This window comes from Salvelinus fontinalis, chromosome 6, assembly GCF_029448725.1.
Source record: "Salvelinus fontinalis isolate EN_2023a chromosome 6, ASM2944872v1, whole genome shotgun sequence".
NCBI lineage: Eukaryota > Metazoa > Chordata > Actinopteri > Salmoniformes > Salmonidae > Salvelinus > Salvelinus fontinalis.
Window position 1 is genome coordinate 19,772,503 of NC_074670.1, and position 72,089 is coordinate 19,844,591.

General features: G+C 41.9%; 3 protein-coding genes across 6 annotated transcripts in view; all 3 read left to right on the forward strand.

Moving 5' to 3' along the window:
- Positions 1 to 2,363: 2,363 nt before the first annotated feature.
- LOC129856677 (piggyBac transposable element-derived protein 4-like) lies at positions 2,364 to 5,323 on the forward strand. The gene is made up of 2 exons (XM_055924414.1): positions 2,364 to 2,632; positions 3,158 to 5,323. The coding sequence occupies exons 1-2, from the start codon at positions 2,598 to 2,600 to the stop codon at positions 4,791 to 4,793; spliced, it is 1,671 nt and encodes a 556-aa protein (XP_055780389.1). The 5' UTR covers positions 2,364 to 2,597; the 3' UTR covers positions 4,794 to 5,323.
- A 10,157-nt stretch (positions 5,324 to 15,480) lies between these two features.
- Positions 15,481 to 53,176, forward strand: LOC129857298 (serine protease hepsin-like). The gene is made up of 13 exons (XM_055925403.1): positions 15,481 to 15,863; positions 16,336 to 16,461; positions 39,510 to 39,608; positions 40,072 to 40,113; positions 40,213 to 40,351; positions 40,975 to 41,094; positions 41,235 to 41,275; positions 41,713 to 41,878; positions 42,091 to 42,287; positions 46,810 to 46,905; positions 51,001 to 51,143; positions 51,432 to 51,596; positions 51,705 to 53,176. Exons 2-13 carry the CDS (start codon positions 16,443 to 16,445, stop codon positions 51,756 to 51,758), a joined length of 1,281 nt encoding a protein of 426 aa, XP_055781378.1. The 5' UTR covers positions 15,481 to 15,863; positions 16,336 to 16,442; the 3' UTR covers positions 51,759 to 53,176.
- Positions 53,177 to 69,060: 15,884 nt separating this feature from the next.
- Positions 69,061 to 72,089, forward strand: part of LOC129857299 (phospholemman-like) — a 13,892-nt gene continuing 10,863 nt past the window's right edge. For 2 of the 4 annotated variants that reach the window (XM_055925405.1, XM_055925407.1), the window contains exon 1: positions 69,062 to 69,223. The gene's annotated coding sequence lies outside the window, so the exon portion shown is untranslated. Of the gene's footprint in view, positions 69,224 to 70,387; positions 70,475 to 72,089 lie in introns of all 4 variants that reach the window. The other 2 variants (XM_055925406.1, XM_055925408.1) reach the window with 2 other exon arrangements.

Consider the following 72,089-nt stretch of genomic DNA (forward strand, 5'->3'; position numbering starts at 1 on the left):
GTCTGTTTGACTCCAAGTACCTTGCTTGCTGTGGTAATAATCCTTCTCAGCATATTTCTCTGGCTGACAGTGGCATTGCCAAACCGACAAACACTACAAAAAAAAAGTGCAGTGGAGAAGGTGGAAAGCTTCAAGTTCCTTGGCATACAGATCACTGACAATCTAAAACAGACAGTGTAGTGAAGAAGGTGTAATAGCACCTCTTCAACGCCAGGAGGCTGAAGAAATTCAGCTTGGCCACTAAGACCCTCACAAACATTTACAGATGCAGAATTGAGAGCATCCTGTCGGGCTGTATCACCACCTGGTATGGGAACTGCATTGGTTTCCAAGCCTAAGATCACCATGGGCAATGCCAAGCATCGGCAGGAATGGTGTAAAGGTCACCGCCATTGGACACTGGAGTGGAAACACGTTCTCTGGAGTGAGGAATCATGCTTCACAATCTGGCAGTCTGACGAACAAATCTGGGTTTGGCGGATGCTAGGAGAATGCTACCTGCCAACATTCTTTCTGATAGTCTTTAATAAATAAATGTTTTGGCAATACTGACCCGACCGGTCACGTTGTACAGCGCCATTATTCGCGGGACAATAGATTCTTGCCAAGAAGGAGGGTACGGGGAGAATTGTATATTCAAACATTTTTTTTTTGTTAGGTTGGCTGTATCACATCCGGCAGTGATTGGGAGTCCCATAGGGCAGCGCACAATTGACCCAGCGTCATCCAGTTTTGGCCGGTGTAGGCCATCATTGTAAATAATAATTTGTTCTTAACTGACTTGCCTAGTTAAACAAAGGTTACGTTGAACAGCACCATATTTCGTTTTTCATTTTTCTTGGAATAGAAACACAATAATATTAATCAAATGAATTAAGCTACATTTCTAAAAATCAATCCCATGTACAATATTCTTACAAAAAAAGGTTTTGAATTCTCTAGTACAGCCAATAACTTTCGGTTATTTGAAAACGAAATAATCTCCAAAATATCATTATTTTCATTAAATACAAACACAGAATATCTAAGGAGCTTCTATATAACTTTAATGCAGGGTTAATAATAATAATATTAACTTTCCACATCTACCTACACACATGGTTAAACATGAGAGCAATGGACCAGACCTTGAAGAGTGAGCAGCCTCTGATTTAATATCAGTCCCAATGCTCAATCCCTCTGTTTTACTCCTTCAAATTACTAAAATACTGCATTATTGGATGCCATCTGAAAGCCAATTACCATTCACTTTCTTACTTTGTTACTTTCACTAGTCTCAATCTGTTTCCTTCAACTAGTACTCCTATCTTCCCAATAGGAAGACCTCAATCTACTACTTATACAAATGGATCACTCTCAAACAACATTCTGCTTTTCCCCCTATTGCAAGGTTTAAAACAAAACAAAACAACTTTTTCCATATTGGAAGGCTTTGTTTTCATTTTAGTAAACCTTCAAAAAGTTACTCTATATTCGTATTATCAATCTCTGTTGGATATTCACTTTCTGCTTCAATATTTATTAAATGTCTATTATTTTAAGATTCATATGTAAAGCTTTGGAGGGATTAATATACATTAACCTGTCTAGGACTGGGGTTCCGCTAGCAGAACGTTTCACAAAAATTGACGAAATGACATTATTATAAATATTTAACTTCAATTAAATCAGAAGTGTTATACACCAAATCAAAGCTATACCTCTTGTTAATCTAGCCACCATGTCCGATTTCGAAAAGCTTCACTACAAAAGCGATTATCGATCAGTAACAACACACAGTAACAACACACAGTAACAACACATCAGTAACAACACAGTTACAGCAAAGTAGATTAGTCACGAAAGTCAGAAATTGCAATAAAATTCATCAATTACCTTAGGAAATGTTCTTCTTTTGGCAATCCTAAAGGTCACGACGAAACAATGAAGTGGCGTTTTGTTCGATATAATCCATTTTTATAGCCTAACACGAAACATTTTGTAAACGGGTTGTGTGGAAAATTCAGCGTCCTTCAACTTTGGACGTAACATTCATGTAATTCCTCACTCTAAAGGGACGTTTATCCAGTCATGTTCGGTTTCATTACAATCCTCTGTTTGTTAGTAAAACAACCAAACATCATGTTTTTTTTCCCGGGACATATTGACCGAAAGGAACTGATTTGAACACACCAAACAACGACCTCATTACGCACCAATGACATGACCTGTTCTTCGTTGATTGACTGTATTTCGGACCAATGACCACTGATCTTCTTGAAATCTAGCTGGGTAGATAGCCAATGAACTGAGGTAAATGGGAACATGTAATGGTTCGACCCGGGAAGAATAGCCTTTGTTGGAAACTCATGCGTACACACAAATATTCGCCATTGAAAATTCTACAAGAAGCACCCACGCAGGTTACGCGCAGCATTTCAGTTTTTTTAGAGCATTTTCAGAACGGAATAATGGCAAATAAATCAGTCAAATCGAAGACGAAGACCAAATACACGGACCTACACGATATAATTGACTAAATAGATAGAGATAGTGAAAGTGAACACCAAAATGAATCGGAAAGTGAGAATGAATCCTTTGATTCTGAATTTGAGGAAATGTTCCTCTACGGGGAAGACGCTGTTTTGGATCGGTGAGTAATGTTGTTTGAAATTAATAATATCAAATATTATTCATTTGAGTTGTTTGAGACGTTTGTATTTTATTTGCCTTATATAAAAATATGACTAGGACATGAAATATAAAGTACACATAAGTATATTGAAATGTAGAAAGTACATATTGCTCTACATTGTGGGTGTATGTCTGTGTCTGTGTGTTTGTATAAATATTACCTAATTGTTTACATGTATTTTATATCTAAAATGGAATGGACAACACCTCACCATAGTCACTTACTGTATATATATAATCTGTGTCTGTGTGTCTGTATAATTATTACCTAATTGTTTACATGTCCATTCCATTTTAGATATAAAACACAACACCTCACCATAGTCACTTACTGTATATATATAATCTGTGTCTGTGTGTCTGTATAATTATTACCTAATTGTTTACATGTCCATTCCATTTTAGATATAAAATACAACACCTCACCATAGTCACTTGCTGTATATATAATCTGTGTCTGTGTGTCTGTGTCTTTATTTCACAGTCCCAGCGATTCTGATTGGGAGCCAAGGTGCAAATCCCCCACTGAAGCTGGTCCATCCAGCTGGACCCCTGCTGTTTCCGGCACCACACCTACCTCCGCCCGGTCATCAAGGGGTGGTAAGCCGGCGGCAAAGAAGCGGAGGAAGGACAGCGTGGAACCGTCCAGAGCGTCCAGCGTAGAACCTGCCAGAGCGGAGGAGGACCGTTGGCACTCTGTTCTGGAGGAGGATGTGGCCCCACCACCTCCAGTTTTCCGACCAAAACGCCCAGTAGGCCCTCAATTGGACCTAACTTCCAAGTACAGCCCCATGCAACTTTTCCAGTTGTTTTTCACCTCGGCAGTTGTTGATACCCTGGTGATGAATGCGAATAAGTACGGCGCTAAGAAGCAGGAAGGCAAGACAGAGGCATGGAAGGCCATTTCCATGTCAGATCTGTTTTGCTACCTTTCTATGGTCATCTACATGGGGCTGGTGAAGTTGAAAACCCTGAAAGACTACTGGAAAACTGCACCCCTCTATCAACTGCCTTTCCCCTCAACGGTCATGTCTTGCAAAAGGTTTCTGACAATTTCACGGGCGCTTCACATCAGTGACCCAGAAGTTGATAAGGACAGCGAGACGAAACGAGGCACGGCAGGGTTTGATAAGCTCTGCAAGATTAAACCTCTCTACCACGATATCATTGAGGCATGCAAGACTTATTTTCAGCCCGCCCAGAACCTTTCCATAGATGAGAGAATGGTAGCCTCAAAGGCCAGAATTGGACTAAACAGTACATGCGTAACAAACCGACAAAATGGGTTTACAAACTGTTTGTTTTGGCCGATTCTGCGTGTGCATACACATGCAATTTTTTTTGTCTATGAGGGGAAGCACATTTGTGCAAGCGGTAAGGGACTTAGCTATGACTCTGTGATGCAGTTATTAGATTTCCAGTTGCTAGGGAACAGCTACAAACTATTTGTAGACAACTTCTACACAAGCCCTACCCTGTTCACAGACCTGAGGAAGCTGGAGATATGGGCCTGTGGCACCATTTGGACCAACAGAGTGGGCTTTCCAAAAACCAGGGTGAACGACACTTCTAAGCGGGCTGAGCGGGGTACCATGAGATGGATCCGTGAAGATGGCCTGCTCTTTGTGAAGTGGATGGACACCAGAGAGGTAGTCATGTGCTCCACTATTCACAAGTCCTTCGGTGGGGATCACGTTGTTCGACGTTTGAAAGGTCCTACAGGCGCTTGGACCACCAAAAATGTCCCCATTCCAGCTGCTGTGAAGGATTACAACAAGAGCATGGGAGGTGTAGACCTATCGGATGCGCTGATAGGCTACTATAATGTTCTTCACAAGACCATGAAATGGTACAAGACTTTGTTTTATCATTTTATTGACATTGCTGTGGTGAATTCCTTCATCCTCCAGAAGGAAATGGCCAAGAACTGTGGACAGCCCCCCATCTCGCAGCTAGCCTTCAGGGAGCTGCTCATCCAGGAGCTTGCTAACTACAGCAAGAACACTGTAGCGCCTTCTGTCCCCTCTACCTCTGTCCCTTCTGCTCCAACCAGTGGTACGCACATGCTGAAATTCATCATTGCAGGCAGGAATGTGCCTCAGGGAAAAAAGGCTCAGTAGGGCGGCTTCGTTGTGCCCTGTGCCATAAGAAGTCCCCTGTCACCTGCACCACCTGTTCTGTGACCCTCTGTTTTCCACCAGAGAGAGACTGCTATGGGCTATGGCATCAGGAGCGCAACATTGTGTAGAGGATTGAGAGTCTTCACATGATTGAACATTGAAGTGTAAATAGTTACCCTTGATATTTTTTTGGTTGTTGAAATATTCATATTTTTTTTCTTGAATTTTCCAAATATATATGTTTTGGGGTATGTTAGAATAATTGTTTTGTATTTTGTATATAGTTATTTGTATCAATGTACCAATTCGGCCACTTGGGTACATTTGGGAAACTTGTGAGGGACACCTGGGTGACTTCATGCTCAATGGCATGTACCTCACTCATTCCTGAAGGTATCTATCTGAAACTTTGGTCAAATACTGTTGCCTACTTATATTCTGATTTGAAATGATCCCCAGTATCATAACTGAATGTTTGGCCTTTCTGTTGATTTTAAAGATGCAACAACAGTAAAAGAACAAAAAACGTCTGTTGATTTCCTTGTATTTTCTTCTACCAGATCTATTGTGTTATACACTGCTCAAAAAAATAAAGGGAACACTTAAACAACACAATGTAACTCAAAGTCAATCACACTTCTGTGAAATCAAACTGTCCACTTCGGAAGCAACACTGATTGACAATAAATTTCACATGCTGTTGTGCAAATGGAATAGACAAAAGGTGGAAATTATAGTCAGTGCTCACTACCTGTAGATCGATGGGCAGTGGTGGACAGAACCCCTAGATAATATTATAGATCTAAAAAATCAGCTCACACAGAACTGGTTGGGGTATCCATTCTTTCACGCACTCAGCAATCCTCTTTCACACTGGAGTTAGTCCCTTGACAGCTTTCATTCACTTTGTACACCTTTACACACTCACACAGCCATATACAACTTTCACATCCATATTCACTTAGTACTATTTCTATTTCTGGAAGTCTGTTTATTTGAAATGTTTGAATATACTCATACAAAAACTCCATTTGCTTTTTGCAGGCTGGAAGAAAGTTTAGAGGTGGATCATTCTGTCTACTCCACTGTTGCCAAACCTGAAGCCTGAACATATCCTTTCATAATGTTCAATAAACGAAGCTGCTGTCACATTCTGACCTTTATTTTCCTTTGTTTTGTCTTTAGTTAGTATGGTCAGGGCGTGAGTTGGGGTGGGCAGTCTATGTTATGTGTTTCTATGTTTAGGTTTGTCAATTGGCCTGATATGGTTCTCAATCAGAGACAGGTATTTTGCATTGTCTCTGATTGGGAACAGTATTTAGGATGCCTGTTTTCACTGTTGGTTTGTGGGTGTTTGTTTCCTGTGTCTGTGTTTATGCCACATGGGACTGTTTCAGTTAGGTTACTTTGTTATTTTGTATTTTTTGTCGTGTTCAGTAGATTATATTAAAACATGGACACTTACCACTCTGCGTCTTGGTCCGATCCCTGCTACACCTCTTCAGACGAAGAGGAGGAAATCAGCTGTTACAGCTGCATTGCAACGCAATTAAGATATGTAAAGTGTGCAATTAATAAGTAGTTATGGTAATAGATCTACAGGGCCTTCGGAAAGAATTCAGACCCCTTGACTTTTTTCACATTTTGTTACGTTGTAGACGTTTTTCTAAAATGGACTAAATACACACAAATCCTCAGCAATCTACACACAATACCCCATAATAACAAAGCAAAAACAGTTTTTCAGAAATGTCTGCAAATGTAATAAATATAAAAAACAGAATGCCTTATTTACATAAGTATTCAAACCCTTTGCTATGAGACTCTAATTTGAGCTCAGGTGCATCCTGTTTCCATTGATCATCCTTGAGAGGTTTCTACAACTTGATTTCTACAACTTCACCTGGGGTAAATTCAATTGATTGGACATGATTTGGAAAGGTACACGCCTGTCTATATAAAATCCCACAGTTGACAGTGTATGTCAGAGCAAAAACCAAGCCATGAGATTGAAGGAATTGTTTGTAGAGCTCCAAGACAGGATTGTGTCGAAGCACAGATCTGAGGAAGGGTACCAAAACCTTTCTGCAGCATTGAAGGGCCCCAAGAGCACAGTGGTCTCCATCATTCTTAAATTGAAGAAGTTTGGAACCACCAAGACTCGTCCTAGAGCTGGCCAAACTAAGAAATCGGGGGAGAAGGGCCTTGGTCAGGGAGGTGACCAACAACCCGATGGTCACTCTGACAGAGCTCCAGAGTTCCTCTGTGGCATATGGAGAACCTTCCAGAAGGACAACCATCTCTGCAGCACTCCACCAATCAGGTCTTTATGGTAGAGGCCAGACGGAAGCTACTCCTCAGTAAAAGGTGCATGACAACCCGCCTGGAGCTTGCCAAAAGCCACCTAAAGGACTCTCAGACAATGAGAAACAATAATCTCTGGTCTGATGAAACCAAGATTGAACTCTTTGGCTGAATGCCAAGAGTAAAATCTGGAGGAAACCTGGCACCATCCATACGGGGAAGAATGGTAGTGGCAGCATCACATGGTGATGTTTTTGAGCGCCAGGACTGGGAGACTAGTCAGGATCGAGGCAAAGTTGAACGGAGTAAAGTACAGAGAGATCCTTGATGAAAACCTGCTCCAGAACACTCAGAAACTCAGACTGGGGTGAAGGTTCACATTCCAATAGGATAATGATCCTAAGCACACAGCCAAGACAATGCAGGAGTGGCTTCGGGACAAGTCTCTGTATGTCCTTGAGTGGCCCAGCCAGAGCCCGGACTTGAACCCGATCTAACATCTCTGGAGATACCTGAAAATAGCGACGCTTCCCATCCAACCTGACAGATCGTCAGAGGATCTGCAGAGAAGAATGGGAAAAACTCCCCAAATACAGGTGTGCCAAGCTTGTAGCGTCATACCCAAGAAGACTTGAGGCTGTAATCGCTGCCAATGGTGCTTCAACAAAGTACTGGGTAAAGGGTTTGATTACTTATATAAATGTGATATTCCAGTTCTTTATTTTTTATAAATTTGCTAAAAAATATAAAAAACTGTTTTTGCTTTGTCATTATGGTATATTGTATGTAGATTGGAGAGGGGAAAAAATATTTTATCCATTTCAGAAAAAGGCTGTAACGTAACAAAATGTGGAAAATATTTTACGAAGGCACTGTATATGTCTTGTACGGTACTTGGCATGTACAGTATGTGTCTCAGGTGTGTCCATTGCTTGTTAAGACCTCTTAATGATCGGACCCTTTTTTTCCAATTTTCATCTGAAATGACATACACAAATCTAACTGCCTGTAGCTCAGGACCTGAAGCAAGGATTTGCATATTCTTGATACCATTTGAAAGGAAACACTTTGCAGTTTGTGGCAATGTGAAATTAAAGTTTGAGAATATAACACTTTAGAAAGGCCATTATCTGACTTAGGACTCTAGGCGCAATTAAGATTTTGGCCACTAGAAGTCAGAAGTGTATGTGCAAAGTTTTAGACTGATCCAATGAATCATTGCATTCCTGTTCAAAATGTTCAAATGTCTTCCCAAATATGACTAATTGGTCAATATATACATGTTAAGGTACATAGCTGTGCACTCTCTTCAAACAATAGCATTGGATGTTTTCACTGTAATAGCTACTGTAAATTGGACAGTGCAGTTAGATTAACAATAATTTAAGCTTTCTGCCCATATAAGATATGTCTGGGAAATTTTCTTGTTACTTACAAAGTCACGCTAATCACATTAGCGCACATTAGCTCAACCATCCCAAGGGTGGGACACCGATCTGTAGAGATCTTTACCCTGAAATTTCATTGGACAGTTTCTTTTTTTGTTTGAGGTGCAGCCGCTGGGGGAAGGTGCTTGTAAAAGGGAAGTGGCCATGTGACTGGTTTAGTTTGTAACTATCTGACTAAGTTTGAGAGAACATTGTTTATTTACCTTGAATTGAAGTTGAATTAATATTTAGTTTGATCTTCCCTCGACTGCACCAGAACCTGTATTTTTTATGTTGTTTAGTTTGTTGGTTTTATTAATTATGTACTGTTATGACCTCCTTTTTGACCAGGCTGAGAGGGTCTCAGTAATCCAGTTTGTATTCACTAATGAAGGGGAATACTATTTTTTGAATTTGCAACCTGTTGTTGACTTCTTTATTTTGCCACTCAACCCAAACTTAAAGAACCTGTGCATAATTTGTGATAGGCTTCCGAGTGGCGCAGCGGTCTAAGGTACTGCATCTCAGTGCAAAAGGTGTCACTACAGTCTCTGGTTCAAATCCAGGCTGTATTACATCAGGCTGTGATTGTGAGTCCCATAGGGTGGCGCACAGTTGGCAGTTGGCATCGTCTGAGTTTGGCTGGGGTAGGTCGTCATTGTAAATAAGAATTTGTTCTTAACTGACTTGCCTGGTTAAAGAAATTGCTTACACATCTCTTGTCTACTTTCAGATAATTCCAGTGAAGTAGCAGAGTCCCGCTGGTGATGTTGTTGAGGGCAGCTCAGTGATGTTATCCTGCTGTAGTACTGCCCACACTCCAGTGGAAAGCCCAATAAGACATACCAGACAGATAACAGGCCAGGGCACATCATATTACTTCTCTATTCCTATTTTAAATTGAAATACACTGGAATGTCTATCCATATGTTGTCGTTGTGTTTGTAGTGGTGGTTGTCTGTGCATTGATGTTGTTGGGTTCGACATTTTGAACATTGAGATATTAAATAAATGATAGAGAAGAAGCTTAGAATCAAAGGAGAAAGTGAAGGGTTTTCTGTAGAAAGCCAGAAGGCTTTGGAATGTGTTTGATGGAGGAGAGGAGAGCGACGTGTTGATACAGGATAGACAGATGGACATCTTTGTATTAGATGAAAGAGGGGTTGAGGTCAGAAGGTGAGGATAGATTCTCTTAAACCTGTCTAGCGGAACCCCCCACATTCCACTGAAAAGGCAGCGGGCGAAATTCAAAGATATCTTTTAGAAATATTTAACTTGCACACATTAACAAGTCCAATACAGCAAATGAAAGATAAACATCTTGTGAATCCAGCCAACATGTCCGATTTATAAAATGTTTTACAGCGAAACACCACGTATATTTATATTAGCTCACCACCAAATCCAAAAAAGCATAGACATTTCTTTCACAGCACAGGTACTTTCACAAAACCCCCAAATAGAGATAGAATTAATCACTAACCTTTGAAATTCTTCATCAGATGAGTCATATAACATCATGTTACACAATACATTTATGTTTTGTTCGATAATGTGCATATATATAAAAAAAAATCTCAGTTTACATTGGCGCGTTATGTGCAGTAATGTTTTTATTCCAAAACATCTGGTGATTTTGCAGAAATACTCATAATATACATTGATAAAAGATGCAAGTGTTATTCACATAATTAAAGATAAACTTATCCTCTATGCAACCGATGTGTCAGATTTCAAAATAAACTTTACGGAAAAAGATTAATCTGAGAACGGCGTTTAGAGCACAATCCAGCCAAAGAAATAGTCGCCATTTTGGCGTCAACAAAAGTTACAAAAACACTATAAATATGCACTTACCTTCGAGTAACTTCATCAGAAGGCACTCCCAGGATTCCCAGATCGACAGAAATGACTGAAAAGTTCAATAAATCCCATCATTTTGCCACTTATTGTTAGCATGTTCAGCCCAGGAATGCATTTTCATGACACAGAGAAATCCCTCCAGACAAAAACTCAAAAAGTTCCGTTACAGGTCGTAGAAACAGGTCAAATGATGTTTGCAATCCATACGTAGTATGTGTTTTACATTAATCATCAATTAGTATCCAACCGGAGAATTTCATTGTCTGAAGAAAGAGCATTGGAACGAGAGCTCTCTCTCTCCCTCGCGCGCAAATCCAGACTGAAATTTCTGACGACCACTCACTAAAACAGCTCCTATGAGCCCCTCCTTTATAGTAGAATAATAAGACTAAAATCTAAACACTGTTTTGAAAATCGAGTTCTCATTTCCTGTTTTGACCAAATGAGTTCTGTTATACTTACAGAAATAATTCAAACAGTTTTAGAAACTTCAGAGTGTTTTCTATACAATAGTAATAATAATATGCATGTATTACCTTCTGGGACAGAGTAGGAGGAAATTTCGTTTGGGCACGCAATTTGTTCAAAGTGGAAACACTGCCCCCTATCCCGATGAAGTGTTAAGAGAGTAATAAATGTTTGGGGTCCTGTTACCCTCTTTATTAGCTTCCTATAGAGCCACAAAATGTAAGGAATGGAGAAAAGGAGAAGTGTCTTAAGTGGGATATAAATATCTGTATTGGACAAATGTTGGGTTGGCTGATTACAGCTGTACAGAACCTTTGGGAATTCAACTTGGCTAAAGCTTCTCTAGTGTCCGTGGGTTATTTACTCTGAAAAATAACAACCTAACAATGTGAATCAGAGGTGGTGGGTGGTCACCCAAAGGACGATTCCATACTGACAGTCAAGACCATGTGACTTCCTGCTACATTCTGCAATTTTTGCATACAGTCATTGTGGTCGTAGGACATGCCACCATACCATCAGGATTTAAAGTACAATAACTTCTTAGTTACAAGAGAGCTCTCAATGTTGTTGTCAACAGCTGGTACTGTACATACAGATATCAATATCACTGTCACTATTACTCAGAGAGTCTTTCAGTAAGTTAATGAGAAAATCAGTAAATATTAAAACATTGACAAACTTTCTGAGGAAGTGTAGGAACACTATGAGAGTCTCTCTGAATCATGTGATAATACTGAAATGAGGAAGCAATAGCTCCTATCAGAGTGACTCAGAAATTATGATGACATTCATTTCATTGGAACCTCTAAGGCTTGTGGTCAGACTTGATCTCTGTGAAGATAAGCTGGAAGCTGACCACAACTTCAACAGCTCTCCTATTTTCATAGGTCAAATAGTTACACACTAAATGTACAGTACCAGTCAAAAGTTTGGACACACGTATTCATTCAAGGGTTTTTCTTTATGTTTACGATTTTCTACATTATTAAATAATAGTGAAAACATCAAAACTATGAAATAACACATATGGAATCATGTTAAACATAAACATATATTTTATATTTTATATTCTTCAAAGTAGCCAGGCTTGATGACAGCTTTGCACACTCTTGGCATTTTCTCAACCAGCTTCATCGAGGTAGTCACCTGGAATGCATTTCAATTAACAGGTGTGCATTGTTAAAAGTTAATTTGGGGAATTTATTTCCATCTTAATGCGTTTGAGCCAATCAGTTGTGTTGTGACAAGGTAGGGGTGATACAGAAGATAGCCCTATTTGGTAAAAGACCAAGTCCATATTATGGCAAGAACAGCTGAAATAAGCAAAGAGAAACGACAGTCCATCATTACTTTAAGACATGAAGGTCAGTCAATGTGGAACATTTAATGAACTTTGAAAGTTTCTTCAAGTGCAGTCACAAAAACCATCAAGCGCTAGCTGGCTCTCATGAGGACCGCCACAGGGAAGGAAGACCCAGAGTTACCTCTTCTGCAGAGGACAAGTTAATTAGAGTTACCAGCCTCAGAAATTGCAGTCCAAATGAATGCTTCACGGAGGTGAAGTAACAGACACATCTCAACATCAACTGTTAATGAGCGAGCTAGGACAGACGTAGTCAATATAACTATTTGTTCAGCACTTTTTAAATGTAAAGCGACAGAATTCAGAACATTGGCAGTATACATATCTCCCTGGCATATTACATAATTTATGCAGCAGCATACAATACATTTTTGGACTTACCTTGTTGTGCAGTGCTCACTTGAACAGGAACATGGCACGGCGGTCCTTCGTAGGCAAATTTTGTCACCAAACTTTGTCATCAAAGTCTGACATTCTCTGGATTTATGGTGCTTTCAAGACAACTGTGTATGTAGTTCTGTCCTTGAGCTGTTCTTGTCTAATCATGTTAATGTATTATGTCATGTTTCAGTTTTTTTGTGGACCCCAGGAAGAGTAGCAGCTGCTTTTGCAACAGTTAATGGAGATCCTAATAAAATACCAAAACTTCCAACTGGGAACTTAACAACAACAAAAAAGTTGAATCATGATGATGTCAGTGATCTTCAGGTAGTAGCTCTAAAAAGAGGCCTGAGTTCCGGATTTACAATTCCGAGTTGGATGAAAGTTCAAAACGTATTTTCCCAGTCGTAGCTCGTTTCCCCCTGAGTTCCGAGTTGTCTTGAACTCACTAAAGTCAGATTTTGCAGTTCCGAGTTAACAGTTGTTTTGAGCGCGGCAAAAAATCATGCTTCATTGACAGCATGGCCATTGTTGAAAGTTATTATTTTAAACTAGGAAAAGAGAGCCTTAATCTTAGACTTGGGACCACACAGCCACTTCATTGAATAGCAGACTAATGATTGCTTTGCAATGCTTGCAGTTAGCCACTGATTGCTTCCAAACCACTCATTGTTGAATTGGTCAATGAGCACTGATACGTTTTATCTATAATTTATCTTCATAAGACAAGGATTAAAAAGGATTTGCCAGTAGATTGTTGACTTGAGTGATGATGATGACTGCTTATCTAGCTTGCTCGCTAAGATTTTGAAAGTATAATGTTGACATGATCAGTCCAATCAAAGCTACGGTTGATATTACGTGATTTAAAGTCATTTTATCTGTGGCCAATGTTGTTTTTTTTATTGAATTTTACCGTTATTTTACCAGGTAGGTTGACTGAGAACACATTCTCATTTACAGCAACGACTAGTTGCAGGGGAGAGGAGGGGGATGAATGAGCCAATTGTAAGCTGGAGATGATTAGATGACCGTGATGGTATGAGGGACAGCTTGGGAATTTAGCCAGGACACAGGGGTTAACACCCCTACTCTTACAATAAGTGCCATGGGATCTTTAGTGACCACAGAGTCAGGACACCCGTTTAACATCCCATCTGAAAGACGGCACCCTGCACAATGACCTTGAGCCTTCTTGGATGGGCACGTCTAATGTAAATCTATGGCAGCACCCAAGGAGCATGAATTTTCGAACTCTCCCTTGTAGATTTTGTGGTGACATAGTGTCCCCATGAGTGACAGTACACTTAGCCATTCACTGCGCAACTAGAGAACATTACCAACCCCTATGCTCTGTATTTTCTGCTGCCTGTCCCACCACCACAGAAAGCACAGAGCTAGGCCGAAAAACACCTGCATTTTAGAGCTGCCTTACTCAAGAAAGCCAAAAAGAGACCATGTTTGTATGAGGCTTTATTAACTCAATGCGGATTTATTAACTCTCCACTGGTCAGTTGCTATCGACATATAATCATTGACCACAAGGCATATTTACAGAAAATACTTATAATATAAGTATACTTATAATATAAGTATATAATATTATATAACATATAATAAGCACTCTGGTCTTACCTGCCACTAGCAGGGTTACTCCAGGCTGTCCAGGAGGCTTCTCCACTGGGTGGTTGGTGATAAAATAGAAGACGTATGTCCCGCTATCAGACCTCCTCAGATCAGACATCCTCAGGGAGCAGTCAGTTTCTGGTTCCTTCCTTCCCCAGGTACTCCACTCTGCCCTGGGAGGCTGGCTCAGGGAAGATGCCCTGGCTATGGTACACATACCTGGGGGTGATGCAGCGGCTCTGGTCCCGGCACCACATCTCAGACAGCACCCTGTAGCGTTGAGGGTAGCCGTAGGAGCAGAGAAGAACCACAGACGAGACGGCCACGGCATACAGTAGAGCGGAGGGAACACACACAGCCCAGTCACTACAGAGGACACCCACACAGCAGCCTGGGATACAAGGAATTAATGAATATGATTTACAATACAATACTTTGTATGTCTATTCACATACCATACTAAAAGTGTGTTCCGTATGATAATGATGAATATGATGTCAGTCTTACCTTGCAGGATAAGTGAGAGCAGCCTCCTCCAGCCAGTCTGGAAGATGCCCAAAGCCATCTCTGACGCTCCCCCACTCTATTACTCACTGTCCTTCTTTACATTAGCAGCGAAGACCTCGACAGTGTCTGTCTTTCCGTCTGTCACTCACTTCTCTTTTTCCTAACTAGGAACTGGTCAAGTATATTGAGAAACAAAAATAGATGTATAGAAAAGCATTGGCATTATAAGCCTGCAACAAAAAGCCAAGGCACTGTTGCTGGCTTATTATGTCACTGTCCCTAAACAAGCCAGAGCCTGTTTTTGGTTCTGTCTATTGAGACCTTGTTTACAATGAGCATCCATTATATGCAGATTTATGCCTTTACCTCTGACCGTTCTGCCTACAGACCTGTCTAGTTCCAATCTTATCCCAACCCCCTGTTTGCACCCTATTGTTTAGACAATAATGTTGCACGATCCATTAATAATGTTGCAAGGTCCGTTAAGCTCCTGTGGCATGGTTTAAGCCGAGGACTGGCCTACTCATGCCTCAACTTCAATGCACTTTTGTCTATTGCACCTGGAACATTACCTGAACTTAACACATAAATGTAGAACTAGGAAACGGTAAATCAGTTGAAGGGGTTGTTAACAGTTACACTTGATTAACCATGGTCTTTAAAAACAAAAGGGCTTTAAGCCTGTGCTCTGCTCTGCAGGTGCCATTTGACTGATATCTCATGACGTCACCTGTGCACTACCTTGACCGTTTCTAAAAGGCTATGAGCGCAGAACCGGGAGTTGAACAAGTTGAACTGCTGAGCAGTCTTGTTTTTACAGAAAAAACAACTGTGTAAATACTTTGGTAGCTACACGTTTTATCTATAGGAAATTTTATTTTCAGTTTTGAACGGAAAACTGTTTTCTTTCGCAGAAGGGGAGAAAGTGGGGAACGTTTTCTTTTCGTACTCTTCGTAGCCATACAACCACTTGTCGAAGAATTGGGAATATCCATGGTGGAGTTTACAGCCTATTCGTACTGCTACCCCGGAGGGAACAGCGAGCCTCGAGAGTAATCGCCGAGATTGTAACTTCAGTTTTTTTACGCTTGACCTGACAAGCAGTCATACACCTGTTGCAAAAGAGAGGTGAGTGCTCTGAGAATGGTGTGGATTTTGAGTAACCTACTACTCTGTAATTTTAAAGCATCGAGTTGTTTTTGATCATGAACATAGCTATGGAAAAGTAACAGTTACATTCTGTCCAGTGTTCACGTCTAAGGGTGATTGTTATGAGTTTCTCGATATAAAAGGTATGTAGGCCTAATCATTCTATGCTGGATGGTAGGCCTATTGGTAGCTAGCTAGTATGCATACTGGGGAGAAACAGCATATCCTAAATCTGTGGTAAATTACAATATAGCTACCACTCATCAGTAGAGACATGTTTATTACACATTTATTCCATAGAAAAATAACAATTCCCCTTCAGCCTAGTCTATTAGTCAAATCTGCTAAAAACAACTCACTTTGCCCTTTGGTTTATTTAACTTGTTTAACCCACCTCTCTCCAGGCAAAAAGTGTATTAACGTTTATGTTCTGTGCTATCTATTTATACAGGCTGGGAATAAGACTGGGTGGCAAGTTGACCATCACAGGATCTGTGAAGCAGGGCCACCCTGAACTTCAGCTAACTCTTTTCATTTTCTACTTTTGAGCGAGAAAAAATGACTGAGAAAAAGAACGGTGAGTGTTCCACACACATCCAGACATTGTGCTTGCCACATTTTCCCTCTATATTTGACATCAGAAGAACTCAGTGTTAAAGATTAATAGAACTGGCCACTGCTTGATGTTTGATGGGGTAAGCTAACTTTTGTGGTGTCGAGTTTGTGATCGAGATTAGGAACCTTTTAAAAAAAATGTTTTTTCTTTGTACAGTCTGTTTTTGACGAAGATCTTGTAAAGAATTTGGGTTTTATTAAAGTACACACACTCTTAGAAAAAAAGGTGCTGTCCCCATAGGAGACCCCTTTGAAGAACACTTCTTTGTTCCAGGTAGGGGTTCTATGTGCCCAGATGATTCTACATGGAACCCAAAGGTGTTCTACCTGGAACCAAAAAGGGTTCTACCTGGAACCTACATTAAAAGGGTTATCGTATGGGGACAGCCAAAGAACCCTTTAGGAACCCATTTTTCTAAGAGTTCAGTGATACTTTATCCATGCGTCTTTGATTCTGTTTAGAATTGCTTTGAGTATTTACAGTTGAAGTCGGAAGTTTACATACACTTAGGTTGGAGTCATTAAAAATAGTTTTTCAACCATGCCACACATTTCTTGTTAACAAACTATAGTTTTGGCAAGTCGGTTAGTTCATCTACTTTGTTCATGACACAAGTCATTTTTCCAACAATTGTTTACAGACAGATTATTTCACTTATAATTCATTGTATCACAATTCCAGTGGGTCAGAAGTTTACATACACTAAGTTGACTGTGCCTTTAAACAGCTTGGAAAATTCCAGAAAATTATGTCATGGCTTTAGAAGCTTCTGATTGGCTAATTGACATCATTTGAGTCAATTGGAGGTGTACCTGTGGATGTATTTCAAGGCCTACCTTCAAACTCAGTGCCTCTTTGCTTGACATCATGTGAAAATCAAAAGAAAACAGCCAAGACCTCGGAAAACAAAATATAGACCTCCACAAGTCTGGTTCATCCTTGGGAGCAATTTCCAAATGCTTCAAGGTACCACGTTCATCTGTATAAACAATAGTGTGCAAGTATAAACACCATGAGACCACGCAGCCTGTCACGCCCTGGCCATAGAGAGTTTCTTTTCTCTATTTTGGTTAGGCCAGGGTGTGATTAGGGTGGGCATTCTATGGGGTCTATTTCTTTGTTTTTGGCCGAGTGTGGTTCCCAATCAGAGGCAGCTGTCTATTGTTGTCTCTGATTGGGAATCATAATTAGGCAGCCTTTTTCCCACCTGTGTTTGTGGGTAGTTATTTTCTGTTTAGTGTCTGCACCTGACACAACTGTTCCGTTTTTTCACTTTGTTATTTTGTTTGAGTGTTTTTGAGTAATAAAGAATCATGAACACTTACAACGCTGCGTTTTGGTCCATGCCTTCCGACGAGAGACATAACAGAACTACCCACCACCAAAGGACCAAGCAGCGTGGTAAAAAGGACGAGTGGACATGGGAGGAGATCCTGGACGGAAAAGGACCCTGGACGCAGGTCGGGGAGTATCGCAGTCCGAAGGAGGAGATAGAAGCACAAAAGCGGAACGGCAACGTTACGAGGAGTTGGAGCAACGAGGCAAGAACGAGAGGCAGCCCCCAAAATTATTTTGGGGGGTGGCACACGGGGAGATTGGCAGAGTCAGGGTTCAGACCTGAGCAACTCCTCGTGCTTACCGTGGGGAGCGAGTGACCGGTCAAGCACCGTGTTATCCGGTAATGCGCACCATGCCTTCAGTGCGCATCCACAGCCCGGTGCGCTCTGTGAAAAGTCCCCGCAGTGGCCATGCTAGAGTGGGTAATCAGCCAGGACGGATTGTGCCGGCTCAGCGTTCCTGGCCTCCGGTGCGTCTCTTCGGGCCAGGTTATCCTACGCCAGCTCTATGCACGGTGTCCCCGGTTCGCCAGCACAGCCAAGTGTGGCCTGTTCCAGCTCCCCGCACTTGCCGGGCTACAAGGGGTATCCAGCCAGGACGAGTTGTGCCAGCTCTGTACTCCAGACCTCCGGTGCGCCTCCACGGTCCAGTGTGTCCTGCGCTGGCTCTACGCACTATGCCTCCAGTGCGCCGTCATAGCCCAGTGTGTCCACACTCACCGAGCTGAAGTAGGTATCCAGCCAGGACGCGTTGTGGTAGCTCCACGTTTCAGGCTTCCAGTACGTCTCCTCAGTCCGGTGAGACCTGTTCCGGCTCCACGTACAAAGCCTCGAGTGATGATCCATGGCACGAAGCCTCCAGTGATGATCCATGACCCGGAGCCTGTAGTGATGATCCATGGAACGAAGCCTCCAGTGATAATCCATGGCCCGGAGCCTCTAGTGATAATCCATGGCCCGGAGCCTCTAGTGATAATCCATGGTACGAAGCCTCCAGTGGTGATCCATGGCCCGGAGCCTCCAGTGATGCTCCATGGCACGAAGCCTCCAGTGACGATCCATGGCCCGGAGCCTGTAGTGGTAATCCATGGCACGAAGCCTCCAGTGATGATCCAAGGCCCGGAGCCTGTAGTGATGATCCATGGCAAGGAGAATGCAGCGACGGTCCACAGTCTGGAGCCTCCAGCGACGGTCCCCAGTCCGGAGCCTCTAGTGACGGTTCCCAGTCCTGGGCCTCCGGCGATAATCGGTGGTCTGGTTCCTCCGGCGATGATCTGCGGCCCGGTTCCTCCAGTGAAGGTCCATGCACCAGGGCCGCCACCAAAGCAGAGGGATCTGCGGGCGGAGGGGGGTCGACCGGCGCCACCGCCGTGAATGGATGCCCACCCGGACCCTCCCCTTTAGAGTCAGGTTTTGCGTCCGGAGTCAGCCGTCATACCGCTCAGGAAGGAGACACGTTCTGTCTCCTAGAGATGAACGTACTTTGGTGCGAAAAGTGCAAATTAATCCCAGAAGAACAGCAAAGGACCTTGTGAAGATGCTGGAGGAAACGGGTACAAAAATATCTATATCCACAGTAAAACGAGTCCTATATCGACATAACCTGAAAGGCCGCTCAGCAAGGAAGAAGCCACTGCTCAAAAACCGCCATTAAAAAGCCAGACTACAGTTTGCAACTGCACATGGGGACAAAGATTGTACTTTTTTGAGAAATGTCCTCTGGTCTGATGAAACAAAAATATAACCTTTTGGCCATAATGACCATTGTTGTGTTTGGAGGAAAAAGGGGGAGGCTTGCAAGCCGAAGAACACCATCCCAACCGTGAAGCACAGGGGTGGCAGCATCATGTTGTGGTGGTGCTTTGCTGCAGGAGGGCCTGGTGCACTTCACAAAATAGATGGAATCATGAGGGAGGAAAATTATGGGGATATATTGAAGCAACATCTCAAGTCATCAGTCAGGAAGCTAAAGCTTGGTCGCAAATGGGTCTTCCAAAGGGACAATGACCACAAGCATACTTCCAAAGCTTAACCTGTCTAGGATGAGTGTGCCGCTAGCGGCACTCCCCCCCCACCCCCACTGAAAAACCAGTGCCGCGAAATTCAAAAAAAATATTTTTTTTAAATATTTAACTTTCACACATTAAAGTCCAATACAGCTAATGAAAGACACAGATCTTGTGAATCCAGTCAACATGTCCGATTTTTAAAATGTTTTACAGGGAAGACACAATATGTAAAGATGTACATCTATTACCTAAAAACACATTAGCATAATCCACCATCTTTTATTTGTCCACCAACACCAGTAGCTATCACCAATTCGGCTAAACTAAGATATTTATAGCCCCTAACCAAGAAAAAAACTCATTAGATGACAGTCTGATAACATATTTATGGTATGGGATAGGTTTTGTTAGAAAAAAGTGCATATTTCAGGTAGATGGCATAGGTTACAATTGCACCCACCGTCACAATTGGAATAGAAAAACTACTTAGAGCAACGTGTTTACCTACTTACTAATCATCAAACATTTCGTAAAAATACACAGCATACACGAATCGAAAGACACAGATCCTGTGAATACAGACAATATTTCAGATTTTCTAAGTGTCTTACAGCGAAAACACAATAAATCGTTATATTAGCATAGCACATAGCACATAGCAGCCCAGCATTGATTCTAGCCAAAGTGAGCGATAAAAGTCAACATCGCCAAAATATATTAATTTTTTCACTAACCTTCTCAGAATTCTTCAGATGACACTCCTGTAACATCATATTACACAATCCATATAGAGTTTGATCGAAAATGTTTATATTTAGCCACCAAAATCATGGTTAGACAATGTGAAATGTAGCTCAGCTGGTCAGAAAATGTCCTTGCGCCACTTAGACAGTGATCTACTCTTATACATAAATACTCATAAACGTGACTAAAAAATATAGGGTGGACAGGGATTGATAGACAATTTAATTCTTAATACAATTGCGGAATTACATTTTTTAATTTATCCTTACTTTTCAATACAGTTTGCGCCAAGCGAAGCTACGTCAAAAAACATGGCGTCCTAAGCCACTAAAATGTTTCGACAGAAACACGATTTATCATAATAAAAATGTCCTACTTTGAGCTGTTCTTCCATCAGTATCTTGGGCAAAGGATCCTTTCTTGGGAGTAATCGTCTTTTGGTGGAAAGCTGTCCTCTTGCCATGTGGAAATGCCAACTGCGTTCGGGATGAACTGAAAGCGTGCCCAGCTATTCACAGCGTTAAAGAAATAAATGTCCCAAAATCGCACTAAACGGATATAAATTGCTATAAAACGCTTTAAATTAACTACCTTATGATGTTTTTAACTCCTATAACGAGTAAAAACATGACCGGAAAAATATAACAGGCTAAACTAACGCTTGGAAAAATAGCAGGTCGATGTCCTCCACGCGCATTACGCAGCTGCAAAGGAGCTCCTACCTACAGGGTTTTTTTATTTATAGGGCCTGTGAACGCGCAATCGACCCCATTCAAATCGTCATCACGTAAAGGCATCCAGGGGAAGACGTAAGCAGTGTCCGTATAGTCATAGCAATAACAGTGCCCTTTTAACTGACTCCAGAACAGTGGCCAAAATTTCTGAAATCTGACTCCATGTCAGGGAAATTGCTGTAGAATGGGCTCTGTTCCACTTAGAGACAAAATTTCAACTCCTATAGAAACTATAGACTGTTTTCTATCTAATAATAATAATAATATGCATATTGTACGATCAAGGATTTTGTGGGAAGCCGTTTCAAAAATTACACGATTAGCATAAATAGTCTCAACAGCGCCCCCATCCTCAACAGGTTAACTTCACAATCCCGGATCCGGGAGCACCCCCATCAGTAAAAAAGCTGACTAGCATAGCCTAGCATAGCGTCACAAGTAAATACTAGCATCTAAATATCATTAAATCACAAGTCCAAGACACCAGATGAAAGATACACATCTTGTGAATCCAGCCATCATTTGATTTTTAAAATGTTTTACAGGGAAGACACAATATGTAAATCTATTAGCTAACCACGATAGCAAAAGACACAACTTTTTTTTTTCACCATTTTTTTCCTGCATAGGTAGCTATCACAATTTTGACCAAATAAAGATATAAATAGCCACTAACCAAGAAACAACTTAATCAGATAACAGTCTGATAACATATTTATTGTATAGCATATGTTTTGTTAGAAAAATGTGCATATTTCAGGTATAAATCATAGTTTACCATTGCAGCCACCATCACAACTCTCACCAAAGCAACTAGAATAACTACAGAGACCATCGTGTATTACCTAAATACTCATCATAAAACATTTCTGAAAAATACACAGCGTACAGCAAATGGAAGACAAAGATCTTGTGAATCCAGCCAATATTTCAGATTTTTTAAGTGTTTTACAGCGAAAACACAATATAGCATTATATTAGCTTACTACAATAGCCAACCACACAACAGCATTGATTCAGGCCAACAATAGCGATAACGAATAAACCAGCAAAAGATATACATTTTTTCACTAACCTTCTCAAACTTCTTCAGATGACAGTCCTATAACATCATATTACACAATACATATAGAGTTTGTTCGAAAATGTGCATATTTAGCGGCACAAATCGTGGTTATACAATGAGAAAAGTAGCCAAGCTGCCAACAATATGTCGGGAGAAATCTTGGGAGAGGCACCTAATCTAAACAGTAACTAATCCTAAACTTGACTAAAAAATACAGGTTGGACAGCAAATGAAAGATACATTAGTTCTTAATGCAATCGCTGTGTTAGATTTTTAACGTAAAATTAACGTTACTATGACATACAGCGTGCGTTAAAGCGAGACCGCACCGAAATTAATGGTGGAATTTGAGTTTAACATTTTTCAACAGAACAACGAATTAACATCATAAATAGTTCTTACTTTTTGATGAGCTCCCATCAGAATCTTGGGCAAGTTGTCCTTTTTCCAAAATAATCGTTGCTCGGTTGTAGATTGTCGCCTTCAACGTTGGAATTAGCAGTAAACATTAGCCATGTGGCAAAGACATGTCCAACTCACTATAACGCAGCACTAATAAATATCCGAAAATCGCAATATACTGATATAAACTGATATAACTCGGTTTAAAATAACAACATTATGATGTCTTTAACACCAAATCAAATAAAAACAGAGCCGGATATATCTAAGGGCTATAACGGGAGCTTTCTAGAACGACATCCTGAGGTCCTTTTTGCGTCATGGCGAAGAGAAGAAAGGAAGGACCCCACGTTGCCAGCCCATTTATAAGCTCTCAGATCTGCCTAGCAACACCATTTCAATTCTCACTATTCGCTGACATCCAGGGGAAGGCGTATGCAGTGCATCTCAACCAATAGAAGACAGGCAAATTAATAAACGGACCTCAGAACAGCCTGCAGATTTCAGCATTCACACATCCTCATAGGAAAATTGCTCCAACTCGAGTTCTGTTTTACTCACAGATATAATTCAAACGGTTTTAGAAACTAGAGAGTGTTTTCTATCCAATAGTAATAATAATATGCATATTGTACGAGCAAGAATTGAGTACGAGGCAGTTTAATTTGGGAACGAAATGATTACAAAGTGCAAACAGCACCCCCTATTGAGAAAAGGTTTTTAAGGACAACAAAGTCAAGGTATTGGAGTGGCCATCACAAAGCCCTGACCTCAATCCTATAGAAAATGTGTGGGCAGAACTGAAAAAGCATGTGCGACCAAGGAGGCCTACAAACCTGACTCAGGAGGAATGTGGCTTGTGGAAGGCTACCCAAATCGTTTGACCCAAGATATACAATTTAAAGGCAATGCTACCAAATACTAATTGAGTGTATGTAAACTTCTGACCCACTGGGAATGTGATGAAAGAAATAAAAGCTGAAACAAATCATTCTCTCCACTATTATTCTGACATTTCACATTCTTCATCCTAACTGACCTAAGACGGGGAATTTTTACTAGGATTAAATGTCAGGAATTGTGAAAAACTGAGTTTAAATGTATTTAGCTAAGGTGTATGTAAACTTCCGACTTCAACTATATTGTTATCTATAACACAAGGAACCTCTTTTACTATCTAATTGGGGCGTCTAGAGTTCTTTCTGAACGGAGAACATTATCCTTCACCATTATCACTCATTTAACAATGTTTACTAAATCCATTGGGTTCTTGCATTCACTTCTCAGCTGTCTCTTCGGTTGAAGTAGCAGACCATACACCTTATTTTTTATTTATTTATTTATGTAACCTTTATTTAACCAGGTAGGCTAGATGAGAACAAGTTCTCATTTGCAACTGCGACCTGGCCAAGATAAAGAAAAGCAATTTGACACATACAACAACATAGAGTTACACATGGAATAAACAAAACATCCAGTCAATAATACAGTAGAACAAAGAAAACTAAAAGTCTATATACAGTGAGTGCAAATGAGGTAAGATAAGGGAGTTAAGGCAATAAATAGGCCATGGTGGCAAAGTAATTACAATATAGCAATTAAACACTGGAATGGTAGATGTGCAGAAGATGAGTGTACAAGTAGAGATACTGGGGTCTAAAGGAGCAAAAATAAATAAAATAGATAACAGTATGGGGATGAGGTAGTTGGGTGGGCTAATTACAGATGGGCTATGTACAGGTGCAGTGATCTGTGAGCTGCTCTGACAGCTGGTGCTTAAAGCTAGTGAGGGAGATATGAGTCTCCAGCTTCAGAGATTTTTGCAGTTCGTTCCAGTCATTGGCAGCAGAGAACTGGAAGGAAAGACGACCAAAGGAGGAATTGGCTTTGGGGGTGACCAGTGAGATATACCTGCTGGAGCACGTGCTACGAGTGGGTGCTGCTATGGTGACCAGTGAGCTGAGATAAGGCGGAGCTTAACCTAGCAGAGACTTGTAGATAACCTGTAGCCAGTGGATTTGGCGACGAGTATGAAGCGAGGGCCAGCCAAAGAGAGCGTACAGTTCACAATAGTGGGTAGCGTATGGGGCTTTGGTGACAAAACGGATGGCACTGTGATAGACTGCATCCAGTATGTTGAGTAGAGGGTTGGAGTCTATTTTATAGCGGTAGGATGGTTAGTTTTACGAGGGTATGTTTGGCAGCATGAGTGAAGGATGCTTTGTTGCGATATAGGAAGCCGATTCTAGATTTCATTTTGCATTGGAGATGCTTAATGTGAGTCTGGAAGGAGAGATTACAATCTAACCAGACACCTAGGTATTTGTAGTTGTCCACGTATTCTAAGTCAGAGCCGTCCAGAGTAGTGATGCTGGACGGGCGAGCAGGTGCGGGCAGTGATCGGTTGAATAGCATGCATTTAGTTTTACTTGCGTTTAAAAGCAATTGGAGGCCACGGAAGGAGAGTTGTATGGCATTGAAGCTCGTCTGGAGGTTAGTTAACACAGTGTCCAAGAGGGGCCAGAAGTATACAGAATGGTGTCATCTGCGTAGAGGTGTATCAGAGAATCACCAGCAGCAAGAGCAACATCATTGATGTATACAGAGAAGAGAGTCGGCCCAAGTATTGAACCCTGTGGCACCCCCATAGTGACTGCCAGAGGTCCGGACAACAGGCCCTCCGATTTGACACACTGAACTCTATCAGAGAAGTAGTTGGTAAACCAGGCGAGGCAATCATTTGAGAAACCAAGGCTGTCAAGTCTGCCAATAAGAATGTGGTGATTGACTGAGTCGAAGCCTTGGCCAGGTCGATGAATACGGCTGCACAGTAATGTCTCTTATCAATGGCGGTTATGATGTTGTTTAGGACCTTGAGCGTGGCTGAGGTGCACCCATGACCAGCTTTGAAACCAGATTGCATAGCGGAGAAGGTACGGTGGGATTCTAAATGGTCGGTAATCTGTTTGTTAACTTGGCCTTTGAAGACCTTAGAAAGACAGGGTAGGATAGATATAGGTCTGTAGCAGTTTGGGTCTAGAGTGTCACCCCCTTTGAAGAGTGGGATGACCGCGGCAGCTTTCCAATCTTTGGGAATCTCAGACAATACGAAAGAGAGGTTGAACAGGCTAGTAATAGGGGTTGCAACAATTTCGGCAGATCATTTTAGAAAGAGAGGTTCCAGATTGACTAGCCCGGCTGATTTGTAGGGGTCCAGATTTTGCAGCTCTTTCAGATCTGGATTGGGTGAAGGAGAAATGGTGGGGACTTTGGCGGGTTGCTTTGGCGGGTTGCTGTGGAGGGTGCCGGGCAGTTGACCGGGGAAGGGGTAGCCAGGTGGAAAGCATGGCCGGCCGTAGAGAAATGCTTATTGAAATTCTCAATTACAGTGGATTTATTGGTGGTGACAGTGTTTCCTAGCCTCAGAGCAGTGGGCAGCTGGGAGGAGGTGCTCTTATTCTCCATGGACATTACAGTGTCCCAGAACATTTTTGAGTTAGTACTACAGGATGCAAATTTCTGTTTGAAAAAGCTAGCCTTAGCTTTCCTAACTGCCTGTGTATATTTGTTCCTAACATCCCTGAAAAGTTGCATATCAAGGGGCTATTCGATGCTAATGCAGAATGCCACAGGATGTTTTTGTGCTGGTCAAGGGTAGACAGGTCTGGAGTGAACCAAGGACTATATCTATTCCTAGTTCTAAATTTTTGGAATGGGGCATGCTTATTTAAGATGGTGAGGAAGGCACTTTTAATGAATAGCCAGGCATCATCTACTGACGGGATGAGGTCAATGTCATTCCAGGATACCCCGGCCAGGTCGATTAGAAAGACCTGCTCGCAGAAGTGTTTTAGGGAGCGTTTGACAGTGATGAGGGGTGGTCGTTTGGTCGCAGACCCATTACGGATGCAGGCAAGGAGGCAGTGATCGCTGAGATCTTGATTGTAAACAGCAGAAGTGTATTTGGAGGGCGAGTTAGTTAGGATGACATCTATGAGGGTGCCCGTGTTTACGGATTTGAAGTTGTACCTGGTAGGTTCATTGATAATTTGTGTGAGATTGAGGGCATCAAGCTTAGATTGTAGGATGGCCGGGGTGGCCTGAGATAAATGGCCGGGGTCACCTAGTGGCACAAGCTCAGAAGATAGATGGGGGGCAATCAATTCACATATGGTATTGAGGGCACAGCTGGGGGCAGAGGGAGGTTTAAAGCAAGCGGCAACAGTGAGAGACTTGTTTCTGGAAAGGTGAATTTTTAGAAGTAGAAGCTTGAATTGTTTGGGTACAGACTTGGATAGTAATACAGAACTCTGCCAGCTATCTTTCCAGTAGATTGCAACACCGCCCCCTTTGGCAGTTCTACCTTGGCGGAAAATGTTGATTTCAGGGTTTTTGGTGGTTTTCCTAAGCCAGGATTCAGACATGGCTAAGACATCCGGGTTGGCAGAGTGTGCTAAAGCAGTGAGTAAAACAAACTTAGGGAGTAAGCTTCTATGTTAACATGCATGAAACCAAGGCTTTTACGGTTACAGAAGTCAACAAATGAGAGCCCCTGGGAAGTGGGAGTGGAGCTAGGCACTGCAGGACCTGGATTAACCTCTACATCACCAGAGGAACAGAGGAGAAGTAGGATAAGGGTACGGCTAAATACTATACGAACTGGTCGTCTAGCACATTCGGAACAGGGAGTTAAAGGAGCAGGTTTCTGGGCACGATAGCATAGATTCAAGGCATAGTGTACAGACAAAGGTAAGGTAGGATGTGAGTACATTGGAGGTAAACCTAGGCATTGAGTAATGATGAGAGAGATATAGTCTCTAGAGATGTTTAAACCAGGTGATGTCATCGCATATGTAGGAGGTGGAACAACATGGTCGGTTAAGGCATATTGAGCAGGGCTAGAGGCTCTACAGTGAAATAAGACAGTAATCACTAACCAGGACAGTAATGGACGAGGCATATTGATATTAGTGAGAGGCATGCGTAGCCAAGTGAACATATGGGTCCAGTGAGTGGTTGGGCTGACTGGGGACACGGTGACAGTTAGCAGGCCGATGCTAACAAGCTAACAGTTAGTAGGCCGGGGCTAAACAAGCAAGCAGTTAGCAGGGGCTAGCAGTTAGCAGACCGGGGCAGGCAAGCTAATGTTAGCAGCTAGCAGACCGGGGCACGCAAGCTAGCAGTTAGCAGATGGGGGTAAGTCTGTTTTTGCCTCTTCGTGCGGTGACGTCGATAGACCAGTCGTGGAATTAGTAGGGTTCCAAGTAGCTCTAGGTAGCTAGCAGGCCTAGCATGTTAGCAGAATGGGCCTTCAGCGTGCGTTGCGCCTGAGGGGCCTGTTGGAATCGTCAGGCAGATTATGTCGGTATTCCAGTCGTAGAGGATCGCACCGGCACCGGCAGTAGAAGGGATCCGGATATTGAAGCCCAGGAGTGGGCTTCGGTGGTAGCACAGCAGCCCTGGCCGGGCTAGGTTCAGGCTAATTGCTGCTTGCTCCGGGATGGAAACGCTAGCCAGGAGTGGTCACCCGGGATTGCGGTTAGCAAGTTGCGAAGAACCAGATGAAAATGTTCAGAGTTTGCAGTAGGAATCTGGGGATATGGAGAGAAATAGGTCCGTTATGGTCTGGTTTGAGTCACGTTCGAACTGGCGAGAGCTTTCCGAGCTAAAGGTTACCTGATGACCGCTAGCAATGGTTTGCTGACTGATAGCTGGTAGGTAGTTAGCTAGCTTCAGTTGAGGGATTCCAGATCCAAAGTAAATAGAAATACTTTAGAAAAAACCAGGACCACGCCACATTGGGTGAGGCGGGTTGCAGGAGAGTTTTCAGAAGTTGAGGTTAATGAAAATATTTCAAAAGATATGCGAAGAAAAATATGTTAAAATATATATACAAGGGACACGACAGGACAAAGACGTCTGACTGCTACGCCATCTTGGCTACTCTCTTTCTATCTTTATGACACTGTAATGTCTTGTGTGATTATGTTTATGGAATGACAGATAAGATAAAGGGCCAAGTGTACCTGGCTTGGAACCTCATCATCCTTGTGAAATGTTTTTTGACTGCTCATATCAGTATTTCTTTGTTATCTAATTATCACTAGTAGTAGGTGATCCTAATCATGAGCTTTACTCAGTATTTCGAAAGCTATACCTGTATGTACTGACAAATAATCATAACGGTGGTAATAACAAGGGTACAGTAATCTTGAGTTTCACATATTTTTTAGACCACAATTATACTGTTTGCTTTTTACCAGACATAGCCTCATTTATTGTGTGGCTTTTAATTTGGAGAATTAAAAATGCTCCTACGTTCTCAAGCATGGACACTTCCGTGAGTCTTGTAGAGAGATGCTCACCAGGACTCTGACAGATTCTATGTTTCAATGTAAAGCCATTGTCAAACCTGAGTCACCATCCAATGAACAACATCTCAGTCTCCTTCTGAGTTGATCCTGTACAGTGTAGCTGAAACAGTTACAGCATGACTGGTGATTGTTGTGTTGTCTGGTTTCGTTTTGGTCTGGGTTGAGGTGTGGGCTCAGGTGTACAACACTGTGGTCTCTATCTGTGGTTTAGTTGCTGAAACTGCTGATTTGTGGCATTCCATGACTCATTGATTGATGTGTGAGACATTTTAGTCACAGTTCTGAAACAGATGTATCTTTATGAAATGATCTTTCTATTGTGAAATGAGGCAGAATACAATCTTCCTGAGAGAGACACAAGGTAACTCGGCCTTTCACCTTATTGAAGCAAAGGAGATGTGCATTTCTCACACACCGGATGTACTCAGGTAGAGGCTAAAACAATAGCAGGGCTTGTTCTCCAGCTCCAGGCCTGTGACTCCAGAATCCACTGGAGTGGGTTTAGGAAATGTGGGGCTTTCTTGGAACCAGCAGCTGGAATACTGGAAGGGAGACTGGCCTGAGATAAAGTCAGCCCTTAGACAAGATCTGGTTATGTCAATAGGATCTGTGGTTCCTTCCTCACCCCTGTCATTACAGAGAGTCCTGGGCAGGAACACTAACACATTAATCTACTGATACGGCCTCATAGGACATAGGTGGATGGGTAAGGGATGGGTTTTGTGGTTGCAGAACATTTTTGTTTAGAAGTAGAATGTCTCCTGAAAGTCAACTAGGTTGAGAATCGCTTTTGTACAGAGAAGGAATGTTCTAATTTAAATCTGTAGTGCAGGGTTCTGCAATGCGACTGGGTATGAAGGGTTCTGCTCTCTAGACCGTACCTGTTTCAAACAATCAACTAATCATGGTCTTCATGCGTGTTAGTGCTGGGTTGGAACAAAAGCAAGCACACCCACTGTAACGCTCGTCGTCATATTCCTCCTCCTCGGATGAGGAGGAGCATGGATCAGACCAACACGCAGCGAGGTATGTGGACATAATGATTTATTAGACAACAACGACGAAACACGAAATAACACTTTAGAAATACAAAATAACAAAACGAACTAAACAGACCTAAACTTACGAACTTACATGAAACGAAGAACACACGAACAGGGACAAGCCGAAACAGTCCCGTGTGGTAACATGTACTGACACGGAAGACAACCACCCACAACAAACAATGTGAAACAACCTACCTTAATATGACTCTCAATTAGAGGAAACGCCAAACACCTGCCTCTAATTGAGAGCCATACCAGGCAACCCATTAACCCAACATAGAAAACACATAACATAGACTACCCACCCAAAACTCACGCCCTGACCAATTAAACACATACCAAACAACAGAAAACAGGTCAGGAACGTGACACCCACGAGCCAGTGTATCATGGCTCCAGACTGATATCTGGAAAAGCCCTTGAATCAGCAGCCTTTAACATGTGCTGAGTAAGGGTTCTCTGGTGTTGCCATAGGTGACTGCACCAAAACATCTGTTATTGTTTGAAAATAGTCCATTTTATTATATAATGTACAGTCATCACACTAACAGAGCTTCACTGTATGTTATGCAGGTCAACTGTCACGTTCCTGACCTATGTCTGTTAGTTTGTTGTATGTGTTAGTTGGTCAGGATGTGAGTTTGGGTGGGCATTCTATGTTTTCTGTTTCTATGTTGGTTTAAGGGTTGCCTGGTATGGCTTTTAATTAGAGGCAGGTGTTTTGCGTTTTCCTCTAATTGAGAGTCATATTTAGGTAGGTTGTTTCACAGTGTTCGTTGTGGGTGGTTGTCTCCTGTGTCAGTGTTTGTCGCACCATACGGGACTGTTCGGTTTGTTTTGTTCATCGTCATTTTGTGTAGTCTATTTTCCCTGTTCGTGCGTTCTTCGTGTTAATGTAAGTTCGTCGTCCAGGTCTGTCTACTCCGTTTGTTGTTTTGTTAGTTTATAGTGAAGTTCGTGTTTTCGTCTTTTCTTTAAATAAATTATGTATTCACAACCCGCTGCGCCTTGGTTCCATCACTACTCCTCCTCTTCGGTTGAAGAGGAGGAGGACCACCGTTACATCAACTGTGTGTTTTAAAAACCGTGCAGTATACAAAAGCCTTCAAATACATTTGTGCATCTTAATTTTCACTGTGTTAAAGAGCAACAGTACTTGATGTTATTCTTTTAATGCCCTCTCAGTAGAAACCCATGTATCTTATTTTTGATGCATGGTCCACACTGATTGAAAGTGGTGAGTAAGGGAGAAAAAAGTGGAGGATTTCCCCATCACTTAAGGAAGAGCCATCAGCTGCCTGTAAACTGTGCACATATCCTGTGGTAGTGAGTACAGACGGCGACCCCATGGCCTTACAGGACCCCCAGTGTTTTCTCACTGAATTCCAGTCTCCCTCCTTTGTGTGCGATGTTGATTTTTCTCTCTTTTAATTGGCAGAGTATCAGGTTGATGCTCGTTTCCCTGCATAAGGCACAATGGGAAACAGTGTTATGTTGTTGATAAGAGACATGCTCATCCGGCAGACTCTACTTGTACAGGCAGCTAGGGTGATCCAGGTAGTGGGTGGCAGGTAGAATAGCTGTTAAGAGCGTTGGTAACTAAACGGTCGCTAGTTTGAATCCCCGAGCCGACTAAGTAAAACATCTGTCTGTGCCTTTGAGCAAGGCATTTAACCCTAATTGCTCCTGTAAGTCGCTCAGGATAAGAGTGTCTGCTAAATGACTAAAATGTGAAATATGGTGCAACTGTTTGTGTTGTTGGTGTCGAATGGTTGAATGATGTCCTCACTATCGGGCATGTATTGATGCCCAATAGGCGATTAGGAGATTGTTCCTAAGCGTCCGTCAGACTGGTGTATTGCCCACATAGCTAGGGCCACATGACCAGATCAGTAAAATGTCTTGGCCCTATAGCATACATAAAGACTTGTGAATACCTACACAGTAATAACAGACTTATAGACCTGTGTATTACCTACAGAGCATTCTTATAGACCTGTGTTAGGCCTGAGTTGGATCCACACGCAGACAGTGTGTTTGTTTGCACTCAGTCAGGAGCTTATCATGCCTTGCAGTCAGTCAGTGTCTCTGCTGGTCTGTTCTGCTGGTTTGGTCTGGTGTGTGGCATGTCTCCACATAGGCTGAAGCTGGCTGGCCAGCCTGCAAGGTTAATGATCACTCCAGAACTCCACTCTCTGCGCCTCAGATACCTGTCTGCAAACACAGCAGATTTATGCGTGTGTGTGTGTGTGTGTGTGTGTGTGTGTGTGTGTGTGTGTGTGTGTGTGTGTGTGTGTGTGCGCGCGTGTGTGTGGTTTGGTTTGGTTTTGCTATCCTTGTGGGGACCAGAAGTCCTCACAAGGATAGTATAACAAGTGTGTGTTTGTGTGTGTGTGCGGCGCATATGTGTGTCTCAAACGTGTGACTTAAGTTGTAAACAGTGCTTGAATAATCAAGTGTGGCTTTGTTTTGGTTCAACCAAACTTTAACAGTTAGTGACTGGTCAGTTCATGGACCTTTCATCATCATCAGCAATTTAATGTAATGAAATGACCTCTCATTCTGCCCAACCTTGTGTTCTAGCTAGGGACACAGTGACAATTTGTTGGGGCTTGAGATGGCACTGAAATCAAGCTTGCAGTTTGTTTTAGCTCTATGGAAATGGAGCAGACTTTGGACTATTGATCCTATTCATTTGTACTTTTGCAATGTGCCAATTTGCCAGTGTGTTATTATGACACTCTCTCTTCCTTTTTACCTATCTGATTAAAACACTTTCACTTCTTCAAGATGTTCAAATGTTCATAGATGACCAGCAGGGTCAAATAATAATCACAGTGGTTTTAGAGGCTGCAACAGGTCAGCACATCAGGAATAAATGTCAATCAATCAATCACATTTATTTATAAAGCCCTTTTTACATCAGCAGTCACAAATTGCTTATACAGAAACCCAGCCTAAAACCCCAGAGAGCAAGCAATGCAGATGTAATAGATGTAAAAGCGTGGTGGCTAGGAAAACCTCCCTAGAAAGGCAGGAACCTAGTAAGAAACCTAGAAAGGAACTAGGCTGTGAGGGGTGGCCTGTCCTCTTCTCGCTGTGCCTGGTGGAGATTATAAGAGTACATGGCCATTAAGGCCAGATCGTTCTTCAAGATGTTTAAACGTTCATAGATGACCAGCATGGTCAGTTGTCTTTTCATAGCCGAGCATTGTCGAGACAGCAGGTGTGGTAGAGAGAGAGAGAGAGCTAGAAGGGGAGAGAGAGAGAGGGAGAGCAAGAGCGAGGGTCGAAACAGCAGGTCTGGGACAAGTTAGCACAACCAGTGAACAGATCAGGGTTCTATAACCGCAGGCATAACAGCAGAAACTGGATCAGTAGCACAACCAGGTGGACTGGGGACGAGGAAAGCCAGGAGTCATCAGGCCCGGTAGTCCTGGGGCATGGGGCTCAGGTCCTCTGGATGGGTAGAGAGAGAGATTGAAGAATTAGAAGAAGCGTACTTAAAACCTCTACCACTTTTCTCTCCCGGATCCGGGATCCTCCTCATCAAAAAAGCTGACTAGCATAGCCTAGCCTAACGGGACAGGGATATCATATAATATAATTTTCATGAAATCACAAGTCCAATACAGCAAATTAAAGATAAACAGCTTGTGAATCCAGCCATCATTTCCGATTTTTAAAATGTTTTACAGCGAAAACACAATATGTATTTCTATTAGCTAACCACAATAGCTAAACACACAACCGCATATTTTCACCATGTTTCTAACGCATAGGTAGCTTTCACAAAACCGACAAAATAGAGATAGAATTAGTCACTAACCAAGAAACAACTTCATCAGATGACAGTCTTATAACATGTTATACAATAAATGTATGTTTTGTTCGAAAATGTGCATATTTGAGGTATAAATCATAGTTTTACATTGCAGCTACCATCAAAAATATCCCCAAAGCAGCCAGAATAATTACAGAGAGCAACGTGAAATACATAAATACTCATCATAAAACATTTATGAAAAATGCATGGTGTACAGCAAATGAAAGCTAAACATCTTGTGAATCCAGCCAATATTTCTGATTTTTTAAGTGTTTTACAGCGAAAACACAATATAGAATTATATTAGCTTCCCACAATAGCCAAACACACAAACGCAAAAAACAGCGAAAGATATAAAATTAATCACTAACCTTGAACAACTTCATCAGATGACAGTCTTATAACATCAGGTTATACAATACACTTATGTTTTGTTCGAAAATGTGCATATTTAGAGCTGCAAACAGTGGTTATACATTGTGAATATGTAGCAACATTTCCCCAGAATGTCCGGAGCTATTTTGGACACTCACCTAATCTGACCAAAGAACTAATCATAAACTTTACTAAAAAATACATGTTGTACAGCAAATGAAAGATACACTGGTTCTTAACCTGTCTAGGATCAGCGTGGCGCTAGTGGCACACCCCCCCCCCCCCCCCCACTGAAAAACCAGTGCCGCGAAATTCAAAAAAAAAATTTTTTTTAAATATTTAACTTTCACACATTAAAGTCCAATACAGCTAATGAAAGACACAGATCTTGTGAATCCAGTCAACATGTCCGATTTTTAAAATGTTTTACAGGGAAGACACAATATGTAAAGATGTACATCTATTACCTAAAAACACATTAGCATAATCCACCATCTTTTATTTGTCCACCAACACCAGTAGCCATCACCAATTCGGCTAAACTAAGATATTTATAGCCCCTAACCAACAAAAAAACTCATTAGATGACAGTCTGATAACATATTTATGGTATGGGATAGGTTTTGTTAGAAAAAAGTGCATATTTCAGGTAGATGGCATAGGTTACAATTGCACCCACCGTCACAAATGGAATAGAAAAACTACTTAGAGCAACGTGTTTACCTACTTACTAATCATCAAACATTTCGTAAAAATACACAGCATACACGAATCGAAAGACACAGATCCTGTGAATACAGACAATATTTCAGATTTTCTAAGTATCTTACAGCGAAAACACAATAAATCGTTATATTAGCATAGCACATAGCACATAGCAGCCCAGCATTGATTCTAGCCAAAGTGAGCGATAAAAGTCAACATCGCCAAAAGATATTAATTTTTTCACTAACCTTCTCAGAATTTTTCCGATGACACTCCTGTAACATCACATTACAACATGCATATACAGTTTGATCGAAAATGTTTATATTTAGCCACCAAAATCATGGTTAGACAATGTGAAATGTAGACAAGCTGGTCAGAAAATGTCCTTGCGCCACTTAGACAGTGATCTACTCTTATACATAAATACTCATAAACGTGACTAAAAAATATAGGGTGGACAGGGATTGATAGACAATTTAATTCTTAATACAATTGCGGTATTACATTTTTTAATTTATCCTTACTTTTCAATACAGTTTGCGCCAAGCGAAGCTACGTCAAAAAACATGGCGTCCTAAGCCACTAAAATGTTTCGACAGAAACACGATTTATCATAATAAAAATGTCCTACCTTGAGCTGTTCTTCCATCAGTATCTTGGGCAAAGGATCCTTTCTTGGGAGGAATCGTCTTTTGGTGGAAAGCTGTCCTCTTGCCATGTGGAAATGCCAACTGCGTTCGGGATGAACTGAAAGCGTGCCCACCTATTCACAGCGTTAAAGAAATAAATGTCCCAAAATCGCACTAAACGGATATAAATTGCTATAAAACGCTTTAAATTAACTACCTTATGATGTTTTTAACTCCTATAACGAGTGAAAAGATGACCGGAGAAATATAACAGGCTAAACTAACGCTTGGAACAGGAGAGGGTCGGTGTCCTCCACGCGCGTGACGCACCAAGAAAAGACTTGCTAGCTACAGGGTTTTTTGATTTATAGGGCCTGTGAACGCGCAATCGACCCCATTGGAATCGTCATCACGTAAAGGCATCCAGGGGAAGACGTAAGAAGTGTCCGTACAGTCATAGCAATATCAGTGCCCTTTTAACTGACTTCAGAACAGTGGCCAACATTTCTGAAATCTGAATCCATGTCAGGGAAATTGCTGTAGAATGGGCTCTGTTCCACTTAGAGACAAAATTTCAACTCCTATAGAAACTATAGACTGTTTTCTATCCAATAATAATAATAATATGCATATTGTACGATCAAGGATTTTGTGGGAAGCCGTTTCAAAAATTACCCAATTAGCATAAATAGTCTAAACAGCGCCCCCATCCCCAACAGGTTAATGCAACTGCCGTGTTAGATTTTTAAAAATAACTTTACCAAAACATACAGGTTGCGTTATTGCGAGACAGCGCTCGCCAAAACGGCGGAGAATAGGAATCAACATTTTCCACAGAAATACGAAATAACATCATAAATTGTTCTTACTTTTGCTGAGCTTCCATCAGAATGTTGTACAAGGAGTCCTTGGTCCAGAATAAATTGTTGTTTGGTTTTACAATGTCCTTTTCTTCTGTCGAATTCGCACCACAATGCTAGCCAAGGTTGATAACGCTCCCATCTTCTCTCGACGCAAAGAACGGAAAACTCCAAAAGTCCCAATAAACGTTGAATAAACTGATAAAACTCGGTTGAAAAAACCTACTTTACGATGTTATCCTGTCTAGGATCAGCGTGCCGCTAGCGGCACACCCCCCCCCCCCCCCCCCCACTGAAAAACCAGTGCCGCGAAATTCAAAAAAAATATTTTTTTTTTAATATTTAACTTTCACACATTAAAGTCCAATACAGCTAATGAAAGACACAGATCTTGTGAATCCAGTCAACATGTCCGATTTTTTAAATGTTTTACAGGGAAGACACAATATGTAAAGATGTACATCTATTACCTAAAAACACATTAGCATAATCCACCATCTTTTATTTGTCCACCAACACCAGTAGCCATCACCAATTCGGCTAAACTAAGATATTTATAGCCCCTAACCAACAAAAAAACTCATCAGATGACAGTCTGATAACATATTTATGGTATGGGATAGGTTTTGTTAGAAAAAAGTGCATATTTCAGGTAGATGGCATAGGTTACAATTGCACCCACCGTCACAAATGGACTAGAAAAACTACATTGAGCAACGTGTTTACCTACTTACTAATCATCAAACATTTCGTAAAAATACACAGCATACACGAATCGAAAGACACAGATCCTGTGAATACAGACAATATTTCAGATTTTCTAAGTGTCTTACAGCGAAAACACAATAAATCGTTATATTAGCATAGCACATAGCACATAGCAGCCCAGCATTGATTCTAGCCAAAGTGGGCGATAACGTCAACATCGCCAAAAATATATTAATTTTTTCACTAACCTTCTCAGAGTTCTTCAGATGACACTCCTGTAACATCATATTACACAATTCATATAGAGTTTGATCGAAAATGTTTATATTTAGCCACCAAAATCATGGTTAGACAATGTGAAATGTAGCTCAGCTGGTCAGAAAATGTCCTTGCGCCACTTAGACAGTGATCTACTCTTATACATAAATACTCATAAACGTGACTAAAAAATATAGGGTGGACAGGGATTGATAGACAATTTAATTCTTAATACAATTGCGGAATTACATTTTTTAATTTATCCTTACTTTTCAATACAGTTTGCGCCAAGCGAAGCTACGTCAAAAAACATGGCGTCCTAAGCCACTAAAATTTTTCGACAGAAACACGATTTATCATAATAAAAATGTCCTACTTTGAGCTGTTCTTCCATCAGTATCTTGGGCAAAGGATCCTTTCTTGGGAGTAATCGTCTTTTGGTGGAAAGCTGTCCTCTTGCCATGTGGAAATGCCAACTGCGTTCGGGATGAATTGAAAGCGTGCCCAGCTATTCACAGCGTTAAAGAAATAAATGTCCCAAAATCGCACTAAACGGATATAAATTGCTATAAAACGCTTTAAATTAACTACCTTATGATGTTTTTAACTCCCATAACGAGTAGAAACATGACCCAAGTAATATTACCCCCTTCACTAATGCTTGGAACAGGTGCGGGCCGGTGTCCTCTAGGCGCATGACGCAGCTCCAAAAGAATGACTAGCCTCAGGGTTTTTTCATTTGTAGTGCCTGTGAACGCGCAATCGACCCCATTGAAATCGTCATCACGTAAAGGCATCCAGGGGAAGACGTAAGCAGTGTCTGTATAGTCATAGCAATAACAGTGCCCTTTTAACTGACTCCAGAACAGTGGCCAACATTTCTGAAATCTGACTCCATGTCAGGGAAATTGCTGTAGAATGGGCTCTGTTCCACTTAGAGACAAAATTTCAACTCCTATAGAAACTATAGACTGTTTTCTATCCAATAATAATAATAATATGCATATTGTACGATCAAGGATTTTGTGGGAAGCCGTTTCAAAAATTACCCGATTAGCATAAATAGTCTCAACAGCGCCCCCATCCTCAACAGGTTATTATCACATGTATCAAATAAAATCAGAGCCGGAGATTTTCGCCGTGTAAACCGAACGCTTATCAGAAGACAATATCGAGGTACTTCGCGCGCCTTGGTAGACAAAGGAAATTCCTGACCTGCCACTCCAAAAGCTCTTGTTCGACCTCAGATCAAGCTAGACACCCCATTCCACCTTCCACTGCCTGTTGATATCTAGTGGAAGGCGTATGAAGTGCATGCATATCGATAAATATAAGGCAATTGAATAGGCAGGCCCTGAAACAGAGACTCGTTTTCAGATTTTTCACTTCCTACATGGAAGTTTGCTGCAAAATGAGTTCTGTTTTACTCACAGACATAATTCAAACAGTTTCAGAAACTTCTGAGTGTTTTCTATCCAATAGTAATAATAATATGCATATTGTATGATCTAGAAAAGAGTACGAGGCCGTTTCATTTGGGCACGATTTTTTCCAAAGTGAAAACAGCTCCCCCCTATTGACAAGAAGTTGTTTAAGATCACACAGGACACTAGATAAGACAGGAGAATTACACCAGATAGGACAGATAGACCACCGAAAAAAGCCTGGCACAACGTGATGCACCCCTCCTAGGGACGGAATGGGAGAGCGCGTGCAAGCCAATGACTCAGCCACCTTAATAGAGTCAGAGGTAGAGAATCCCAGTGAAGAGAGGGGAGCCCGCAAGGCAGAGACAGCAAGGGTGGTTTGTCATTCCAGTGCCTTGCCATTCAACTTCACACTCCTGGGCCAGACTACCTTCAGTGTGACGTTGAACGTAATGGTATGTTTTTGTTGTGTGTGTTGTTTTTGTTGTGTGTATTGTCTTTTACAGGAGGCGCGGGGGTGACCTTCCTGACCCCATGTCGCGTGGCGGGCATGTGTCTAACCGTGGTGCTACTGGGGGGGATTGGAGTTACTGTCTGGGCTGTAGGTGAGAGACCTCTGCATCTGCTCTCACATAGTAGTGATGTGTACCTTTTGGCAATGAGCAGTGCTTTGTGGGCAATGTAGTTTTTGTTTTTTCATAGTACAGACAGAGACAAAAGAGGAAGCGAGACATCCCACTCCCTCATTTTTTTCTGTTTGAATGGAAGTCAATTAACTAAGTACACCAGAACCAGTTTCTATCACATTGGTGTCTATGGGAGAGCCACCCCCTTAAGTAGACAGGAACTGACCAATTTTTTCAATGGTAAACGGCCTGAGTGAACTATCTTAATTCATCCTCCCATCTTTGGTACAGATATTACCAACATTGTTTGATTGCAGTCAGTGGATTTGTTTGCAGGCTCTGTGAGGTTTGCTGTTTCATCAACAGTGTGTATGCACTTTACAGTTTTATATTACATGTTGTTGACTTTTGTTTGTTTGTTTGTTTGTTTTTCAAATCCTAGTAACGTTTTGTATCAGAGAAGAAGACACAGGATTATATGATGGTAAGTGAGAGGGAAACCACTCCACCAAAGCCAACCTCATATCGTATCTGAATCGATAGAATGGTTTGTTTGATCCAGTATTTCATTGCTCCAACCCAGTCCAGGTGAACTCCAATCCAAGCTCGGACCTACGTCTCCGGGTGTTTGACTCGGCCGAGCGACGGTGGAGACACCTCTGTTCCTCAGAGGCCAACCAGCTCCTGGCCAACATCAGCTGTGAGGAAATGGGCTTTGTCAGGTGAGGAGATTGATGGATTGTGATATGAAAGGCTTTAGATTAAATCCAAAAGTGGTAGTCACTATCTACAGCATCATAAAAGGAAAGGGGGATACCTAGTCAGTTGTACAACTGAATGCATTCAACTGAAATGTGTCTTCCGCATTTAACCCAACCCCTCTGAATCAGAGAGGTGCGTGGGGCTGATACCCCTATGCCATGCAAGAAGGCTGCACAGAAATTGTCCACCCTTGCCTGGTTGCTAAGATTCTAATGGTTTGCCTAATTTCAGTTTATGGCCACAAAGCAAGCAATGTATAATTTAGAGAATCTAACAGCTGTGAAATATATTTTCAAAAACAAAAAAGATTGTATTTTCAGCTGGTGTACAAAGCTGAAAATAAAAAGAGGCGAAAACTAAACTTAAGGACATGAAGCATAAAAATAGTGCATATAGAATGGATCTACCGCTTCTCAGACTTCCTTTCAATGAGAGATCTTTACCTCACATTGCTATGTGAATTTGGTCGGGTCGCCCAAAAAGTTATACAACTTCATCTGGTTTAGGCCAGGGATCTTTCAACTGATCTGTCAGTGATAGAAGTCTCTGTAATAAAGAGATGCATGCCTTATGTCTCCTCTAGCATGGTGAATTACTCCGTGTCCAGTATCCCTGAAGGCAGTAACGACCGTGAGGAGTTTTTCTGTGTCAAAGAGAAGGAGCTGACCTATGGCAAGAAGATCAAAGAGTCTCTATATCCCTGGTAAGACATTCTCATAACACTCTTATATCTCATAGATGAAGGCAGTGTTTCTTAAAGCAGCAGCCGGCTGAAAAGTAGAGAAGAGCAGGAATGTAGGGTTCCAGGCTGCTGTGTCTGACTGTTGTTGTTTTGTTTTTCAGTGACTGTGAAACTGGCCAGGTCCTAAGTCTGCTTTGTCAAGGTAGGTTCTGCTGAGAGCTTTGGTTTGGTCCTGACACCGTGATAAACTTTTTACACAAAGTGATGAAAAACAACCTGAGAGTTGTACAGGATGGCTTAACTCTCTCTCTCCTGCTTCCCCCGTTACCTCTCTCTTTACTCTTCCCTATCTCTCTTACCTCTCTCTTTACTCCTCCCTATCTCTCTTTCTCTCCTCCTGTACCTCTCTCTCTATTACCTCTCTCTTTACTCCTCCCTATCTCTCTTTCTCCCCTCCTGTACCTCTCTCTCTCTCTTACCTCTCTCTTTACTCCTCCCTATCTCTCTTTCTCTCCTCCTGTACCTCTCTCTCTCTTACCTCTCTCTTTACTCCTCCCTCCCTATCTCTCTCTGTCTCCTCCTTCTCCATATCTCTTTCTCCTCCCTATCCCTCCCTCCCCTCTCTTTCTGTCTGTCTAGACTGTGGCAGGCGTAGTCTGACAGAGGACCGTATAGTGGGTGGTGTAGATGCTAGGCAGGGTAGCTGGCCGTGGCAGGTCAGTCTGCAGTATGACGGGGTGCACCAGTGTGGAGGCTCCATCATCTCAGACCGCTGGATCGTCAGCGCAGCCCACTGCTTCCCAGAGTAAGTCCTGAATCTTTCTCTCCATCTCTCTCTCTCTCACTCTCTCTTTCTCTCTCTCTCGCTCTCTCTCTCTCTCTCTCTCTCTCTCTCTCTCTCTCTCTCTCTCTCTCTCTCTCTCACACACACACACACTGTCTCTCTTGCTCTCTCTCTATCTCTCTCTCTCTCTTGCTTACACACACTTCTCATGGATTCTGTTTGTCCTCTCTCAGGAGGAACCGTCAGGTGTCTCGATGGAGGGTGTTACTGGGCTCCATCTACAACAAGCTCACCCATAAGAATGTTAGAGTTCTTGAGGTAAAGACTGTGGTGTACCACAGCAGCTACCTGCCCTTCGTAGACCCCAGCATAGACGACAACAGCAGAGACATCGCTGTCCTGGCTCTGGCCCAGCCTCTGCACTTCACAGGTAAACACATCCGGGCCCATATTGTTATATTCTTATTATACTGTGATGATTTGTTGTTCTTTTTCAAGGCACGACGAAGCCACGAAGCCACTTTGTGCTTAGAGGTAGAATAGGGAGAGAGAGAGGAAGGGAGAGAGGGAGAGAAAGAGCGAGTGAGAGAGAGAGAGAGAAGGGGAGTAGAGAGAAGTGATAAAGCGAGATAGAGATGAGGGACGAGTCACTATGGTAATTCCCTTCCTCAGTGTTCAGGTTTCCAGTCAGACTACCAAACAAAGTTCCTCTTTACTGCCTGCCTGCTGTCGCCTGGACAAAAGACAATGATATCAGAACCTGACAGAATAGTTTGCCCTCTGTTCTACTGTAATTTTTCCTGGAATCGCTGGACGTACATAGAAAAACATTACATTGTTATAATGTGAGAGAAAAAAGTCTCTTGGACAGCGTTTCCCAAACTTGATCCTCGGGACCCCAAGGGGTGCACGTTTTGGCATTTGTCTTAACACTATACAGCTGATTCAAATTATGAAAGCTTGATGATTAGTTGAATATTTGAATCAGCTGTGTAGTGCTAGGGCATTAAACAAAACGTGCATCTCCGATTTTGGGAAACTGATCTAGGATGTAGTTGTTATGCAGTGAACTTCCTGTTGTTTATCAAGGACAGATGTATTGAGCCTTGTCTGACATCTAGTGGTTGGACTCAGATGTGCAGCTATTCTCATGATATAATAACTCACTGGTGGGGAAATTGAGAACATGCAACATCAGCCGACAAGATGAACATTGTCCACAGTGAATACAACACACAAGCCAGCAAGTAAACTATCAACATTTTTGTGCAAGTACACATTTAAGTACAATTCAATCTCATCTCTCTCTCCCTCCTCTTCACCTTATCATAACCGCCATCGATAAGAGACAATACTGTGCAGATGTATTCATCGACCTGGCCAATGCTTTCGGCTCAGTCAATCACCACATTATTTGCGTTATTTGTAACTTATTTTGTACATAATGTTTCTGCAACCGTATCTTACGGCAAAAAAAGAGCTTCTGGATATCAGGACAGCGATCACTACCTCGGATTAGACCAAGATTTTTTGCTACAACAAGCAGGACACAGAACATTCTCCAAACACCCGACAGGGCTGACATTTCCGTTATTTGGAAGAGGAAGCGATGCAAGTGCAGAGGACAAAGAGCCGGATGCCTCGTGAGGACCCAGAGAAGGCGACTGGGAAAGCTGCCATTACCGTCAACACTACTCGCCAAAATGCAATCATTGGACAATAAATTAGATGAGGTACAATCACGAATATCCTACCAACGGGACATCAAAAACTGTAATATCCTATGTTTCACGGAATCGTGGCTGAATGACGACATGGATATTCAGCTAGCGGGATATAAGCTGCACCGGCAATATAGAACAGCACACTCCGGTAGACGAGGGGGGGGGGGGGGGGGGGGGGGGGGGGCTGTCTGTGCATATTTGTTAACAACAGCTGGTGCACGAAATCTAAGGAAGTCTCTAGATTTTGCTCGCCTGAAGTAGGGTATATTGTGAAAATTTGCAGGCCACACTACTTGCCTAGAGAGTTTTCAGCTATACTTTTCGTGGCTGTTTATTTACCACCACAGACAGATGCTGGTACTAAGATCGCGCTCAGTCAGCTGTATAAGCAAATAAGCAAACAACTCACCCAGAGGCGGCGCGCCTAGTGGCCGGAGACTTTAATGCAGGGAAACTTAAATCAGTTCCACCATATTTCTATCAACATGTTAAATATGCAACCAGGGGGAAAATAATTCTAGATCACCAGTACTCCACACACAGAGATGCGTACAAAGCTCTCCCTCGCCCTCCATTTGGTAAATCCGACCACACCTCTATCCTCCTGATTCCTGCTTACAAGCAAAAATTAAAGCAGGAAGCACCAGTGACTCGATCTATAAAAAAGTGGTCAGATGAAGCAGATGCTAAACTACAGGACTGTTTTGCTATCACAGACTGGAACATGTTCCGGGATTCTTCCGATGGCATTGAGGAATACACCACATCAGTCACTGGCTTTATCAATAAGTGCATCGAGGATGCCGTCTCCAAAGTGACTGTACATACATACCCCAACCAAAAGACATGGATTCCAGGAAACATTCGCACTGAGCTAAAGGGTAAAGCTGCCGCTTTCAAGGTACGGGACTCTAACCCGGAAGCTTACAAGAAATCCTGTTATGCCCTGCGACGAACCATCAAACAGGCAAAGCATCAATAGAGGGCTAAGATTGAATCATACTACACCGGCTCCGACACTCGTCTTATGTGGCAGGGCTTGCAAACTATTACAGACTACAAAGGGAAGCACAGCTGCAAGCTCCCCAGTGACACGAGCTTACCAGACGAGCTAAATCACTTCTGTGCTCGCTTCGAGGCAAGCAACACTGAGGCATGCATGAGAGCATCAGCTGTTCCGGACGACTGTGCGATCACCCTCTCCGTAGCCAACGTGAGTAAGACCTTTAAACAGGTCAACATACACAAGGCTGCGGAGCCAGATGGATTACCAGGCAGTGTGCTCCGGGCATGTGCTGACCAATTGGCAGGTGTCTTCACTGACATTTTCAACATGTCCCTGATTGAGTCTGTAATACCAACATGTTTCAAGCAGACCACCATAGTCCCTGTGCCCAAGAACACGAAGGCAATCTGCCTAAATTACTACAGACACATAGCACTCACGTCCGTAGCCATGAAGTGCTTTGAAAGGTTGGTAATGGCTCACATCAACACCATTTTCCCAGAAACCCTAGACACACACCAATTTGTATACCGCCCAAACAGATCCACAGATGAATCCATCTCTATTGCACTCCACATGACTAAGCTAAGGATCCTGGGACTTAACACCTCCCTCTGCAACTGGATCCTGGACTTACTGACGGGCTGCCCCCAGGTGGTGAGGGTAGGTAGCGAAACATCGGCCACGCTGATCCTCAACACTGGAGCTCCACAGGGGTGCGTGCTCAGTCCCCTCCTGTACTTCCTGTTCACCCACGATTGCATGGCCAGGCACGACTCCAACACCATCATTAAGTTTGCAGACGACACAACAGTGGTAGGCCTGATCACAGTCAACGACAAGACAGCCTATAGGGAGGAGTTCAGAGACCTGGCCGTGTGGTGCCAGAATAACAACCTATCCCTCAACATAACCAAGACTAAGGAGATGGTTATGGACTACAGGAAAAGGAGGCCTGAGCACGCCCCCATTCTCATCGACGGGGCTGTAATGGAGCAGGTTAAGAGCTTCAAGTTCCTCGGTGTCCACATCAACAACAAACTAGAATGGTAGAAACACACCAAGACAGTCGTGAAGAGGGCACGACAAAGCCTATTCCCCCTCAGGGGAATGGTATGGGTCCTAAGATTTGGCATGGGTCCTAAGATCTTCAAAAGGTTTTACAGCTGCAACATCGAGAGCATCCTGACTGGTTGCATCACTGCCTGGTACGGCAATTGCTCGGCCTCTGACCACAAGGCACTACAGTGGGTAGTGCGTACGGCCCAGTACATCACTGGGGCTAAGCTGCCTGCCATCCAGGACCTCTACACCAGGCGGTGTCAGAGGAAGGCCCTAACAATTGTCAAAGACCCCAGCCACTCCAGTCATAGACTGTTCTCTCTACTACTGCATGGCAAGCGGTACCGGAGTGCCAAGTCTAGGACAAAACAGTTTTTAACCCCAAACAATAAGACTCCTGAACAGGTAACCAAATGGCTACCCGGACTATTTGCATTGTGTGCCCCTCCAAACCCCCCCCCCCCCCCCCCCCCCCCCCAAACCCACTTTTTACGCAGCTGCTACTCTCTGTTTATCATATATGCATAGTCACTTTAACTATACATTCATGTACATACTACCTCAATTGGGCTGACCAACCAGTGCTCCCGCCTATTGGCTAACCGGGCTATCTGCATTGTGTCCCGCCACCCACCACCCGCCAACACCTCTTTTATGCTACTGCTACTCTCTGTTTATCATATATGCATAGTCACTTTATCCATATCTACATGTACATACTACCTCAATCAGCCTGACTAACCGGTGTCTGTATGTAGCCTCGCTACTTTTATAGCCTCGCTACTGTATATCGCCTTTCTTTTTACTATTGTTTTATTTCTTTACTTACCTATTGTTCCCCTAATACCTTTATTGCACTATTGGTTAGAGCCTGTAAGTAAGCATTTCACTGTAAGGTCTACACCTGTTGTATTCCGCGCATGTGACAAATAAACTTTGATTTGACTTGAGTGTTTAATTGCTATATTGTAATTATTTCGCCACTATGGCTATTTATTACCAATTGACCGTATGTTTGTTTATTCCATGTGTTGTTGTTTGTGCTGCACTGCTTTATGTTGGCCCGGTCGCAGTTGTAAATGAGAACTTGTTTTCATCTAGCCTACCTGGTTAAATAAAGGTGAAAAAATATATATATATAAACCTTCTGTTTTCTGCAGACTACATTCAGCCGGTGTGCTTACCCCACTACGGCCAGCGCCTGATTGACGGCCAGATGGGGACAGTGACAGGCTGGGGAAATGTAGGTTACTATGGTGAGTGACTGTGTAGGCTTCTACATCCTTAAACTTACATCTGGTCCCAGAGCCAGATACTGTAGGAGTTGGGTTTAAAACATAATCTGGTCCCATAGACAGATATTGTAGGAGCTGTATTTAAAACATAATTTGGTCCCAGAGACAGATACTGTAGGAGTTGGGTTTAAACCATAATCTGGTCCCAGAGACAGATACTGTAGGAGTTGGGTTTAAAACATAATCTGGTCCCCGAGACTAATACTTTAGGAGCTGGGTTTAAATCATAATCTGGTCCCAGAGACAGAAACTGTAGGAGCTGGGTTTAAATCATAATATGGTCCCAGAGACTAATACTGTAGGAGCTAGCGTTAAAACATAATCTGGTCCCCGAGACTAATACTGTAGGAGCTGGATTTAAAACATAATCTGTCCCCCGAGACTAATACTGTAGGAGCTGGGTTTAAAACATAATCTGGTTTCAGAGGCAGATACTGTAGGAGCTGGATTTAAAACATAATCTGGTCCCCGAGACTAATACTGTAGGAGCTGGGTTTAAAACATAATCTGGTCCCCGAGACTAATACTGTAGGAGCTGGGTTTAAAACATAATCTGGTCTCAGAGACAGTTACTGTAGGAGCTGGCCTTAAAACATAATCTGGTCCCAGAGACAGATACTGTAGGAGCTGGGTTTAAAGCATAATCTGGTCCCAGAGACAGATACTGTAGGAGTTGGGTTTAAAACATAATCTGATCCCAGAGACAGATACTGTAGGAGCTGGGTTTAAAACATAATCTGTTCCCAGAGACAGATACTGTAGGAGCTGGGTTTAAAACATAATCTGGTCTCAGAGACTAATACTGTAGGAGCTGGGTTTAAAACATAATCTGGTCCCAGAGACAGATACTATAGGAGTTGGGTTTAAAACATAATCTGTTCCCAGAGACAGATACTGTAGGAGAAGGGTTTAAAACATAATCTGGTCCCCGAGACTAATACTGTAGGAGCTGGGTTTAAAACATAATCTGGTCCCAGAGACAGATACTGTAGGAGCTGGGTTTAAAACATAATCTGTTCCCAGAGACAGATAGTGTAGGAGTTGGGTTTAAAACATAATCTGGTCCCAGAGACAGACACTGTAGGAGCTGGCCTTAAAACATAATCTGGTCCCCGAGACAGATACTGTAGGAGCTGGGTTTAAAACATAATCTGTCCCCTGAGACTAATACTGTAGGAGCTGGGTTTAAAACATAATCTGGTTTCAGAGGCAGATACTGTAGGATCTGGATTTAAAACATAATCTGGTCCCCGAGACTAGTACTGTAGGAGCTGGGTTTAAAACATAATCTGGTCCCCGAGACTAATACTGTAGGAGCTGGGTTTAAAACATAATCTGGTCTCAGAGACAGTTACTGTAGGAGCTGGCCTTAAAACATAATCTGGTCCCAGAGACAGATACTGTAGGAGCTGGGTTTAAAGCATAATCTGTTCCCAGAGACAGATACTGTAGGAGTTGGGTTTAAAACATAATCTGATCCCAGAGACAGATACTGTAGGAGCTGGGTTTAAAACATAATCTGTTCCCAGAGACAGATACTGTAGGAGCTGGGTTTAAAACATAATCTGGTCCCCGAGACTAATACTGTAGGAGCTGGGTTTAAAACATAATCTGGTCCCAGAGACAGACACAGTAGGAGTTGGGTTTAAAACATAATCTGTTCCCAGAGACAGATACTATAGGAGTTGGGTTTAAAACATAATCTGGTCCCAGAGACAGATACTGTAGGAGCTGGGTTTAAAACATAATCTGGTCCCAGAGACTAATACTGTAGGAGCTGGGTTTAAATTATAATATGGTCCCAGAGACTAATACTGTAGGAGCTAGCGTTAAAACATAATCTGGTCCCCGAGACTAATACTGTAGGAGCTGGATTTAAAACATAATCTGTCCCCCGAGACTAATACTGTAGGAGCTGGGTTTAAAACATAATCTGGTTTCAGAGGCAGATACTGTAGGAGCTGGATTTAAAACATAATCTGGTCCCCGAGACTAATACTGTAGGAGCTGGGTTTAAAGTCATAATCTGGTCCCCGAGACTAATACTGTAGGAGCTGGGTTTAAAACATAATCTGGTCTCAGAGACAGTTACTGTAGGAGCTGGCCTTAAAACATAATCTGGTCCCAGAGACAGATACTGTAGGAGGTGGGTTTAAAACATAATCTGTTCCCAGAGACAGATACTGTAGGAGTTGGGATTAAAACATAATCTGTTCCCAGAGACAGTTACTGTAGGAGCTGGGTTTAAATCATAATCTGGTTCCAGAGACAGATACTGTAGGAGCTGGCCTTAAAACCTAATCTGGTCTCAGAGACAGTTACTGTAGGAGCTGACCTTTAAACATCATCTGGTCTCATAGACAGATACTGTAGGAGTTGGGTTTAAAACATAATCTAATCCCAGAGACAGATACTGTATGAGCTGGGTTTAAAACATAATCTGGTCCCAGAGACAGATACTGTAGGAGCTGGGTTTAAAACATAATCTGTTCCCAGAGACAGATACTGTAGGAGTTGGGTTTAAAACATAATCTGGTCCCAGAGACAGATACTATAGGAGCTGGGTTTAAAACATAATCTGTTCCCAGAGACTAATACTGTAGGAGTTGGGTTTAAAACATAATCTGGTCCCCGAGACTAATACTGTAGGAGTTGGGTTTAAAACATAATCTGGTACCAGAGACTAATACTGTAGGAGTTGGGTTTAAAACATAATCTGGTCCCAGAGACAGACACTGTAGGAGCTGGCCTTAAAACATAATCTGGTCCCAGAGACAGATACTGTAGGAGCTGGGTTTAAAACATAATCTGTTCCCAGAGACAGATACTGTAGGAGTTGGGTTTAAAACTTAATCTGTTCCCAGAGACAGATACTGTAGGAGAAGGGTTTAAAACATAATCTGGTCCCCGAGACTAATACTGTAGGAGCTGGGTTTAAAACATAATCTGGTCTCAGAGACAGTTACTGTAGGAGCTGGCCTTAAAACATAATCTGGTCCCAGAGACAGATACTGTAGGAGCTGGGTTTAAAACATAATCTGGTCCCAGAGACAGACACTGTAGGAGTTGGGTTTAAAACATAATCTGTTCCCAGAGACAGATACTGTAGGAGTTGGGTTTAAAACATAATCTGGTCCCAGAGACCGATACTGTAGGAGCTGACCTTTAAACATCATCTGGTCTCAGAGACAGATGCTATAGGAGCTGGGTTTAAAACATAATCTGGTCCCAGAAACAGATACTGTAGGAGCTGGCCTTAAAACATAATCTGGTCCCAGAGACAGATACTGTAGGAGTTGGGTTTAAAACATAATCTGGTCCCAGAGACAGATACTGTAGGAGCTGGGTTTAAAACATAATCTGATCCCAGAGACAGATACTATAGGAGTTGGGTTTAAAACATAATCTGATCCCAGAGACAGATACTATAGGAGTTGGGTTTAAAACATAATCTGATCCCAGAGACAGATACTATAGGAGCTGGGTTTAAAACATAATCTGATCCCAGAGACAGATACTATAGGAGTTGGGTTTAAAACATAATCTGATCCCAGAGACAAATACTATAGGAGTTGGGTTTAAAACATAATCTGGTCCCAGAGACAGATACTGTAGGAGCTGGGTTTAAAACATAATCTGGTCCCAGAGACAGATACTGTGGGAGCTGGGTTTAAACCATTATCTGGAACCATGGAGAGACAGGGTAGGTGTATCATTGTTATCATTGGACAAGACAGCCTCACCCTATTTCTTTCTTTCTCTCCCTCCTCTCTCTCTCTGTATGACCTTTGAGTATGTAAACAGGGACAGTGTCATAGTGTGCAGATGTGCCAAGCACTATTGACCAGGAATCAACAATCTTTTGGTTAGATATGGTTGTCGGATCACGCCATCATTAATGTGAATAGAGGGATTAATAGCTTCTCTCTATCTCTCTCGCTTTTTCTCTCTTTCTCTCTCTCTCTCTCTCTCTCTCTCTCTCTCTCGCTTTCTCTCTCTTTCTATCCCTCTCTCTCTCGTTCTCTCTATATATCTCTCACTCTCTTTCTCTCTTAGGTACTCTTGCTGACGTTCTTCAGGAGGCTAACGTGCCGATCATCAACGACGCTGTCTGTAACGCCCCTGATTACTATGACAACCAGATCACCACCAGCATGTTCTGTGCTGGCTTTGAGAAGGGTGGTACCGATGCCTGTCAGGTAACCAGCTATAGTGACATCTAATTTCCCTGCCCTGACAGTCAATTAATAAACTTGAACAAAAAATGTCACCTTCCATCCATATTCTGTCTTCCACTTACAAACATGTTAATTATTTACGTCATCTATTGACATCTGAATGTGCCGGATATGAGCAAGGTTGTACCGTTGCTCGCTCCAGATTCTAGCTTTTACATGAGAAAATGTTCATATTTATATAATCCATTCACCCAAGTGATACTGATTTTATAATGTACTGTATGTGAGTGGTTTACTTCTTTATTTCAGGGAGACAGTGGGGGCCCGTTTGTGGCTGAGGACTCCCTGTCCAAGGCCAGCCGCTACCGCCTGCTGGGGGTGGTGAGCTGGGGAACAGGCTGTGCCATGGCCAAGAAGCCTGGCGTCTACACCAGAGTGTCCCGCTTCCTACCCTGGATCTCCTCAGCCATGAGGGTGAGTACAGTACACAGACATACACACATGTACGCATGCACACACACACATGTACACTGATGCACACAGGTGGAAGTATAATCTTCTTTTCCTGTCTTATCTTCACAGACGTATCACAATTCACCAGGAGTGCACAAAATGGCGCGTACATGGGAGCACTGACCATACTTTTAAGGGATCAGAAATGACCAAAATGTTATCCATTCAGACTTACTGCACTTCACCTGTTCAAAACCCCCATCCTATTAGGGGAACCTTGTGCAAAAATCGGATGTATAGGTAAATTCAGCTAGATTACCTGAGGAAACCCTTTGAAGTGGTAGCTTGACCAAATAATAATCAATAGGTGTATGGTCTTGTGAAATGAGAAAGCGTCAAATGAAAATACTTATGGGACATGCATGACAAAGTCATAGAAAATCACCACTCTGCCAGCCAATGTGCAGATTGTACTGTCGTATGGGGATTATTTGTATGTCATTAAAGGGTTCATTTTTGTATTCAGGGTTTCCTTAGAGTTTGACTCTTTTCAGGTGCAACCAACTTATGACACACAACAAGCCTGTGTATCAAAATGTATTGCTCAAACAGATGTTAAAAACATTCTGGATTGTTTTGCCATGAAGTTTCTCCTTTATATTATTCCCTTGAACAAATAATGCCAAAGTTACTGAAGAGATTTTAACATAGACAACATGTAGCTGAAATTCCCTAAGACATAAAACGTTTGTAACAAATAAAAACATTAGTGTCAGATATTCAGCTCTTGAATTGTCTCTCTATCCTTTGTTTGTATCACAGATTGCAGTTCAGAGTGACTGTTACCTTCTATAATGATACATGATGTTTCTTAGTTTTGTTTTTGGTGGGGACATGAATTTAGGGACAAGTGAACAGGTGAAATGTAAACGATATTTCTATAGCCTGTGTAGATTAGAAATTGAGCTGTAGAACGTATGAGATATGCATAGTTAAATCAGTGTTGTATTTGTTTGGCTTTATTGTAAATATTAGTAACAGATTTTTTTGAAAATGGATGTTTATTTGAAAGTGATCCATGGATTTCAATCTCAAATGTGCAATAACAACCAGAATGAAGTTTTTATTAGCCATTTCAGCTTCACAAGTTACTAAGGAATTACGGTTAACAATACCATGTCATATAACATATTCATCACAAGATGATGCACTACACTACAGAGATCATACTCAGCTGTGTGTTGTCAGTTACCTGCTGAGAACCACAACTACCTTATTGGTAGAGAATTAGCTACACAGCAACACTAGAAAAACTCTATTGTCTGTTGATCATCATGACTCAATTTGCTGTAGTTTATTGTGATGTAGTTTATCAAGCATATTTGACGGTCTTTATGCTTTCATTTCCTCATTTTATATTGTTTGAAGTCTAGTCTCTATGCAGATGACTTCAACAGATGTGAATGTATATATATTTTCTGTGAAGAAATTATGAAATTCTTAGTAAGAATGTTATTGTTACTGATTTAAACTCTGTTCCTTCTGTAAATGTAAATTGTTCTATTGAATATTGTATTGAAATAAAGATTTAATTTAACAAACTGGATGATGTATGTCAAATGTCATCTACAGATGTATGATCTTAATTTGAGCCAGTTTGCTACAGAAGGAAGATAATCCTGAGGCAACAGGAAATGTGAATTATTATGTGGATTATAATTAATGGATATTTTTGTAGTAGTAGATACATTTTCTGTAAGGGAAAATCAAGTCTGAAATTTCAAAGTGGAAAATTACAAACTCCAGAAGCCTTTCTAAAGTTGTACTTTTCCTTCAACAGGGTGATCAAATTAAGATCCTACATCTGTACCAGTATTATATTTTGCAGCTAAAGCCACAGTAAAAAGCCTGTCATTTCCGCAACACATAGCACTTTGTATCTGGACACAGTTGTGGAACTGGTTTTATGGAATCTAAACATTCCTGGTTTACAGGAACTGAACTACTCAGACATCTGGAAGGTGATACTATAAACGGCTCACTATGTGATCAGTTCTACAGTCAATGTGATCTAACGTAATCATTAAATCATTGGACAACTCAGCATGGCTGCCCTGCATGACCCCTGCCAGGCAACCCCATTAGCCTGTGTATTTTCCCAGACCCAAATGTGCTATAGACTTGTGTCCACTGGCCATGCAAATACATCTGTTGATAGTAAACCTAAAGGGTACCTGAAGTACATAACAGCTTTTCAACATAAAGGCTTTAGTATTACTTGAATGTGAACTTTATAGTGTGTTGTATAGTGAGACACGGTCTCTTTTTCCCTTGGAAAAAAAAGAGGACAATATTGGGTGTCTGCTTTGGAAGTGAAATGTCTTTACTCAAATCATAGGTGTGCTCTGAGAAGAAATGAAAGAGAGAGAGAGAAAGGAAAGGAAAGAACCTCATCGCTTTCTATGCTAAATGCGGCCCAGCCCTGCTCAACCTGTTCTCTTTATCTTCATTCCCTGGAATCTTTCTTGCAAATCAGTCCTGGGAGTTCCTTCATTTGTTTTTCACCATAGATAAAGTTGTTTGTTCATTTGTTTAGGTCATAGCTCAAGGAGAGTTGTCTGTCCTCCCCCTTGTCTGCGTTTTCAGGCTGGAATCATTGGCAGCAGCTAGAGTCTCAGGACATGAATGTCCACTGAAGCGGATGTCTTGGAGGGGTTGGTAGAAAGTTATTTTGTTGATGAAGAGAAGAATAATGTCTGTATGTGGGATGACGGGACCAGGGCTTGGTCTGTCTATGTTCCTGTTGGCTCTGCTTCATCTTCAATGCTCAGGTAGGACTGACTTGGTTGACCGTTGGTTCTGTCTTGTCAATCATACATGTAAAGGTAGCTACTGTAAAGCTACCATATTGTGTTTATTTTAGCCAAGATTGGTTGGGCTCAAGAGCAGCCATCCAGACCTAGAATGTAGACAGAGAGCAATATTTGCAGTGGTGCCTTGGTTTCACTGATGTCCCTTAAATCAGGAAAATACAATCTCAGACCAATTCACATTGGAATAGTCAAACAGTCAGACAACCCTTTCCATGAGAACTAGTGCGCTTTGCCTCCTAGGCAAATGAGGATTAGGCTGTGTCACAAGCTATGACTGATTATGTTGCATTTCTCTCCTTGCTGTCTCTTCTCCCCTCCCATTTCTCTCATTCACTGTACCCATCTCTTCCTCATACCCCCTCATCATCCATCCTCCAGCCCAGAACAACTACACTACGCTCCCAAAAAACGTATCAGTGGCTGTTGGCAAGCCTGCTGCCTTCCAGTGTGGTGTGTCCCCTCCTCCTAGACAACTCAACTTCACTCTCTTTGGTAGCCATAGAAACATAACCCTCACCTGCCCGGGAGACCACACGGAGTATCTGGCTGCCCAGGTGAGTGGCACAGCCTTAGCTTATATTATACCAACCATCCAGGTAACAGGTAATTGCTCTGTACAGGCCTGGATGACGCAGGTGACCTAATTAGCATGACCATTGGTACAGCTGAAATCACTGAGAAATCCCTACAGAAGCTCAATTCAGCAGGCCTGTTGGAGTGCAGAACAATTACTTTCATTGCCTCTTTAGCGCTTGCTAATTGGAGTCTTTATGCATCACCAGATGAGATTAGATATAATCTCTCCCCCCTCCTCTCTCTCTCTCTCTCTCTCCTCTCAGTCAATAAAAGGGTACTGTGATAACACAGGTAAAGAGCTCTTTGCAATATGGCTTATCAGCGGGACGTCCCGCTCTGACAACAACACACGTGTGGTATGTGAGAGCTCAGGACGACCACCCGTGGATGGATACCTCTGCGTGTATGGTAAATACATCTCTCTAATATACCTTCTCTGAGCGTATGGTATTTGACGTTGTCATCATTAGCTAACCCTAATCTCTTTGTCTGTCTGTCTTTCCTGTATATCCTGTCTGTCTCTATCCTGTTTGTCTGTCTGTCCTCTTTGGATACATTTTCAGAGGACGGCAGTTACTTTGCCATCCTCATTGGCTGTGTCATTGGTGGTTTCTTTGGTATCCTCATCGTCTTTGGTCTGTCGTACACTGTGCTCAGGAGATCTGAGAGGTTCCAGCTCTGTTTCAGTAAGTACCTCTCTCCTTCAGCCCTAACAGAGGATGGACCAGAGAATGATGCCCCGCGACGTTCATATGGTTCTCTTCTCATTTCTGTGTTTGTGTCAACAGGGGGAAAAGATTGTGAGGATGACATCACCACAATGGTGACAAAGGATTAAACACACACCTTTCAAAACTGTTGGATTTACTTATTCAACTTCTTAAAGGTGGTACTTTGTGGGGGTGTTTTGCATATGCAGAATTTTGATTGTAATTTCTATTTTGTTTTACTGTTCTATTATTTGCTTATCTAGCAGTATGCAGTATCTGATACTGGCATCAGTTTCCTGTGTTTTTTATCTTATTAAATGTAGCTAAACATAGGAAGTTAAATTAAATGTTGCATTTTGAAAACTTCTTACCAAAGTCCCATATATCATATTCTCTCCCATAAGCTTTTAGATTTTTTTGCCTTGGTTTGTTCAGTCGCAGTTCTACTATTTGTCCAACAGAGAGCAGGCATGACAGTACAGAAACTGAAGTTCAATGATGCTGGGATACTACTAAAGCATTTGATCATGTACTATAATTGTGCGTCTCTGACTTTTCCTCTACTCCGGAATACTGAAGTTTATGTTCCTTTTTTATACTGCGTTTTATAGCTCCATTAATTGTTTTACAGTTATGCTGGCAGCCAGCTAACACCTGTTTTCACTGCATAAACAATAGAGAGCAGGACGTCTGAGTAGCTGTCTAAAGTGTTCCCGTGGCGGATCAGTAGAGGTGATGCGATGTTGACTCAGCTGGCCTGCTATGCTCTGGTATGACTCTGACACGGACACAACTCACAACACTTCAAATCCCACAATATGCTAATTTGTTGAGAATTACATACATTCTTTGAGATGTATTTATATTTTTTATGCATGCTCCCCATCTTCAGAGTGGCTTGTCAGAGGGTATGGTCAAATGCTCAAAGACCCTTAGATGGTTTGTTTAGTGACAAATATGCCTTCTAACAAGTAAGAGTAGTGTACGTTTTGAGTGTTCCAGCACGAGCGTGCTTGTGTCAGTGCATGCAGGCATGCTTACAAACCACACTTTTGTTTAAGTCTAATCTATGCACCGGAGTTGTGTCAGTGATGATGCATTCATATTATATTAATACAGTGTGTTCCAAATGTATTGGGGCAGTGAAACTTTTTGTTGTTTTGGCTCTGTACTCCAGCACTTTGGATTTGAAATGATTCAATGACTATGATGTTAAAGTGCAGACTGTCAGCTTTAATTTGAGTGTATTTTCATTCCTATCAGGTGAACCATTTAGAAATGACAGCACTTTTTGTACATAGGCCCCCCATTTGGACAAATGCACTTATATGTGTATTAAAGTAGTAGAAAGTTAAGTATTTGGTCCCATATTCATCGCAAGCAATGACTACATCAAGCTTATGACTCTACACATTTGTTGAATGCATTTGTTTGTTTTGGTTGTGTTTCAGATTATGTTGTGCCCAATATAAATGAATGGTAAATAATGTATGGTGTCATTTTGGAGTCACTTTAATTGTAAAATAAGAATAAAATATGTTTCTAAACATTTCTGCATTAATGTGGATGCTACCATGATTACGGATAATCCTGAATAAATCGTGAATAATGATGAATGAGAAAGTTACAGACACACAAGTTACAGACACAATCCATTATTTACCGTTCCTATGTATTGGGCACAAAATAATCTGAAACACAACCAAAACAAACAGCAAATACATTCAACACATTTGTAGAGTCACAAGCTTAATGTGGTCATTGCGTGCTATGAATATGTGACCAAATACTTCACTTTTTACTACTTTAATACACATACAAGTCAATTTGTCCTAATACTTTTGGTGTCTTAAAATGGGGGAACTATGTACAAAAAGTGCTGTAATTTCTAAAAGGTTCACCCGATATGGATACAAATATCGTCAAATTAAATATGACACTCTGCACTTCAACTTCACAGTCATGATATAATTTCTAATCCAAAGTGCTGGAGTACAGATCCAAAACAACAACAAATGTGTCCCTGTCTCAATACTATTTTAAAGAGTTGTTTTCAAGAGTTTAAAGAGTTGTTGTTGTGCAAAGAAGAGAGCAGGGTTTTTGTGGAGGGAATGTCTTATGTTTGTGTTGTACCTGTGTGTCAGCTTTATCCTTTGGATAGCCCACCCTGACTGTCTCTTGTGTGAGCCTACGACAAAACCCTTTCACTATGGTCACTTGTTCTGTAGACTTTGTAGCTGAGGTATGTGTAAGGTACCCAATTGTCATACTTGAGTAAAAGTAAAGATACCTTAATAGAAAAGGACTCAAGTAAAAGTGAGTCACCCAGTAAAATCCTACTTGAGTAAAAGTCTAAAAGTATTTGGTTTTAAATATACTTAAGTATCAAAAGTCAATATAATCTCTAAAATGTACTTAAGTATCAAAAGTAAAAGTATAAACAATTTCAAATTCCTTTTATAAAGCAAACCAGACGGCACCCATATTTTTATTATATATTTGTTTTACAGATAGCCGGGAGCACCCTCTTACACTCAAAGCATTTTTGTTTAGTCAGTCTGCCAGATCAGAGGCAGTACATATGACCAGGAACGTTCTCTTGATAAGTGCGTGACTTGGACCATTTTCCTGTACTGCTAAGCATTCAAAATGTAATGAGTACTTTTGAGTGTCGGGGAAAATGTATGGAGTAAAAAGTACATGATTTTCTTTAGGAATGTAGTGAAGTAAAAGTATACATTGTCAAAAATATACATAAATAGTAGAGTAAAGTACAGATACCAAAGAAAAAACTATGTAGGTAGTACTTTAAAGTATTTTACATCACTGGGTATGCAGGTATGCAGTCTTCCAATCAATTAGTTTGCACTAAATGGTCAGTTTTGAACATTGTGGAAAAGTTGTGTTATCATCAGTAATAAATGTCTTAAAACTATTCTGGTTGCATGGAATGCTGTTGTGCTTGAATGTACAACAATGGAACACATATATGTTGGACCCAATACACACAGACTTGGACAGCACAGAATGGACTTTATCTCACAGTTTTTTCAGTCCTTCATGGTGGTAACCACCTCAGTCTCATGTCAGGTCTTCATATGTCACTGATGGTCCCTCTAACTAGGATATAGCCACTCACATTATTGTATTATCACTCGTGAAGAACTGGATACGTATTCCTCCGCAGACGCCGCAGGGATATAAATAGTCCCAGATAGCAGCACGTCACCATGCCGATAATGTGCAGAGGTTCAGTCATGTGTCCACTCTGAGTAGCCACCATAGAGGTGTGAACCTTAGGTTCTTGACTCTGTGGTTCAGTTTACTGTGTTAGCCTTTTTCAAGGCTTTGTGTTTTCATTTACTTTCCACACTACTCCAAATGAGAAGCACATGATCACACAGGCAGGGAGGCAGGCAGGCAGGCAGGAAGACAAAACCTGTTGTTTACGAAGAATGTCACAAATACATTTATATTTTATTTGTTTTGACAGGCAGACAGACAGATAGACAGACAGAGAGACAGAGTGCCACTGACATCACCAGTAGTGAGGTCTGATCTCTGAGCTATGATAGCTGTCTCTGTGAGTTGGGAGTGGAGGTGGAATATTCCAAAGCATTATATTGTATTTAAGGCACCTCCCTCTCTGTGAGGTGAGCATGATCTCAATCTGACGGTTGTCATGCTTCCTTTTTACTCCAAAACTGGCTTGGGAGGGACAGATTTTTATCTCCACTTATAGATCTGTGTGTGATTTTCTATACAGTTGTCATTTATTTATAACAATAGAGCCGTATGGACAAGGAGCACTATATATACTAAATTACATGGACACCCCTTCAAATTTGTGGATTCAACTATTTCAGCCACAGGTGTATAAAATCCCCATACACAAACATTGGCAGTAGAATGGTCTTACTGAAGAGCTCAGTGACTTTTAGCATCGCACCGTCATAGGATGCCGCCTTTCCAAAAAGTCAGTTAGTCAAATGTCTGCCCTGCTAGAGCTGCCCCGGGCCAAACTATAAGTGTTGTTATTGCAAAGTGGAAATGTATAGGATAAACAAAGGCTCAGTCTCGAAGTGGTAGGTCACACAAGCTCACAGAACAGGACCGCCAAGTGCTGAAGCATGTAAAAGTCGGCTGTCCTTGGTTGCAACACTCATTACCGAGTTCTAAACTGCCTCTCAAAGCAATGTCAGCACACAAACTGTTCGACGGGAGCTTCATGAAATGGGTTTCCATGGCCGAGCAGCTGCACACAAGCCTAACATCACCATGCGCAATGCCAAGCGTTAGTTGGAGTGGTGTAAAGCTCGCCGCCATTGGACTCTGGAGCAGTGTAAACACGTTCTCGGGAGAGAATAATCACGCTTCACCATCTGGCAGTCTGATGGACGAATCTGGGCTTGGCAGCTGCCAGGAGAACTCTACCTGCCCCAATGCATAGTGCCAACTGTAAAGTTTGGTGGACAAGGAATAATGGTCTGGGGCTGTTTTTCATGGTTCGGGCTAGGCCCCTTTGTTCCAGTGAAGGAAAATCTTAACACTACAGCATACAATGACATTCTAGATGATTCTGTGCTTCCAACTTTGTGGCAACAGTTTGAGGAAGGCCCTTTCCTGTTTCACCGTGACAATGCCCCTGTGCACAAAGTGAGGTCCTTACAAAAATGGTTTGTTGAGATTGATGTGGAAGAACTTGACTGGCCTGCACAGAGCCCCGACCTCAACCCCATTGAACACCTTTGGGATGAATTGGAACGCCGACTGCGAGCCAGGCCTAATCGCCCAACATCAGTGCTCGACCTCACTAATGCTCTTGTGGCTGAATGGAAGCAAGTCCCCACAGCAATGTTCCAACATCTAGTGGAAAGCCCTCCCAGAAGAGTGGAGGCTGTTATAACAGCAAAGAAGTGTTGCAAGGTATACTGGTACCACGGTTATATTATGATACTTATAATACCAACAGTTTAGAATACTGTAGTACTGTTTTATATGATACTACCTGTAACGGTCGTCTGTGGTGGAAGAAGGAGAGGACCAAAGCGCAGTGTGGTTAGTGTTCATCTTATTTTAATAAATCCAAAACTGAACACTACAAATACAAAAACAACAAATGTGAAAACCGAAACAGTTTTATCTGGTGCAGACACACAAAAACTGAAGACAACCACCCAAAAAAACACAATAGAACACAGGCGACCTAAATATGGTTCCCAATCAGAGACAATGACTAACACCTGCCTCTGATTGAGAACCATATCAGGCCAAACGAGAAACCCCACATAGGAACAGAAAACATAGATAATACCCACCCAACTCACGCCCTGACCACACTAAAACAAAGAAAATACAAAAGAACTATGGTCAGAACGTGACAGCAACCCCCCCCCCCCCCCCCCCAAGGTGCGGACTTCGGCCGCAGAACTGAACCTATAGGGGAGGGTCTGGGTGGGCATCTGTCCGTCTGAGCCGCCCGTCTGTCCTGAGCCGTCTGAGCCGCCCGTCTGTCCAGAGCCGCTAGAGCCGTCCGTCTGTCCTGAGCCGCTAGAGCCGTCCGTCAGTCAGGAGCCGCCAGAGCCGCCTGCCAGTCAGGAGCCGCCAGTGCCGCCCGCCAGTCAGGAGCCGCCAGAGCCGCCCGCCAGTCAGGAGCCGCCAGAGCCGCCCGCCAGTCAGGAGCTGCAAGAGCCGCCCGTCAGTCCGGAGCTGCCCTTCAGTCCTGAGCTACCCCTCAGTCCTGAGCTACCTCTCAGTCCTGAGCTACCCCTCAGTTCTGAGCTACCCCTCAGTCAGAGCCGCCCGTCTACAAAAGAACTATGGTCAGAACGTGACACTACCGACTTTTTAAACCTACCGATATAAAAAACCTGCTGGCGCCTATTATGAATTGTTTATGAAGTCAGTTTTGTTTATAAACTCAGTTGAATTTAAGCAACAGCCACTAGTCTCTTGTATGTTCAGGTCCAATAATATCCAATTCACTTGCATATCAGCGGGGATGCAGACCCAGACTCTGGTGAGTGTTCTCTTGTTAGATGTGTTACATTGGGTCTGCGCACAAAGCGAGCAATGTTAATATATTGTGCAATTTCATCGGCTGTTTTAACCAAGGGCACAGACCAGTCTGAGTAGACTTTGCAAGTTCACTGTCATGCAGCCTCTGAGTGTCAGAGAGGGGAAATGGAGCACGCGACAGGCATGTTTGCAGCTTTACAGCAAAGAAAACGGCTTGTCTCTAGCCTAAACTGTTAAAAGAAGATTCCTTTTTTAAATATAATTTAACAAACTAATCCCGGGTCGCTAATTATTAGTTTGATAACAAATGACGTTGTTCAGTCATGTTACCTAGCTAGCTAACAACCTGCTAACTTGCCAATAGGTTTAGGCAAATTTGACTGGCACAGGAAGAAAGGAAAAGGGTCTGCTACTCATGAGATGTGCTTCAAAAGGTAGGGTTCGTATAGGCCTAATGGAAGCCTAAACTATATACAAATCAATTTCTTTTAGGTGCTCCTTAAATGCTGTTTGGTGCCTAATGTTTTAAAAGTCGAGAGCAGTGTGCCCACAGTGCATTCGGAAAGTATTCAGACTCCTTCACTTTTGCCACATTTTGTTACATTACAGCCTTATTCTAAAATGGATTAAATAAAATAATTTCCTGATACATCTACACACAATACCCCATAATACAAATGTATACAAAATAAAACACAGAAATACCTTATTTGCATAAGTATTCAGACCCTTTGCTATGAGACTCGAAATTGTGCTCAGATACTGTACATCCTGTTTCCGTTGATTATCCTTGAGATGTTTCTGCAACTTGATTGGATTCCACCTGTGGTAAATTCAATTGATTGGACATGATTTGAAAAGGCACCTGTCTATATACAGGTCCCACAGTTGACAGTGCAGTCAGGGCAAAAAACAAGCTATTAGGTGGAAGGAATTGTCCATAGAGCTCCGAGACAGGATTGTGTTGAGGCACAGGTTTGGGGAAGGATACTAAAACATTTCTGCAGCATTGAAGGTCCCCAAGAACACAGTGGCCCCCATCATTCTTAAATAGAAGAAGTTTGGAACCGCCAGGATTCTTCTTAGAGCTGTCCGCCCAGCCAAACTGAGCAATCGGGGAAGAGGGGCCTTGGTCAGGTAGGTGACCAAGAGCCCTATAATCACTCTGACAGAGCTCCAGAGTTCCTCTGTGGAGATGAGAGAACGTTCCAGAAGGACAACCATCTCTGCAGCACTCCACCAATCAGACCTTTATGGTAGAGAGGCCAGACAGAAGCCACTCCTCAATAAAATACACATGACAGCCTGCTTAGAGTTTGCCAAAAGGCACCTAAAGGACTCTCAGACCATGAGAAACAAGATTGCCTGGTCCGATGTAACCAAGATTGAACACTTTGGCCTGAATGCCAACCGTCACATCTGGAGGGAACCAGGCACCGCTCATCCACCGGCCAATACCATCCCTACGGTGAAGCATGGTGGTGGCAGCATCATGCTGTGGGGATGCTTTTCAGCGGCAGGGACTGGGAGACTAGTCAGGATTGAGTCAGAATCGAGGGAAAGACGAATGGAGCAAAGTACAGAGAGGTCCTTGATGAAAACCTGCTCCTCAGACTGGGGCAAAGGTTCACCTTCCAACAGGATAATTACTCTAAGCACAAAGTGAAGACAACGCAGGAGTGGCTTCGGGACAAGTCTCTGAATGTCCTTGAGTGGCCCAGCCAGAGCCCGGACTTGAACCTGATCGAACATCTCTGGTGAGACCTAAAAATAGCTGTGCAGCGACGCTCCCCATCCAACCTGACAGAGCTTGAGAGGAGCTGCAGAGAAGAATGAGACAAACTCCCCAAATACAGGTGTGCCAAGCTTGTAGTGTCATACCCAAGAAGACTCGAGAAGGTAATCACTGCCTAAGGTGCTTTAGCAAAGTACTGAGTAAAGGGTCTGAATACTTATGTAAATATTATATTTCAGTTTTTCGTTTGTAATACATTTGCACACAAAAAAATACCTGTTTTTTCTATGCCATTATGAGGTATTGTGTGTAGATTGATGAGGGAATAAAACAATTTCATCAATTTTAGAATATGGCGTAATGTAACAAAATGTGGAAAAAGTGAAGGGGTCTGAATGCTGCGCTGTATGTGTGTTTGTGGGAGAGAGAGAGTGATGTGTATGTGTGTGTGTTTATGAGAGTGAGGGAGACAGAGTGTGTGAGGAAGGGAGGGAGAGTGTATGTGTCCGTTAACTGAAGAGTAAAGAAGGTTTCATGTAGTGTTTTCACCTTACTGACTCTGACATGCAGATCATTATGTATGTATATTCCTTCCTCCCATTCCTCCAGCCAAATCACAGGTAGGGCTTTGTGAATATGAGTAAATCAGCCATTCTATGCAGTATTCTATTATACACTAAAAAGTGTGAAGTTAAATTCAATGTTTTGTATTGAGTAGAAGTGTGAATTTCAGTGACAGGTTTTTGGAGAACGTTTAGAAAACGTGAACAAGCGTCCGGGGGACGGTGCAAAAAGGATGCTAGGCGGCAGATTTTTTTCCACTGTTTTGTTTTTATATATATTTTTTTTGTAACCTTTATTTAACTAGGCAAGTCAGTTCAGAATAAATTCTTGTTTACAATGATGGCCTACACCAGCCAAACCCGGCCTATATTTGTTTTGAACTGACTTGCCTAGTTAAAGAAAGGTTAAATAACATAAAAAGATTGTGCGCCACTCTATGGGACTCCCAATCACAGACAGTTGTGATACAGCCTGGATTCCAACCAGGTTGCCTTTATTGACAGCTCTAGCACTGAGATCCAGTGCCTTAGACCTCTGTGCCACTCGGGAGCCCGAGTGGCATTGTGATACTTGGCCTGGTATCGTATCGTTTGTAAAATGTTGGTATCGTGACGAGCCTACAGCAAAGGGGTGACCAACTCCAAGTTAATGTCCATGATTTTGGAATGAGATGTTCAACGAGCAGGTGTCCACATACTTTTGGGCATGTAGTGTATCTCTATTCGAGGGAACCTATTAGATTGTATTGATTCAATACATTCTGGCCAATGGCTACTCCTGTTAATACTGTGTTGTGTGTTGGCCTTTTGTATTACCCATATAGCATTTTTTTTTACATCTGTTTATCAAAGAGACAAAGAGAATATTTAGATTTTTTTCACTCCTATTTCAGCCAAAGCTAAAATGTGGGACGGTACATAATGTCTCTCTGTGTCCTTTTAGATTGTCTTCTTAGAATGTCCTCTTAGAATGTCTCAGAATGACATTGAAAGGTTCTTGGCTGACAGGATGGTTACTGGACTGGAAGGAAACTCCTGGATTAATGTATCTCACTGTGGCGTAATCATGGAGATTTATTGTAAGGCATTCAAATATTTTAAGGACGGACCCAAAATCCATTTCTCTCCAGCTCAAACCGTATGCTTCTCTAGCATTCATTCTGCTTATCAGTAGGACATGCACAAAGTCTAATATAACTGACCATAAAGCGTATCCACCGAAAGAGATTCAATGAAATAGTGATCAGTATGAGAGCTCAGTAGGTCTTGGTATGGCAACTCAGTACCTCGTCCCTTTTAACCCTGAACAGAAGGGCACATGCCTGTGTTTGGGGTACAACAGTGCACCTGGATGCACCACACACGTCCTGCACACGGGATCTCCATCGTCCTATAGTGTGTTTAAGGTGACAACAAAAAGGAGGGGCTATTCCTCAAGGTAAAAGGAAAGAGAAAAGACTAGGTGTGTGAAGTCAGCAGGACGACCTGAGCTACCCAGCAGACATCCCCGGACACCTTGCCAAGACAGACCTCGTTCTCAGGTAAGAAGGGGATTCACTGGCTTTCCCAGGCCCTGTTTTACAACCATCTGTGTTGTTACGATCACTTACACATCCATAGGGTGAGGTGTTGCTATAGCACCATTAGGTTCTGAAGATTGTATGGATGTAACGGTGATTTTTGTATATATTTGGACGGTCAATCTAAATTCACCTTGTAAAGTCTAAATATTCTCAGAAAGTTGAGCTAGGTTGGTGTGTTCCCTACGAAAGGCAGTTGTCAGGTAGTAAATATATGTATAGGTATCCTTGACCTTGAGTGAAGACATGCTGATCAGCATGGTGACCTTCACTACTATTAGTCTGCAACAGGGAAAATGGCATTCTGGGCATATTGGAATATGATAGTACAATACGATCGGAAATATTCTGTTTCCCTCTAAAAGTTCAAATGTATGTGTTATGTTTCAGTGTCGTGTGTGTCAATGCTCTAAGTGAATGCTCTGATGTGAACTATACACATAATAGTATTTTGATGTAGGACTAATTCCCATCATTATCAGTTGGAGTTGAGAAGTAGAGTAATCTACGACCACATCTTACTGTGTATGAGGGCATTAGAAAACTAGAAAACTCATTCTAAAAAATCTGATAGGAAAAGTTGGATTACTAGCATTGACCTGGTCTTCAAATAGTGGAATTGTCCATTGTAAAACAAACTAGTTTTTACCAGAATGAAGGAGATGGGTGTCGTATTTCTATATTTCCAAAACATTGCAGTGTAAACCCCAGTGAGTGACCAAGGTCGAGCCAAGGGTGTCCTGAGGCCTGTGGCGTCCGCCCCACATTTCCTCCCTCAGCTGTTTTCTGTCCAAACACCCACAATGCCCTCCCGCTGCGTCCCGGTGTCTGTCTCACACCCCAAGGACATTCTGCCCCTTTATGCTCACTGTGTTTGGGAACAAGGATGGGACTGTGCAGGAGGGCAACATAGACACAATGGTTTTAATTACATTAGTTCATTATTGATCATACGAGTATAATCATACAGTATTATCCCTTTTCAGCTAGGAATAAAAAGGGTTAATTCAAGATGGTGTTAAATTCTAGGAATGACCCCAATGGTTACTGGTATGTCAAATCAAATCAAATCTTATTTGTCACATCCGTCGAATACTGCAGGTGTAGACCTTACAGTGAAATGCTTAAAAATACCTAAAAAAAGTAACAAATAAAGTAACAAATATTTAAAGAGCAGCAGTAAAATAACAATAGTGAGGCTGTATACAGGGTGTACTGGTACAGAGTCAATGTGCGGGGTCACCGGTTAGTCAAAGTAATAGAGGTAATATGTACATTTAGGTAGAGTTATTAAAGTGACTATGCATAGATAATAACAGAGAGTAGCAGCAGCGTAAAATAGGGGCGGGGGGGGGGGGGGGGGGGGGGGGGGTAGAAGCTGTTTAGAAGCCTCTTGGACCTAGACTTGTGAGATGTTATGCAGTTATAATAGATGCCTTTTCTCATTTTGCTCCCAGTCAGGTTGTGTGCAAGATGGGACAATTCTCAGTTCTGGTTTTGCTGACAGGTAAATCAGACATTTTCATGATAAAAATGTATGGAGTAATGCAACAGATGAATTCTGCAAAATAAAATAATATTTTTATTAAAGATTTTATGGACATTAGTATGGAAAGCTACAGTGGGAACTACAAATCTGTGATACAACAGACAAGTTATGCTTAGTCTTACAAGAATGTTGCTGGATTGTTTTAATGCACTTGACATTTTGTGACCTTTTGTGTCCTTCCAAGAAATGACAGTTGACCTTGACCCTTAACATGATCAAAACTACATATACACTTAGATCTATCCACCAAATGACAAATGTTTTAAAAATGTTTCTTCTTTTTCTCTCCTAGTTCTCTGTGCATTCTTCGAGGAAACTGAAGCAAGTAAGACACATCTGCTTTAGTGTTGTCTCTAGTTGTCTGACGAGTTGGTCAAAACTTGCTCTTTGTTAGACTCATCTGTTTTTCGTGAGGTTCTTGTTTTCAGGTGACTGTGAATGAGAACTAACTATTGTCAGCAGATTTGATCACTGTCACTTAAACCAGAGTCACACACTGTGCAGCCAATCAGAGCAACATGTGTTTCATTTGCTTGAGGTTAATTTTCTGTTCTCCCTTTCTCTCCTCCCCCCTCTCTCGTCTGCAGATCCATTTGTTTACAGTAAGTAGCTCATTCCTCTACACTCATTCAAATGGAACTGATAAATCCCCACCACCAAACAAAATGAACATAGTGGTATGTAAGTGACCATATTCTTATTGGATATGAAATGACATGAGCGCATCAGAAATATGCTTCTGACATTGGATGAATCATTGCGCCTGTGTGATTCTTAGCTGTTGAATGTTGAATTTCCCAGACTATGAGAAACTACGAATTGGAGGCCTGATCATTGCAGGCTTGCTTGTAGCAGGTGGCTTGTTTGTCCTACTTAGTAAGTACACATAGCCCAATTACTAATACGTTCTTACATAATGAATGTAACTCAAGAGGATAGACCCAGACTTTGTCAGTGTTTGTAGTAACATCTCATTATTCTCTCTTCAGATCCCAAATGCACTAGAAAGAACAAGTAAGAGCCTATTTTATATCCATGTCTTTATAAACCCTTTACCTGGCCTACATAAATGCTTCACAAATAATTTATACTGTATAAGAAACGTCCTTTCATATGATTGTTACACTGTACTGTTGTACTGTGTGTGTAAACATTTTTTAAATCTTGTTTCAATCTCCATTTTTTCCCTCCAACAACAAAAGAAAATGTGAAGATGACACAAGTGAACTCTAAGCATCTCTAAAGGATGGAATCTGACTAGCTGGTTGCTGTTGTTCTAATGATGAAGATTCGGGGTGGGAATGGGGCAGGACTCTGGCCATGACAATGTAATGACACCTGAATGGATGTGAGAGTGGATGGAGGGTGGGTGGACCACAATCTATTTACTGTTTTGTTTCTTTATTGGCTCAAATATATGAGTTTATTCTCAGGTGTTTTACGGTGGTAGTGAGATGTATGATCGAACAACTAAAATACATTTCATTTAGCTATAGGTCCTAGGCATTATGGTCAAACAGAGTTGTATTGAGCTAAAACGATTAGCCTTCAATTGTTTGTGCAAATTCTTATTAATGAAAAGCCAAATAAATACCATTGGACACCATTGTTAGAAGTAAACAACATGCAAAACTGTTTGTATTCAGAGATGTGCACTGTGCATGCTCTCAAGATAGAATATGTAACCAAAACAGGTACTGTACACAACTATTTTGAATATATTGATGTGATAATGTTCGATTTGGTACCTTCCATATCACAATTTTTACATGTTGTTGCTATATTTGTTATAGCAACAACAGGTCATTGAAAGCAACCAATGACAAACAAATAATAAAATCCTCCTCCTCTCCAGCGCATGCAACTTCAATTTAAACTCAGCCTATTTTCAAGCTGAACAAACCTGTTGAGCGTCAGTGAAAAAGGGTGTTGGCGTCTGTCTGACTCAAGAGTAGGTTCGTCTATTGTGTGTCGCTCCATGCCCGACATTTCCTGTTTTTTCCCCCCTACACACATCTCCAATTGGGTTTAACGCGTGTCGGAGGTAAGTTTTAGTTTTCTAACAATTAGAGTTCGAGTGAATGCTTAGCTGTAGTTTCATCAAAAGTATGAGTATGTTAACCGTTATTTATTCTATTCATTTCAAGACAACAATAGGCTAATCTTGTTTTAAGTAATTTCTAAAATGTTTGCTTAGCTCATCTTTGACCAAGACAAACTTATCACTCTACATGTTCTAGTAGTAGTAGCCTATCCCTAGTAAGACCTTAACATATATGTAATTCCTTTATAGGCATATCCTTTTCTTTCCTGGCAAGAGTTGCTCAGATTTGGGAAAAAGTTGACTAGCCTAACTAAAATACTCTAAAGGGTACAATCTTTATTAGGCTATGAATTATGTTTATAGAACAATGATCGAACCTGCATGTAGTATAGTTTCAGTTTGTAGCCTACAGTATAGGCCTATGCGAGACAGACAGAACGAGCGCATATGAGCCAGAGCCATGTGCAAGTATTATAAATCGTGTTTCTGCGTCACGCAGATGTATTTGTTAACCTGCTTTTATGAATTCAGTTATTTACTCGGGCTGTTCTACAACAGTGTTCTGGATGTTGTTTGTAATATCCAAACAAAAAGTCCATAACCTATAGGCTTAAAGCAACATTTTGACCATCGGCAACTTTTCTTCTCCTTTCTATTCCGTTTAGCACTGGTGTCCAGGCACTCTTCTAAAAGAGGGAGGACCCAATTAAATCCGCGTGATATTCAGTATTTTATCTGGCATAACGCTCATGTATTCAATACATTTTTCTAGAGCCAGATTTTAATGTCTGTGGTGCTCATCATCCAGCTGTGGTCCAGCTGTGCTTTGATGGGTGGAGGGGTGGTCAGCCTTAATGATGCGATACTAATGTTACATGTCCTCTCCCATTAGCAATTTTTTTTTTTTTTACTGGATCAGAATATTCAGTATTTGATCAAATTTATGTCGCAAGATAATACGTTTGGGACTGGTAGGCTAGTTGTGGTGCGTCCTTCTGTAATGGAAAATGCATCAGTGTACATGCCGCTGTGTGTGGGGAATTACATTTGAATGACCAATTCTGTTCAACAGCTTGGTGGTACCCTTCACACACTACTGTGCCAACCCAAACCATAGGCTACCGTGCTGGCTTGGATATTTTATTTTCACATTGTCCTTTTCAGCATGGCTCCTGCAACTATGGTGATGCGTAACCATGCCAACACAGTACAACATGGCTCAGTTATGTTCTGCTCACTAGTGTGACATGGGTAAGCTAATAGACATTTTGAAATAGAATGAATGATTGATTAGTAGACAGACATGTTATTATGAAATTGTTGTTCTATTTCAAGTCTATGCTTATGGATCTGTGATAACAGGGATCTGGGGTTCTGGTACAGTGCAAACAGCCCAGCTGATAAGAAGCCTGATAAAGATCAGTCCAGGATAACAGCTCTATTCACTGTGGTTACTCCAGCACAGTGCTGTTGCTAAGGTGATTGATACTGACAGACGGACTTATAACTGACATATAAATGTTATCTCACACTCAAAAGCTAAACGTATTCTACTGCCTTCAGTGGGTCGCCTACTGCCGGCTCTAATCATACACAATGTTTGTCTAGACCTCAAATACGGATGAGCAACGTTCAAAAGTGAGGACCTCAGAGAGACTGCCTCATTAAAAATGAGAGATTCGGTGTGATCACAGAGTGGGACACTTATTTATTTTGTGAGACATTGCAAATCACAAGAGATGATAGGTTAGCCATGGTTCTATTTTTCCTCAGTTTAAGGCTAATTTGACTCAGTTTCAGATAATTAGGGTTCATCATACATTCACCATAGCAACACCATCACTCTTTACTTCAGATATATGAAAAGCTTATTTCAAGGCCTCACTGCCTCAGAAGCACAGCAAAGCAACACCAAGGTCTTTCCCTTGAAGGGAAGGCCGCATGACTTCTTTAACCTTTAAACAGTGGAGCTGCTGTTGCTGCTATTGTTGACCTTGTGGCTGTGGGTAGGAGGGATGAGTCATGGCTATAGTATGCCACAACCCCCCTCTCCATTGAGCAGCCAGAGGAACACATTGCCCTGCTTTGCTCCTGCAGCTACTTCTTCATCAAACACTAACAACAAGGAGTGGTTTCAATAGCCATCTATGGCTGACTGACAGAAAAACAACACTGTATGAGCAAATATCGACTACAGTTTACCCAGCTAACTTAAAACGTTCACAGAAATGTCTGGTACTCGTTTCTGTCTGGTTCGGTTTTGGTTATGAGACAGCATGGAAGAATGGACCCATAACATTTTTAATCAACAATTCTGGCAGCATGAAATAAATAGGTTAAATATCAGATGTGATTTATTCCAGATGTAATATGAATACATACATGCGATACTGTAGTGCTCTATCACAGTCCCTTACCACATTAGAATGTTTTCCCAGTGTGTTTGCGTTCCTATTATACCTCAACGGTATAGTCTCAGTGGTATGTTTTGTTCCTAAATTAGCTGCACGCTAGATTCCTGTGTCCAGGCACCATGGGGGAGTCCAGGCACCACTATGGGGGAGTCCAGGCACCACTATGGGGGAGTCTAGGCACCACTGTGGGGGAGTCCAGGCACCACTATGGGGGAGTGAAGAGTGAACCTGTATGAGTATGGAGAGGTGACTGGGTCATAGTGGGAGATGTACACACACAGACATACACATCTAGACTCACCCACACATACAGAACATGCTCGGCTGTCATTGAAGCTTTGCTCCTCAACCTGACAATCTTTCAGTGGTATTTTTGTATTTATTTAACTAGGCAAGTCAGTTAAGAACAAATTCTTACTTACAATGACGGCCTACCCCAGCCAAACCCTAAC

Coding starts and splice junctions, on each gene's coding strand:
- LOC129856677 (XM_055924414.1), top strand. CDS start 2,598: ATGTTCCTCTACGGGGAAGACGCTGTTTTGGATCG. Junction 2,633..3,157: donor GAAGACGCTGTTTTGGATCG/GTGAGTAATGTT, acceptor TTTATTTCACAG/TCCCAGCGATTCTGATTGGG.
- LOC129857298 (XM_055925403.1), top strand. Junction 39,609..40,071: donor AGTTACTGTCTGGGCTGTAG/GTGAGAGACCTC, acceptor TTCAAATCCTAG/TAACGTTTTGTATCAGAGAA. Junction 46,906..51,000: donor GGGAAATGTAGGTTACTATG/GTGAGTGACTGT, acceptor TTTCTCTCTTAG/GTACTCTTGCTGACGTTCTT.